A 72,089-nucleotide genomic window follows, 5' to 3' on the forward strand; every position below is an offset into this window, starting at 1 on the left:
ATCATTTATTTTTTTTTACTTTTCCATCAGAATCAATACTAAATAAGAATTATGTTAATTTGAAATATAAGATTGAATAGACAGTTTAGAGATGGAATAATAAAAATGTTCCGATAATTCCATGGACTTTATGATCTTGCATAGAATTTTCTGTATCACAGTCTTAATTATTGAAATTTTCGAAGAAAAGCCATAGGGTTAGTCGTCCATTTTGTAACTCGACCATACTTATGTCCTGACTTACTCAAAACTGGAAATTGCCCACAGAACCCTTTTAGCACCAAGCAAAAAGAGCATACCAACCCAAATCGGTGAATTTTCAGAGGGTTTCTTAAATAGCTTATGAAATCGAAAGTAGAAGCGACATTGTTAAAATTTTAACAGCAGTTTGTTAAAAAAATGATGAAGAACGAAATCATGTTAATTTTGTTCCGATTAAACTTTTAAACATGCTCATCGCTTTAACACAACGTCATTGAATTTTTAGAACATTGATTGTTTCGACTGATAAAGCTTAGTACAAGGTGTATGTCGAGCATCAGTTGAAATCACTTAACAAACGTGAGAACATACTAAGATGCATTGCACGTTATAGCATAAGCAATAATAATCGGACAATTATTTTCATGTGTGTTCTTTCAAAATCAAGCTATTCCAATATTTTGTACAGCTATTTTGAAACAAAGACATCTTGTGACGAGTCTTTTGAGCAAAAACAGAGCAACGACAATATATCGTTTATTGGTTTTGGACAATGTACTAAACGATGATATATCAGTGTTCAGTGCTAAAAGGGTTATGACAAAAATCCTATGTTAACAACAAACTTTTAATATTCACTATTTAATAAATTTTTGGTCATAAATAGCTATTCTCAAGCAAATTCAAGCAACCTTTTAAAAATATACTTCCATTTCAATGGTAAAAAAGACAGCTTAATTAGTCGAAGGCATTTTGAGCAATCGGATCGAATAAAAAAAAAATCTATTACTCAACTGTCCAATTCCAATCACAAAAAAACACCATAGCTGTGACGAATATTATTGGGCCTTATTCTGCGAGGCGAATGAAGTGACTCGAAGTCACATTAGTCGTAGTCACGTGACTATAGTCGCGATATTCCGAGAGGCGACTCACTTTAGGTGACTGGTTCATTACCTCGGGGGCTTGATGTTCATTTTGTCGTTTCGAAAGAATGAACCAGTTTCTTCGGGTTCATCATGCGAACTGTCAAAACATGTAAGGAGATTTGAAGAAGGTAACGTGATATTCAATTTCTTGGGTGACGTCACATTCATTAAGAGTTTTTAAATTGATACTGGTTGAATGCAATATTTATATGCATTTCATTAAAAAATTGAATAAAAGCAATACCAAATAATTTTTTCAAATATGCTGTTAACCCCTAAGCGGAAATCGTATTGTCTTAATTTCTTGTTCTGGTTAAAGATTAAGATTAAAAATGTATTAATCATCATTTTTTCAATGAGATTTCGATTATCGAGTCGATTTTTTTACTCCGATTCTTCATTAAGAATCGAAAACTCAAAAGCTAGAGAATTTCAAAATCTAGTTGAAAATTCAAATCTAAAATTGTATTTAATTTATATTTTCTATTAAAGTTTATCTTGATTTAAAACATGAACGTATTATAGTAACATATTGCAAATTTAATGTTAAAGTTTTGAATTAACCGAATTTAAGATTCATAATTCAGGTTTAAAGATTTTCGATTATATTATAAACTAGGATTTTAGTTTAAATTACAGATTCAGATTTTAAAGTTCATATTCTTGATTAGTGTTCAGAATCAAAAGTTCAGATTAAGATTTCTCATATAGATGTAAACTTTGTGTAATTTTTATTTTAATACTTGATGTGTTTATTAAATAAACAAATATGGAAAAGTCTTACGGACATTCGAAATTAAAGATTATGGATGCAATTTGTTAAGAAATTATGATTGCGTTGTGTTGGTTTTTAAAAAATTGAGTTCTTTTCAGTTGATATCAACAAATTTAGTTATTTATGCAAAATTTAAGTTAAGTCTGATAAATAATAATCAAAAATTATGCCAGGAAAACGCTTTGGAATTTAGTGTTTGAAATTATATACTTCATTGAATTTAGACTTTATTTTTGTTATTAGGTTCCGATTCCAATCAAAATTGCTCAATTTGTGAGTATAAATATTCTTTGAGTGACGAAGGAAGGAATTCAAAAAACCATGAAACAAAAATAGTTCGATGATTTTTTTTATTATGATTAGTTTCATTAAACATTATCAATGTTTTAATAACAGTGATCAAACCTCTCGCTAAAATTTTAGAAATACTAATACATAGCCCAAAACAGAATGTTGTACCTGGGTTATCAGGTTAACCTTATGCATTGACTGTTCATCGGAGTTCATCCAAAATAAATTTTATCCAACGTGCGTACATACTCAGGTAATGCAAAACAAACTTAATTAATGTACAACTTTGATCAACATTTTCAACTTCGCTCAGTACGGTAAGACATTTTTTGTATTTGCGTCTATCTCAAGCAGTGAAATATGTTTTATTCATCAACAAAAATTCTTCTTTTCACTTTGTTCTGGTAATTACTCGAATTTTAAAGAAATATTAGCATCACCTGCCTTTGCGTCGCGTTGGTTTTTGCTCCTGCATTCACTCGCGATGAACAACATGAACCTAGCAAACTGTCAAAAAATTCAATTCGACAAAATTAATCCTCTAACGTAAACTGTTGGTTCCTTCATAATTTGCATTAATTTTGATAATTGCAGCTGTTTTTTCACTTAAGTGCTGCCGTTTCCACTAGCTGCCAACGAAATTTGTATCTTCCGGTAAGTTTTGGTCTTCATGTCAAACCGCTGCCAAGGATTCATCATTGAAATTTCTTCGAAATTCTCCAGCATTTTTTATTCTTTGCTTGCAGTAGAAGAAAAACATCTCCACCAGCGTCGATAAGGGCCCACAGAAACCTTAAGAAAATTAATCCACTGAAAAACGAGGATGGGGAGACTGCGAGAGATGACCTGGAAGAGCAGAAAATCTAGACACCCGTTCAATTATCCCGAAAAAGGGTAGCCGTATCATCGTGGAGCAGGATTCGACAGAAGGCCAGCAAGAGGACATACGATATGAAAAGCTCAAACATCTGTTTTTGAGTATCCAGATCCAGAACATTTTCAGCTTCTTGATTGCAATATTTGCCTGCGTTTGCCTATCATAAAAATCCAAAGCTGATGGCACTAGTGATGGAAGGGTGGAGATCCGATGATACCAGTCGCGGTGATTTCTCCAAAAATGGTCCTAACATACCGCAGCCTATCGGAAGCTCGATTTTAATCTGGAAGAAGCCATAATATCAACCTCGGCCGGAAGTTATCGATAGACAACTAAGATTTTTCCTCCTATTGAATTATTTTCATTAAATTGAGTAGTTACTTTTATTTCAACTCAGATTCAAATTTCTCGTCATTGTTGTATGTTTTATGTATAATAATTGAGACATCAAAATAATTTCCATAATCATAAATATGTCTTGATACTTAATAAATAATATGCCTAGCTTTGACCAGAAAAAAAAACAATAAAAAAGGCCATAGACTGGAAATAATCCACAATACTGGCTCTGCAGCTACTTCCATCGTTGCTAGTCGATGGTTTCTGCATGATGTTTCGTAAGGAAGGAAGAACACAAACAGTCGCAATAAACGAGTATTTTCAAGTTTTAATCTCAGATCTCAAAAACCGAATAAAACTTTATGAAGGTCGAAATTAACCATTTTTTATCATTAAATAATCGAATAAATAAGAAAAAGGTCCTTTGCTATACAAAACTTTTATTATAATCCTGTTTTAAATTTTTGTCCTTCAAAGTCACCTGCATAATAGGTTACGACTTCAAAAGTCACTTGCTACCGACTTGAGTGACGCCATTCGCCTCTGAGAATACGGTGACAGTTAAAAAAAGTTCATTCAAGTCACCTAAAGTTCATTCAAGTCACGGCATTCGCCTGCTAGAATACGGTGACTCTAAAAAACCAAGTCACTTCACGTCACTCGCCTCGCAGAATAAGCCTCATTCTCAAAAAAATGATCGGAAAACACAAAAAACCTTTGAAAATTTGTAGAGTTAAAAAACAAAGAATTTTTTCCTATAATTCTTCATTTTTAAAGCAAATACTTCCAAAAGTTTGTTGAAATATTGAACTTATTAAAATGCAAGTTTTTTATTCCTTACATTTCAGTCTACTTTGAGCAAGCGATCGTCAAAAAATCTTGGTATTAAAACAACCCCGTGCGAAGGACCTGTCCATGGAGGGGGGTGATCGAAATTCAAATTTAGCCAAAAATGAACACAATTCCAAAAACACACAATAAATAAGGAAATTGATTTCTAAACCTTTTTCGTACTTATGATTATTACACAAACTCAAAAATAGTGAATTTTACTGATAACATAAATCAAGGTTTTCAAAACAACTTAAAATTAACGTTTCAAATCAATGCTATCTCCGGTAAGTCATTGATAAATTATTCAAAATGATGTTCCTAATCCTGAACTAGAAATTTGCTTGAAGATAAATTCTAAGCAGTCTAGTATTCAAATTTAAATTCAAAGCTTCGGACTTAAATGAATTCTTATGAATTTATATAAAATAGAATACTTTAAAATATATAATCAAATTAAAAACAAAAATCTGAACTCACAAATAAATGTCAGATCAGGTTAAAAATTGACCATGATTAAATAGTGTTAGAAAAATTATATATTTTTTTATTATTAATCATCTAATTTTACATTTCTTTTCTTTGTTTTCAATTGAAGAATTGATTAAAAAATTGTATTATTTCAATTTAAAAAAATCATAATAATAGATTTTAAGTGACCAATGAGAAACTAAAATAAAAAACAAAAAAAAACAAGTTTTGTTGTAAAAATCTAAAGCACAAAGATAATAAAAATTAAGTTAACATTGCGCATTAAAATTGAACTTTTAAGTTACTACTTTGAATCATTTTTCGAACTTTCTTAAGATAAATTAAAAGTCATGATCGATCAAAATACACGATTTAATACTATGAAAATAGATAAAAAGTTTATAAATTTTCAAACGAAGATTTTAAAATTAAAAATTTTAAGCACTGAATATTTGTCGCTTTCAATTGATTTATTTGGTCCTTTGAAAGAGAAAAGGTGGAAACTAAGGTAGAAATTAGGATTTAAAGGCTTCGCTTCCAAGAAGATTATGTTTTCAGAACAAAAAATTCAGAGTAAAAAAAAATTCAAACTTATAATTGGTGCCTAAGATTGAATTATTGATTTGGTAGAATTAAGCGTCCTGAGCTTAAAAAAAAATTGACTATCTGACTACTGACCTTGCGTTTGGTGTTTATTAGCTGTATCAGTTTTAAGTGACATCAATCATTGGTAACTGATGAGATAACAGATCTACGTTTAAGAAAAAAAATGATTTTGTTTATTATACCTATTTAATTCAATTAAGAAATAATATTTTAAAGATGATAATGCATGATTTAAAAAAATTAAACTCCAATTTTTTTTTAATTTAAAAAGGATAATATCAAAAGTATATCAGATGCAGCTGAATAAAGTTAAAAAAAATTAACTCATTTAACAAAACTGTTGCAATACGATTTTATTTTTGCTTCAAAACAATAAAAATGTAACTTGATTTAAAATATTATTAAAACTAGGGAAAAGTAAACAAATAGAAAACCTCTATAACTTTTTTCTCAGAACTCAAAATAACTTGAAGTCTTGATTTAATACCTTTAATTAAAAAAACTGATTTGTTTTAAAGTTTTGTTTTAAAGTGTTGTCAAAACAATGCAGAAATTTCTTAAATGATTGTAAAATGTTTTCAAAAGTTTATTAAAAAACAAAAACTGATATAAAAGTTTCATACTTAGATCAAGGGCACCTAAGTTAATCACCTTCTTTGCTGACTCCTATCAGGCTTATCTTCCAAGCTTCGCTTGATCAGGCCACCTTCCCTTCACTGTGGAAAGAAGCTTACATGATCCCGGTTCATAAAAAAAGAGATAGAAAAGATGTTAATATAATTGCCGAGGAATTTCAGCTCTGTGTGCTATAGCCAAACTTTTCGAAATGGTGGTTTTTGATCCCATTTTCATGTACTGCTAACAACCTCTCCAACGACCAGCATTGATTTATGCCTCAACGCTCAACTACAACTAACTAACTAACCTTTACCTCGTTTGTGCATGAAAGTTTTGCAAAGAAATCCCAAACTTTTGCCATCTATACCGATCTGTCTGCCACATTCGACAAGGTGAACCATGATATTGCCATCGGAAAGCTTGCGCGTTTAGGATTTTGTGGATCTCTCATTGGCTGGTTCCGCAGTTACCTTACTGGACGTAAATTTACAGTTCGCACAGGTAACTGTTTTTCCAGGCAGTTCTCAGCTTCATCAGGCGTGCCTCAGAGAAGTCATTTAGGGCCGTTAGTATTCCTAATCTACTTCAATGAAGTGCTGCAACTCCTCGATGAACCAAAATTGGTGTATGCCGACGACTTGAAACTGTACTGTTCTATCAATGGCCCCGAAGATGTGAACTTCCTGCAGAACCAGTTTAACCTCTTTGCCTCCTGGTGTGATGCCAATCGCCTACCTTTAAACCGTAGTAAGTGCGTAGTAATTTCATTTTCTCGCAAACGACGACCGTTCTATTTAAGCCGTTTATTTCCTTGGCAACGATGCAATATCTCGAGCTCAACACGTGAAAGAACTTGGTGTGATTCTTGATGCGCGGCTGGATTTTAAAAATCACACCAACTATATCGTAGACAAGGCCTCCAGAAGCCTGGGTCTTTTTTTCCGCATGACGAAGGACTTTAAGGACATTTACTGCCTGAAAAGTCTTTACTGCAGTCTAGTTCGATCGATCCTTGAATATGCTTCTGCGGTTTGGTGCCCACATTATCAAAACGGTTCTGATCGCATCGAAGCCATCCAACGCCTTTTTTTTGTGTTATACCCTTCGACACTTTAACTGGCAAGACCCTTTTCGACTTCCCAGCTACAAAAACCGCTGCCGCCTGTTCGACATCGACAGGCTGCAAGCCCGCAGGACCGCCACTCGTGCGTCTTTCGCCGCTGATCTGCTTTCATCAAAAATCGACTCTCTCGCTTTTTTGAAAGTTCTTCCACTTAGCGTCCGACCTCGTGGTTTGAGGAATCGGGATCTTCAGCTCTTCGATCCTGTTAGACTAAACAATTACGGGGCCAACTCTGCAATAATTGGCGTCATCAAGACTTTTAACCGCTTCTCAGAGCATTTTGATTTTGACGTTTCGAAGGTTGTATTCCGAAGAAGAATTCTAAGTGTTCTAAGTTCAGTGTAGATTTGTAATTGTAGTTAGTCTCTTAATTTTTAAATATCATTTGAATCAATATGATCTGTTGATTTAATAATAAAAAAAAAATCAGCTTTTAAATGTTTTGCACCTCGAAGTATGTGAATATTGTGGCCATGTGCAATTTATCAAAACGTTTTTGAGTGTGATGTTGAGCATTTAAAAGAACAAGAAAGACATAATTATATTGAAACTGGAATTGATTTCTTGAAGAGTATAAAGTAGAGGATACTAGGTTTAACATTTTGGTTTGCTTATTGACCATCGTGGGTCATATGATACATGGCTTCCAACTTGTTGGTGTAAAAATTAGTATTCGATGAATTAATTTTGAAGTTAAAATGGTTGGTCTCATATTCTAAATCTGTTTGGTTACACCTCTTAATCAAAACTCATTCAGAAGACGAGGTAGAGTTTTTGTATGACAAGATTTGAGTTTCAAAACAAAAGATTGATTGAAAGGCAAAAATTAGATTCAATTTCTGAACGGCATATATGTATGTAGTGTCATGAAATAGAATGTCTTAAGGCTAGAGTGATTTAAAACTAATTTCCCCCGGAAAATTTCTGACTTTTTTGCTAACACTTATTGGACACCTTTTAAGATCAAGTACTTTTCCTTTACTGCGTTGAAAATTTTACTTGGAAAAAATTTCCACAGTTAAACGCCTAAACCCCCTCCCAACCCCCCACCCACCCCCCCTTCCCCCGTTCGCACGGCCTTGTATCGAACAATTAACTATGACGACTCGGAAAGTTTTGAAACACTCATAACGGAAGTTTTAGTGTTTGTTTCAATTTTTTATAAGCTGTAATACTATTCCGAAATAGTTTTTTATTTACAATGGAATATTTAATTTAGTTATTCAATTAGAAAAAAAACTTAGTTTGGCGTTTTTAAGATATAGATCTCAAAAATGAGCTAGTACAGTTCCGAAACAGGTTCAAGGAAACAACGACGAAATCACTGTTGTAAATTATCATTCAGTATATAAATCATTAATCATAATTTTTATCAGATTTTCTGAAAATACAAAACTCCCATTTATTCATGCAAGGGACACGATTTTTTTTAAAACTGATGCGTCAAAAGTAGGGCCACCTACACTGTTGAAACTTCATCTTCAAAGTACAAACATGGGAATTATATTTTCATGCAAATAAAACACGTTATATAGTTTTGAAAATATTTCAGAGATAAACTATGAAAAAATCGCCTAATAAAATTTTTAAAAAATGGTTGAGGGGGTTTTAAACCAAGAATTTGGAACCAAATTGTTTCGTTAAAATTTTGAAAACGGCTCGGCTCTGGCTGGGTTGGTCAGTTTAAAATGCCACACCATGGTTGATGGTCTTCCGAGATTTTTTCTTAGTAAATCGAATGGAGTCAGCATTCTACACCAGGGCCGTAGGAAGAACCGACTCATGGGGGGGGTTTTGGTGACTAATTTTTACCTATGATTTTTTTTATCTAAAAACACACGAAATAAAAAAAAATTTAAACAAATTTTGTTTGTAACTATATGATTATTCATTTTAAAGTACTCATTAATACTTTTCGTATGAAATTGTAACTTAACAGAAGACACGAATGCCACAAGGATGGTAAAGTGTCATTAATAAAACCTTAAAAAGGACACTTTAGAAAAGTGGTTCTTAGCCTAAAGGGTGAGTTAAATTTTATTAATGAAACCTCTGGGAACAAAATATGAAATTCGCTGTCATCGATAGTTAAAAGTTTTGAATTTGTTTAAAAGTCTGTTAGATCAAAGTTATTTCATTTGAGCATAAAATAAGTTCTTTTTGGGGTAGCCTTCAATTTCTTTTAAAAACTTATTCTATACTCAAATCAAACAAGCCCAATCTTGTAAACTCTTTTGCAAATTCCAAGATTCTAACCTTTGATGAAAATAAACAAAATTTTACAAAAAAAAAAATAGTAAGAGATAAAAATTTTTCGAATCCAATTTGCTTGATACAAACTTGAACTAAATTTTTGATTTTAGTTTGAAATTTGACTTAAAATAGCTGCAATATTAAAAATGTTAAACAATACACCGAAAAAATAAAAAAAATGTGCAGATTTTTAGGTGAAGGTCAGGTACATGTTTTTTTTTAAAAGGCAATATTCATCATAAAAAATCAATTCCATACTAAAAATCCTGTGGATAATTTTTTTTAAATATAATTTGGGATATTTTGCATGAATCAAAACTTAGAAAATTAACTCAAATTTGTGATTTTCAGCTGAGTTGTGTGTACAAACTTATTCTGATTAAAAACTTTGAAATCTGGAAATTGAACTGAGAAGCAAATTTTTTAGTTTATGTTCTCTTGAATTCCTCAACAATTTTATGTTGATTGAAAAACTCATTCACAAGCTAAATCTTTTTTTGAATTCTTAACCTTAATTCAAAAATTGAATTTTGAATCTGTTTACGAATATCTTTACGATTTCCGAAATATGTAAAAAAAAAAACAATTTCCGAATCTTAATTCCAAATCTGAATTTCATGAGCCAAATCCTAGAGCTCTCATTCATGATTCTATTATTTAAATTCTGTAGTGCTGGTTAAATCTTAATTCATTATTTCAATTATTTATTTTTAATGTGTTCTGTGAATCTGATTTAAAATGTGAATTTCGAATGATGAATCAAAATCTGGTTTTCAATTTTGGATCGCCACTTACAGGCTTTAAATGTTTAAATTTAGTGTTAACTAGAATAAAGTTTAAGAACTTCGAATTTGAATATAAAACAAATTATTAAAATATTGAAAATGCATTTAATTTTCGAAAAACATGATTCAAATTTGATATGAAATTCAAAACGGAATTCGAACAAGGATTTCAAAGCAGCTTTGCATTCTTAATTTTTTATGATTATTCGAACTGAAAATCAAGAATCCTTAACTTGTGTGGAGCTCGAACCACTAGAAAAACTAGCCGAGCCCCGGCCTTTTCCAATCACCTCTCTACCACTAGACACTATGACAACGACTGACTGCCCGAGCAAATTGAGAGAGTGATGGTAGCCCATACGATGACTTAGCATACGGACTACAGACTCGACTAGCTAGCATATTCGACATAGGGAAGTGCATGTAGCACCCAGTCTCCATTGGCCTTGAGACTCAGAATAAAACTATTTCGTAGGTTTACACTTGATACAAAATCAGAAATACGAAAATATGTAGAAATACAATTTTGGTTAAAGGAATATGGAACCAGAACCTCCAAAATAGGTTTAATTTTAAATTTATAGTTCAGAACTGAATTTCTATGATAAGGTTGCCAACTTGCCTGGTTTTAAACGGATTGGCCCGGATATCTAACAATTTTTTTTGTAAAAGTTCGGTCCGACCCGGTTGCCCAGATTTCATTGGAAAAGCCCGAATTTTGCCTGAGTTGGTTCTCATTCTCATTCTTACATCAAACTTAAAAATAAACAAATTGTGTTGTAATTTGTTTTTTATTTATACGTCCAAATTTTTTACAGCAAGTTACAAAAAATGTTCATGAAAGGTTTTTTAAAGTTTTTTTTAATAGATTTTTGATGAGCAATTCCTAGGTTTTAACCAAAATCGACCGGTTTTACCAAATCGGTCGACATATATGAAATCAAATACTCGGATTTTGCCAGGTTTTTATGTAAAAAAAAGTCCGGATTTGTCCGGCCCGGATACGTGCTGAAAAAAATCTAACAACCTCTATGAACAAGTGAGAAAATTTTGAAAAACTGTAGCAGAATTTTGAACTTGAAATGGGTTTCTGACGTTTTGGTATTAGTTTTCAGTTCAGATAGTTACTCTTGAATATCTTTGCTCTATTATCATAACTTGATAATGAATTTAAAATTTTGAGTGTAGAGTAGAATAGCTCGCTTGCTTTTTTGGACCCTCATGGGGGGGGGTTTAACCCCCAAAACCCTCCCCGTTCCTACGGCCATGTTCTACACCATATTGCCCCTCTTGATCGCCATGCCGAGTACTGTATGCGGTAAGAAAGTTCAAGTAAGTGTTCACATAAATTTGTATCCTACAACAGCCCATCTTAGCCGGTTCAGACTTTGTGGGGAGGGGTTCGCTGCTTGCTTACTACATTCGGGCTAGGCTAGGGCGATGATCATCGTGCATGATGGATTCTCGCTTAGTTCTTTAGATGACGATCTTAAGGCTGGGTGGCTTTTGCATATAAAAGTCACTTACTGGTTTTTTGTGCTTCCAGTCGGAAGGAACAGTTCTTACATAAAATTACCATTAAGAAAAGTTGACTTAGAAAAGTTTGTGATATTGTTAAGTTTGAAGTTGAACGAATCCATAAATCAAAAAATTTGTTACAATGGTTGTTTGGGTGCAATCTCTCGTATGTGAAAGTAATTTCATGTGATGAATGATTATGATTGATGAAAATTCTTCCGTAGGTGTTAATCAGTGCTCTGTTAGTGCTAAGCGTTTACAGCGCTCCTCAAGGTCCGGTAACGGAACCGATTCCAATTATCCGGCAAGAGCAAGAAATAAACCCGGACGGATCGTACAGTTGGAGTTATGAAACAGGAAATGGAATACAGGCAGAGGAACAAGGATTCTTGAAGAACGCTGGAACGGAACAAGCAGCTCAAGTATGTCTAACGAAAGTAGTCGCTTTTAACAAAAAACTAAATTTAAGAAAAAGATCCATACAATGTCTGAAGGATAAATCAGTGATAAAAATTTCCATCTGACAACCATTATGAGTTATATTTTTCGGTACTGTGCACAAAAAATCTTAAATTGTTTTACCTCCAAATTTGGTTAATTTGCAGAAATCGCAGTCAATAAAAACAACAACAAAATCCATTTAGTAAAAAAGCAGTTCCGCATTCAGCTAGCATCAAAATGTCTATATGAGCTACATATAACAACTTGAATCTGATATTTATTTTAATTATAAATTTGGATGGTTATAAGGAAACTACTTTGGATTGATATTAATGATTTTCTGAGAAAAATTCCACAACTAGTCCAAACAAGTTTGTAAAATGCTTGTAAGCTTTGTTTTTTCGTTAGGATAACCAATGACTTATAGCTATCATGCGTTCAGAAAAGCGTACAGTGTGACCCATTAAAAACTCGAAAATCCGCCAACAACAAAAATAAAACATTGATGTAAGGATATTTTAACTCCCTTCTGTATTCACAAAACCATACATATGTACATACATAGGTGTATGGTAATTTTACAAATTTTATCCTGATTCAGTGTTACTAAACATTAACAATTTTTAAACCAATCGAACAATTAAAACTATTGAATTTGTGTCTGTTTTATTGGCAGTAACTTCTTAAATGGAAAAAAAGAAATTTCCACAAATTTTAACTTTTTATGTTATTCATGCTCTAAACTATTGAAACAGTGTTGGTTTAATAACAAGCACTTTTTTTTTGTTGAAAAAAGTGCATTTATTTACTCAGTTAATCAACCGCAAGACCTCAGGTTATCCATCAATTTCCGTAAATTTTCAGGAAACATTTATCCGTTTATTTCAAAAATGTCTTTTGCTTTTTGCTATAACTACAGTTTGCAAATTTTGAACGATGGGTATTGCAAAACGGACATTCAAATTCTTCTCGTATTTTTTTATTGGACTAATTTAGTTTTACGATTACTCTGTCGTTTTTAACTTTTAATGCTTGATTTCCGGACGAACAAAACAAAACAAAAAAATAAACATCTTGGACATATCAGGTATCAGGTATCAACAATGGGCTATAATTTTTATTGATGAATTAATAAAGGATCAAGTCTCCTTTAACTTTTAAAATATCCCAATTTTTAAGTTACACAAAAACGTTTCTAGTTCATCTACGGGTTCATGTATCAATCTTACATTTGCAGCATATAAACTTGAAATTACATGCTCGAAAAACGTCAGAAAATACAGAGAAAAGGCGATCTGCAAAATTTTTCAAAAAAATATGATGTATATAAGAAAAAAAAAGGATCAAGTGTCCCCATTCTCCCATATTGGGTAAATCAGTACTTGAGAAAAAAAACATCCAAACTTGAATCAAAAACAAAAACTTATTTTAAACCAATAAGGCCGGAATAAAGTTCAATTTCTTTTTTTGTCACCCTCCCTTAGATTTTTTCGAAAATCTAAAAAAAGGAAATAACTCAAGTTTAAGGTATTTTATTGAAAAACTTGATAAATTTTTCGAAAACTTAAACAATTGGAAGAGCGAAAGTCAAACTGTAGAGAATGGGAATTGTATCACCTGTTGTATTCGAGATTGAGTGAGATGACTGATTTTGTGTTAAATGGTAATAGCGACGCATATTCACGACAAAATTTCTTATTTTGAGAACTATATTTGAGAACTGTCCGGCCCGGACCGGTTGCCCGGTTTTCATTGAAAAATGCCCGGATTTTGCACGGGTTTATTCACTTTATTTGGCAAATAAAACAAAAAATAAACAACAAACTCCTCCAAAACGAAATTTTTTGAGTAAATTTCATAAAAATAATCATGATTGGTTTTTTGGAAGCCTAAAATACGGTTCAAAATTCATCGATGAGTTTGATAAAAGAAAAAAATTCATTTTTTTCTTAATTTTTGATTTTGCCAGGATTTTATATAAAAACTACCCGGTTTGTACGGCCCGGATACGTGCTGAAAAAAAAAATCTGGCAACCTTATATTAAACAGTATTCATAAGTGGTTTATTTGCTTGTCTACAAAACTGAAATTCAAAATAAGAAATCGATTGATCATCGAAAAGAACATTCGAGTACGTACTTTCGCCTTGTTGGGATGCGTGATAACGAAATTTCTTCTGAAAAATATAAAAGTTAAAATGAATGACCCGCTTTTCTATAGTCTGATCCAAATTTGAAATCGGGAGAAGATCCCCCGTTCTGTTAAGCTCTCGTAAATAAATTTCCGTCCGGATCCCATGCAGAAAGCAATTATTGCAAAAACATCTGTCGTTTTAAAGAAAGTTTTAAATCAGGAATGAATCAGGAAGCCTCGTCCTTTAAAAATCTCGTGTTTGAATTTTTGCCTCGATGCCCAACAACCTAATTATTGCAAAAAATTATTAGACGAGCCCTTTTGCCGATCCCTTGTCAAAATAAGACACTTAAAATCAATTTCCTTTGCTGTAAAACTTCGATGTGCAAATTTTCACTACAAACCTAAAAGCAAAAGAGCCTTCAACAAACCTCATGTGTGGAAATTTTCATATTCATCCAATGTATAATAACGTCAATATCGCAAAAACATTAAACATAACTCGTTCCTTAACTCTGACCCTGAATTTAATACCTTGAATCGATTGCTCGTCCTTCAAAACACTGATTTGCAAATTTTCATCACAACCCGATGTGTTATTATCGCCAATATCGCTAAAACAATATTTGTCTTCCTGGTCCTAATCTATCTTCTATCTATATATATAAAAAGCAATTTCTGTATGTTTGTTTGTTTGTTTGTTTGTTTGTTTGTTTGTTTGTTTGTCCTCTATAGACTCAGCCGTCTTAAGGGCTAGAGAGCTGAAATTTGGCATGAATGCTCATTAGGACCAGGAAGGATGAAAAATGTTTTTAGATTTTCGGATGACCCCTTCTGAAGGGGGTCGTCCATAGAACACAAATATTGTTTTCGCGATATTGACGTTATTTTTCGTCGGATCGTGTTAAAAATTTGCACATGAGTGTTTTGAAAGACGAGAAATCGATTTCAGGTGTCAAATTTTATGTAAGGGGTCAGCCAAAGGGGTCGTCCATATTAACTGATCGCTGTTTTTGCGATATTGATGTTATTATACATCGTATTCAGATGAAAATTGGTACACGATCATTTCGAGTGACGTGCAATCGATTTGAGGTATCAAATTCAGTGTAAGGGGCCGGCAAAAGGGGTCGTCCATATTAAATTTTCAGTATCTTAGTGATATTGACGTTTTTATACATCGGATTGGGGTGAAAATTTGCACATAAAAGTTATTAGGGACAAACAACTGATTTCACTTATCAAAACTAAAATCAGGGGTCGGCCAAAGGGGCCGTCCATATTAACTATTCACTGTTGATGCGATATTGTCGTTATTATACATCGGATTCAGACGAAAATTGGTACACGAGAGTTTTGAGAGATGAGCAATGGATTTCAGGTATTAAATTCAGTGTAAGGGGCCGGCAAAGGGGGTCGTCCATATAATCATAGTCGTCCATTTCAATATTTTTGCAATATCGTCGTTATTTTACATCGGATTGGGATGAAAATTTGCAAACGGTAGTTTTCAGGGACGGGCAATCGATTTCAGATGTCAAATGTTTTGCCTGGGATCGACAAAAGGGGTCGTTCATATTAATTAATTTTCCCAAGTTTTAAGGAATATTGAAGTTACAATGTAATGGATTGCTTGGAAAATTTGCACACGGGATTTCTGAGAGAACAGCAATCGATTTCAGATATCAAAGATTGTATAAGAGGCCACAGAAAGGGGTTTCACTTTTTGGCAATAATTGCGCTGTTATGCAACGATCGAGTCGAAATTTATACACGTAGATTTTTTGGAACGGTCAATTGATTCCTGATTTCATATTTAGTAGCAGACAGAAAAAGTGATCATCCAACATTTTTACAATTATTTTTTAACAAATAATTAGGAAGTGCATCTGGAAAATGCTTGGCAATTGAATTTCATACAAACTGTTCATAACATATTCCAACTTGAAAGCGAAACGGAGTTCGTATGGGATCAGCTAGTCAATATATAAAATAGATAAGCGTCTATCTGAAGGTGTCATTGAGTTCCTATTCCCCCCCCCCCCCCCCTATTTTCGAAGCGTTTACAAGCCATTTGTTCATTTCTGTGGAATCTACTGAACAACGATATCGAATCTATGAATATTGTTAAAATAAGTTCAGAATAACAAATGGTTTATAGGCAATATTTAGGCAGTGGTATCAAACGGGCACTGAAGAACTCAAAACGAGATTTTGTTTTGTGAACTTCCAGGAACCAGGAGTCCATAAAACAAATAATGCAGTAAGTAATACAGCAAGCAGCATCATAGATTTGCTGTATCAAGTGATGGTTTATTTAAAATGCCCTTTAGAACAGTAACACAACGTACAAATTTTAATAGTTTCAATATGACACATTAGTTCTGAAGGGGAGTTTATAAATTTTTGCTTATTTTATGTCTGTTTAATGCTTTAGTTGTTTGAGAAACATCAAAAACTTAAAATACAGTCCCCCAATAATCATGAGAAACACACAATTATAAGTCACTGATGATTTAAACTGTTATTGTCTGTTGAACTTACTCTTTTTATCAGTTAAATGATCTCATAATCCCATCAGCATCTCAATCCTTCATTTGATGAATTTATTTATTTTCCCTTGAAATAATTTTAAACAGTTAGAAATAATGTGCATATCAAGAACAAAAACTTAAACAAAATTCGGTTTGTCACTTTTTCATACAACCCGTTGCAAATTTGTTGCTTCATGAAGCGATGGGTTAAACTTGTAACCATTCAAACGATTGTTGGAAGAATTCACACAACAAAAAATTGGTCTCACATAAGCATAACTGAGAAATTTAAATTTTCTAAATAAAACTGAGCGTTTAATTCGCTCAAAATTTCAATAAAAGCAATAAATGGGTTACATAGTTGATACATTATCCACTAAGTTTCACAAAATCATGTGTTACTTTTTAGTTAGCAAAATGAGTCCATAGATACAGGCCTCTTCATTAAAACTCTTTTCATTATTACCTGAAGTGCTTCTCAGCGATTGCTTTTCCCATGCCTAATGTTTCGATTCAACATTGCCAACTGCAATTCCAATCAACACTTATTGACGATTCGGCGAAGCCAACAGATCATGACCAACTAATATTTAAACCTAATCAACGTCATCGGTCGCTTTAACCCATATCGACTGTCACGGACAATTTGCAATGAGGCACCTAACTAGAGAAATATTGAAAAAAAAAGATAAACTGCCATCCTAACCTCTCAGCCAAAGAGGGCAGCAGAGTACTTGAACAAATTTCACAATCTATTCCATCGAAACGGGCGGGCGTCGCGGATGACCATGTAGAATGAATTATTAAATTTACCTTTTGCTATCGGCCGGTTTAGTACAAAGTTCATATGAATATATCCTCCCGCCCGCCCGGTGTGGTCTCGGCTAACCAGTACATTAAAACGGCGGCGCACTGAGATGCAGATGAAGACCCATCGGATTCCCCATCTTTCAGGTAAGACGTAGATCAGGCGTAGGGCCAGATGAGTGGACAGCTACAGTTAACCAAGTACGGCAAAGTTCAAGAGGATCCACCATCGCAAATTCATTTGCGGGGTAACAGAGATCGAGTAAAATCGAACCCCCAAACGGCAGCTCATCCACCAAAAGGTTGAAGTCGAATGAAGAAGACTGTCAACGGCGAGGTGTCGAGAAATTCTTGACAAGCAACAAGAGCCTCGATAGCGAAAGATTAATATTAATTGATGACTTATTCGAGGGCTGTATCATCTTCTACTGGTCCGGTCGAAGGATGCGAAACGAGTTTTTTTTCTGCTTGAATGAATGATTTTGTTTCTGCTTAAATACCATAAGCATATTTTATGATTTTTTTTATTCTGACCATGGTGTGGCATCATAAAGGTCAACCGTGTAATTTCGGATGATCTGCAAATTATGTTGGATTACTTGCAGAACGTGCGATATGAAAGATTTTATGATTATGGCTGGAGAGACAGTGTTTTTTTAATGAAATGTACATAGTTTGGTAGCTCTCAGCTATTATTTATAAATTGTGTCAAAAAGCTTGTAGTTTTCAAGTTTTCTATTTGGTAAATCTTAACGATATTGTCATGATTTTGAAAACGAGATTATGGTCACCGGATTTAGATTTAAAGTTTGATAAGGAAAAACAAGAAAATTTGATCGAATAGTGTCCTATTTTTGATTTAAGGAAACTTACTGGCAAACTGACTACAACTTTGTCGAAGGCTGCAAAAAGAAAGGAGTAAAGAAAAAAAAGTCGACCTTGTGAAGTTCATATGAAATGATCCACATTAAATATTCTATCGTTTGAAAAACTAGTTCAGAGCCACCAATAGTAAAGAATCTTCTGAAGCTAAACCTACCTACCTGAAGGTCCGAGGCCGATCCACCGCACATAGAACCGAAATCAAAACTATTCACTGCTGACGATCCGAAGCCAGCGGCTTTACTTGCTACCAGCCAAGGTTCTCGTCAACTGGGTGTATTTCAGCGGCTAGACTATACGCCGTCACGAGCGTATAGTCTTCTTCGATGCCAATATGGATTCCAGCCAAGTGCCTCTCTTCGCAGCGTGTGGCCAATCCATCTCCACTTACACTCCCGAATCTCGATTTCTAGCGTCTTTTGATGGCACTGGCGTTCCAGTTGCCAGGCCACCAGACGCGGACTATATTCCGCAGGCACACCCGCAATACGGATTTGACGTTTAAGTTGAAGATTCGGTTTTTCGTTCGTAGAGAAATCTGGCGTGACCGCCAGGTGTTTCGGAGACTCGCAAACGCAAATCAGGCTTTTCTGATCCAGGTTTCGGTGTCTTTCTTGGTACCACCTTCAGGCGTTATTTGGCTACCAAGATAATAGAAGCACTCCACTTTCTAAACTTGTTGCTAAGCTACCACAAAATTGAAACGATTATTTGTGATTGATTTCCATCGACTTGGTCATTCTGACATTGATTTTGAGACCTTCTGCCTCGGAGCTTTCGGTGAGGTCGTCGAGTTTGCTCTGCATGTCTTGTTGTCTTTGGGTGAGCAAAACAATATCGTCTGCCAGGTCAAGGTCGCCAAGCTACTCCTTTGTCGAAAGATTCCACCGCAGTCCTCAGTTTGGTCTACAGTCAATCGATCCAGTCAAGATTTCATCCATCACGATGAGAAAGAGTAGCGGTTATAAGATACATCCTTGTCTCACTCCAGCAGTTACCGGCATTGGTTCGGACAAGACATCGTCGTGCAAAACCTTAAACGAAAATGCCTCGTACTATGCTTCGATGAGATGGACTATTTTCTCTGGGACTTCTCATCGTCTAAAAGCAGCCCAGATAAAACATCTGGTGGTTCATTCGTTCAAATGCTTCATCGAAATCAACGAACATCAGCAGAAGAGAGGATCCTATAATTCGATGATTTGTTCCAGTGTGATTCGTAGCGTTGTAATGTGGTCCACACATGATCGTCCGGATCGGAATCTAGCTTGTTGCCGACGGATCCTATTCAGGATCACTATGCAGAGTACTTTGAGGGTTGAACAGATCAACGTTATGCCTCGCCAGCAACCGCACTCTGTTAGGCAGTGATGCCAGGTGTTGAGGATAAAAAATATGGGCAATTTTGAAAAAAAGTCTGTGTTTGTCTGTGCATAAGGAAAATCACAAATTTGGTACTAAACAAGACATTAAGTTTGACGAATCGTGTGAGCGGGGGGGAGTTGGGGTTGTTGTGCTATGGTGTTCGGGTTATTTTCGAGTTTATAACTATACAACAAACACTGCCATAACTATATGATAAACACTCCTACCACGTACCATGCCGATTTTATTTAAAAAAAATATATGTTTAATGAATGATTGGTCAAATACCAATGAATACAAGCCACATTTCTGTCTAATCTGCCACTTACGGATCAAATCCGATACATGAGTATTGATTTTATCACTCAATTTTGAAAGTCTGTAAAATCTGGGCACTCTCAGTAAAAATCTGGGCAAAATCTGTGTCTGAACAATAGCGAGCGATTCCGAGTTGACGCCATTGATGCGACTTACTGTTGGCGCTTCGAGCTGCGGGTTCTGTTGGTCATCGTTATTCGTGACTCGGAAGAGTTGTTCGAAGTGCTCAGTCCATCGTTTGAGCTGATCTGTTCGATCGGTCAATAACTGACCTGCTCGGTCTTTCAGCGGCATTCTAGCATTAGTCATTGCACCACTGAGGCGGCAAGAAATGTCATAAAGTTATCGGACATCTCCAATGGCGGCGGCTCTTTCTCCCTCTTCGGCTAGGGAGTTCGTCCAGACTCTCTTGTCCCGTATACAAGCTCGTTTAACTGCATTTTCCAGCTCCGTATATCGTAAGCTAACAGCTGCTTTGACTGACCCGGGACATGCCTGCTTAATTCCGACTTTCGCCTTTTTACGATCATCGATCATCCTCCAGGTTTCATCCGACATCCATTTACTTCTTCTTCAACACACTTTACCGAGAGTACCATGGCTCGTCGTCTTGATTCCACACTACTGTTCTTCGACTGTTCCGTCTGTCGGCACTAGTAAGGTTTGGGATACAAGCAGTTCTACGTAAGCTCTTTCCACCTCTGGATTCTCCAATCAGCGAAAAGACATCCGACATTTCCTTCGCGCCATTGGACACGCGCAACTCTCATACTTATCTCACCAAGAACGAGGTGACGAGCAGATGCAATGTCTGCGCTTCGGTTGTAGCGGTCACCAAGAAGACTCCTTCTCCATTTCCGGCTGATGCAGATGTGGTCAATTTGATTTTCTGTGCGGCCATCCCGGGATACCCAAGTGACCTTATGAGCTGGTCGATGGGGGTAGATCGATCCACCGATCACCAAGTTGTTGTTGCCACAAAACTCTACAAACAGCTCTCCGTTTTCGCTCATCTGTCTTAGGCCATGGCGCCCCATGATGCACTCAAAGTCCCGATTATCGGAGCCAATCTTTGCGTTGAAGTCACCCTTTAGAATTTTCTCAACCACGTTGTTCAGTTGACTGTAAAACTGATTTTTTTCCTGCAAACCCGCAGCGTCAGTTGACACATAGCACTGGACCATTGTAAGGTTTCAAACCCGTGTTCTAAATCTGGCTACGATTAATTTTCGTTCATCGGTTCCCATCTTATAAGGGTCGCATGGGCCTGCGATCTTAATAGAAAACCAACTCCTCGTTCTCGACTAGCTTGTTCTCCTCGTATGCCAGAGTAAAGCAGGACTTGCCAGGACTGTATCCAATAGAGTGTCCCAAATTATCCGACTTTTGATTAAGTTTTGCGCTGCAGACTCAAATTGATTCTAGGCCTAGTACGAGGCCCCATGCCAAATTTGGACTAGATCGGACCACGGGAAGGGGTCGTGCCTAAAGTTTGTATGGAATTTTGCGACATTTTGTTCGGGAGGAACATGAAAGACCAGTGTTTCATCAATAACTTTGGTTTTAGTTTTGACGAATATTTCATCAGAAGATCACAATTCGATAAAAGTTAAGATAAAAAAGTTATACGGCATCTGAAATGGGATAACATTTCTAAGGATGGTATTCATCACTTTCGATGAGGCGTCAACATGTTTAACCGCCCCGACCGGGACACTTAATTTGAAATGCATGCCATTTCATCGAAGATGACCGATTGCAACCATTTTGGTTGCGTTCCTGTTTTCTTCATATCTTTCAGGGAAAATTTTTCGCTTAAAAATCACGAAAGCATAGTTTTATAATTAGAAACAACTTTTATCCAAGGAAAAACTGTTTCGCTAAAATATTTTTTTGACATGTTTTTTTTTTAAATTAAAATATTAAAAACTTTTCAAATCACTACACTAATCTCCAAACCAAAATGCGGAACAATGGTCGCTATCACCGGATTTTGACGCCTCATTGGCAGTGAAGAATACCATCCTTTTCATCTTCATCTTCAGATGAAATATTTGCCATAGTTTAAACTTGAAGAAAAATTGTATAAAGAAGAAATCGGGACCAAAGTTATTGTTTAAAAACTAATCTTTCCTGTTTCTCCCGAACAAAATGTCACAAAATCCCATACAAATTTAAGGTTCGTTGAGCGACCCTTCCCCGTGGTCCGATCTGGCCCAAATTTGACATGGGACTTTGTACTGGCCCTAGGATCAATTTCAGCCTGCGGTGCATAAAATTCCATAGGTTTGAAATTTTCTATACAAATTTGGGGCACTCTATATATTTGTATATGTAATTTATCGGCCTAGCGGTGAAAAGTGATATCCTTTCACTATCAGACTATCGACCGTACTGTTTCGCATCCAAACCCCGGATGTAACAGAAGCGCGATGATAACAAACTGAGAAGACTATACATCGATAGATGCGTTTCTGAGTTAAAGGGAGTATATCTGAGCGATCACATATCATCTTTTCGTTCGTCCGCACTGCAAGTTTTCCCTTGTGGGGCGGACCACGCTTAGCCTACTAATGTGTGGTGGTAGATGCAACTCTATCTGTATCTACCGCTTCATAGTAGTAGGCTCGTGAGGAACAAAAATTTTATATGTGATGATATGCTTCTAAATAAATTCTACCCGCTCATTTTCAACATCTTTCATTTTTATCTAACCTTCTATCCACCTATATAAAAAAAAAAACTTCATAATCTTTAGATGTCCCTACTAAAAAGGACATCACTTTTCACCGCTAGGCCGATAAATTACATATACAAATATAAATTACGGTGATTAATCCTTCATAAAAATTTAGAATTTATATTTCTGACTCTGATTCATGAATCAAAAAAAGCTCAAGTAAATTGATTTTTTTTTATTAAAACTGTTAAACGTTTCAATTTTTTTATGTTTCACATGTTGAAAATCATGTGAACTGTGAACTGCATAAAAATAAAGTCATAGAAAACCGTCACAGAATCTTAGTTTCAAAACACAAAATTCGAGATTTTTTTTTTTGTCAAAAACACAGATTTTTTCTCAGTTACCTTGACTGTGTCTTGTGTTCTTCGGTGTTCTGCCAACTGACTTCGCTCAGTATCGAAATTTCAAGTTTGAAGCGTCTAGCTTTCCTAGCAAGTTGAGCCAGCTTGCCTTGTAAGGCAAAGGTTAAAACATTCCAAGTTCCAAGTCGGGTCCTTGCAATAGCAAATCATCCACTGATCACCAGTATTTATTTTAAAGTGTTCTCAAAATTCTTTTTTTTTTAATGGCATAGCTGGCTAGAGCTGTTTTACTGAAGAAAGAATTTTGATTTTGAGTGGAACCATTTTGTACTGTCATCATTTTTAATAGCTCTCATTCCTAATCTTCAAAAGATTTTAAAGAACAAAAATTAATGTTTTAACGTAAATAGAAAAAAACTTAGCCTTCTTAATTTGTTCCCAAAATAACCGTTCAAATTTATTTCTAACTTCAAAAATGATATCCAATTTTCACTTTGATTCACTGTATCTTGCGTGAAAAAATCGATTCTATAAACTCAAATATTAAATTCGTCAGTATATTTGATTGATTACACTAGTTTACAAAATTTAAAAAAAATCGTGAACTTGATTAACTGACCAACATTTTTCATGTGAAATCGGGCGCTGAATCCGAAAATGAAATTCAAAAAAATCTCAGTAGAGCCGTTTTTCAGTTATGCTCCAAGTTTGAAATTTCGAAAAAATTAAAAAAGTTCTTGTACTTAGATTAAAATATCTCAGACGGCATAACAGTAATTTGAAATCCCTCTTCTGCATATTGAAGGTGAATAAGTTTTCTATCGATCATCTGAACACTGTTTTTGCGTTTGACCAACAGTATTGCTGATATTAGTGACTTTATGAGAAAAAAAATTATAAAAAACGCATTTTTTTAGAGAAAATTTTGTTTCAACGATAGTTTTATACTCGACGGTAGTATTTAAAAAATCTGATTTTCTTTTGCGCTTAAATATCAATTCAAAACAAAGATTTCAAGTGGTTATTTATCAAAATCGGCTGAAAATTGAAGAAGTTATTGCGACTTTACAATAACTGAAATTTTTGGAGTTTTTAATAATTTAACAAACCGCAGTACACTTATCATAGTATAGGAAGAATGAAACATGATAAATCTCACTCGCTTCAAGTCAAAATTATTTATTAGCTTACCAGAAGGTCATATGCCAAGTTTCAGGAAGATCTGACCATAGGGAGGGGTTGCTTAAGTCTCAAACGTGAATAATGTTTTGAGGTAATTTGCCCGGAAGGAACGAAAAATACTGGTTTTTCATCAATAACTTTTTTCATCACTAGTTGATTTTTTTTTATGGTTGATTTTCTTAAAGCCTAAGTTGAGACAAATATTTCACCCGAAGACTGTAACTCGATTGGATTTGAAACAGAAAAGTTATTGCGGTTCAAAGGCCGCAAATTTTGTCCAACACGCAATGAGTACTTGTTACGCATTGCGTTTTATACGACAATTTTCGACAAAAATACAATCTTTGAACCGCAATAACTTTTCTGTTTCAAATCCAATCGAGTTACAGTCTTCGGGTGAAATATTTGTCTCAACTTAGGCTTTAAGAAAACCAACCATAAAAAACAATCAACTAGTGATGAAAAAAGTTATTGATGAAAAACCTGGATGACCTTCAGGTAAGCTAATAAATAATTTTGACTTGAAGCGAGTGAGATTTATCATGTTTCATTCTTCCTATACTATGATAAGTGTACTGCGGTTTGTTAGATTATTAAAAACTCCAAAAATTTCAGTTATTGTAAAGTAGCAATAACTTCTTCAATTTTCAACCGATTTTGATAAATAACCACTTGAAATCTTTGTTTTGAATTGATATTTAAGCGTAAAAGAAAATCAGATTTTTTAAATGCTAACATCGAGTCTACAACTTTCATTGAAACAAAATTTTCTCTAAAAAAATGCGTTTTTTATAATTTTTTTTCTCATAAAGTCACTAATATCAGCAATACTGTTGGTCAAACGCAAAAACAGTGTTCAAATGATCGATAGAAAACTTATTCACCTTCAATATGCAGAAGAGGGATTTCAAATTACTGTTATGCCGTCTGAGATATTTTAATCTAAGTACAAAAACTTTTTTAATTTTTTCGAAATTTCATATTTGGAGCATAACTTAAAAACGGCTCTACTGAGATTTTTTTGAATTTCATTTTCGGATTCAGCGTCCGATTTCACATTAGAAATGACCTTCAGTTTACTGAGTTCAAAAATGCTGTAAACTAGTGTTATTAGAATGTGCACGTTTAGGGTCATATTTCTCTTAACAAATTTTGGAAGGTAACGGCAAAGTCAGTTACACAAAAGAAGATGCCTTAAATTACAGATTTTGCAATAAAAAACTATACATTGATCTTAATTAAGGTATTTTTTGAGAAAAAAAATTCTAATTTTTTATGAATTTATCCAATAATTATGTGAATGAATTCTGTTATGTTAATTACTTTAATTTAATTGAAAATTTATTAGTGGGGGGGAGGGTCTTTTTCATATTTTAGTTGAGTAAAATCATTTTACATTGAAAATCTAATCATTCTTTTTTAATATAAAGTCAAAAACCAAAATTTTATACTGAACAAAAAAAAATTTTGAAACCAATTCCAAATTCAAAAATTCTTTGAAATCTTGGAATATTTATAAATTCTGTGCTCTGTGACACAGATTGTGTGAGTGATAAAGTTTTGCTCAAAATTCTGAGAAATTTAAGTTTTTTGTGATTTTGACAACTTTGCTCTAAACAACTCATTCAAAGAATAAAGTTTATAATAAATTTCAGTTGCTTATGAATCACGATAAAATTTATTTATTTTAAAAAAATGTGCAAACATTAAGTATTTAGTACAATTGATAAAACAAAATTATTTTGCAAACCGACTTCCATGAGTTTGAGCTCAAGTGTAAACATTAAACACTAGAGAATTGAATCCAATTCAATTCAACCCAATTGAATCTTTATGTATTATAAAATAGCTAACCCGGTGTACTTTGCTACTCTTTGTAAAACTGAAGGAATTTGTATTAAAAATAATTTGAATGTTTGTTTGTTAGTATGTATATCGTTTTCAAATGAAATTTCAACATCAAGAACAACCTCGTTATATGTAAGCTGCTTCTTAAAGTTCGGATTGTAATGGCAATGAAGACTGATTCCTATTCTGAAATAATGACTTTACTTTATTGGCTACATTAGTTTTCGAATTATGCCAAAAATATGTATGAAAGCCTTCCTCATCCTTCCCGTCGTTCCTCTGAAAGAAAGAATCAATGATCATTTTTTTACCTCAAAAAAAAATTAAACTTTTTGTGTGCCTGGTTTGGTACGCTGTGCAACCAATTAAAGTAATTTTTGGTTAAATTCGTAATCAATTTTACATATTTTCCGTCCCTAAAGCTGATATAACAAAAATAAAAGAAGCTGCATACATTCAGGGGTAAAAACCGCTTGTGAGACATAAGGCAGCGCACTTAGCGGTTTATTTTGGAAGCTAGTAGTTCCGCTCACCATATTTACTTTTAAAAACTTAGCAATTGATTGATATTTTTGGAAAACTTGTTACAAAAACCCGAACAGTGCTTTTTTATGAGTTTTTCTACCATTTTATTCATTAATAATCAGTTTACATAAATTGCCGTTCAAAATCAGTATAGATTGGTGAAAATTTCACCAGAAATGCGTATGTTTTTTAAAAGATTTTAATGACGTTATTTCATTTAATAAATTTAAGCAAAAATGGCACAGCTTGATTGGAAAGATCTTGAAAAGTTTTTTTTCAACATTTATATAAGATTCATATAGTTTGTCTAGATCTTAGGAAAAGTACATGGTTCCGCTCAAGGTCAGATTTTAACTAGTTCCCTTCTAAATCATTTACCCTAGTTGTAATTTCCTATTTTACCCATTAATCAACTAAAAATTCCTGTTAATTTTTTTAATTCAGAGGAAATTTAGCCAACTGAAATAATTTTAATTTGTAATTCAAACATAAAGCGAATAAAAATTTAATATTTTAACATTCCCTCAGAAATGAAAAAAACAGTTATTGGAATTTTCAAAGCTGTTGAAATGATATGAAAAATTTAATCAATTAATATTTATTTATTAATTTATTTTCAACATGTAGTATGAGGTAATTCAATGCCTTTTCAAATCACTACATTGAGCTCCAAACACAAAATGCGGAACTATGGTCGTTCTTACCAACATAAGCTTAGTATTGACTGGTAAGAAGTAGGAGGTTAATCTAAACATACGCAACGTGTCATATATTTTGGAGCACTGAGCATTAATAAACGAAGTCCATTGAAAATTATTTCGGATTACACACCTAAATTGATAGCTTTTACAACGTAAGAAAGAATGACATTTCCAATTTTAAGAAGGTAGATCTGTGCGAGATGAAATCGGAATCGGATTCAAACTTTTACGCTTGACTTTCAAACACTGTACGTCAAACAGTCCATGGCGCATCGACCTCGTAAATTATTGAGAAGCAGAATTACGCCTAGCATTTAAAATATTCTGATCTATTTCTACCTTGATCTTCTCAATCGAAATCACTCTGTGTTGGTCTAAAAAGGTGCAAACTATGGCTAATTCATAAATTTTATTAATTTTTCAGGTGGCCCAAGGTGAATACTCCTACACCGCCCCGGATGGGCAGCTGATCCGGGTGCAGTACATTGCCGACGAAAATGGATTCCAACCGATCGGCGATCATCTTCCCACGCCTCCGCCAATCCCACCGGCAATTCAGCGGGCCTTAGAGTACCTCGCCAGTCTACCCCCCAGGGAAGAACCCTCCCGGAGGTTCTAGGCTCAATTTAGTTAGATGATTCATACTACTGCTTTTCTCCATCGTTACTCAAAAGGCTTTAACTACTAGACAACTGTTAGAGTTAGAATAGAATAGGTCCCAGTCACGATTGTTGCATTTTTATTTTGAGAATCGAACACTGATTTCGACCAACCCACCTTACTACTGGTGCTTATGCTGTTTTGTTGAGAAGCATTTATAGGAAACGAAAAATAAAAATAAAGTGATGATTAGTTGAAATTGTTTTTATTCATGAGCGGTTCTCTGCCCGATTTCGAGCCCTTCATTCGTACCTGCATCCGTCCGTAAGGCGGAATCCAAGGGATGATCATCGCCGACGACGACGGCCCAAAGGTCAGTGTCTTGAGACTCGTCGAATTTTGCTGGTGCTGCTGACCTTCTCGAAATGTCAGCTGCATACCTTCCACTTTCTGATCCAAAAGAGGGTTGTTGTCGATTCATAGGTGTAATTGAGATGTGTGATGACACTTGCAAGGTAAGATTGAAATTGTAACCAGTATCTCACAAATAGGTGTTCATGAAGGCGCTGCTTCCTGTTTCAATAAATAGGGGTCAAAGAAGAGCATAAGATGATTGAATGTAAATTTCAAATGAAATTATGCATAGATCCATAAGGTTCATCTATGAAAAAGAACAGTGGATTTGGATATCACCGGTTGAAAAGTAAAAGGCTGTTCTATTTACTCTGCATGAAACATAACATTTTTATGAAGTTTTGTTGCATCGCTATAATGCTTCGGGAGTTTTAATTTGGACTCAGAATAAAAATCAAAGACTCAAATTAATCTCAGAGCCAAAATTCTTCGAGTTTAAAAAAAATAATTCATCACTCGAAAGGGTGAAATAGATTGATAGAAAATTTCAAATTCCATTCAACAATTTTGATTTAATATTGTGAGGTTTATTCTATGATATAGAATGCATGATTAACTATGAAAGTAAACTAATACACAGCTTGAATTTGTAAACACTGAATTGTTATAAGTTGAACGAAACAAAATTCAACAGTAACTGTAATCTAGTCAAAATATTTTTTTATGTTTCAATGATTCATCATACCACCGTACAGTGTTAACAGACGGAACAATAAATATGCTGACAAGTTAACGATCCATGTGCAACTTCAAAACATCGCGTTTCCGAAAACTGACAGCATCCGATTTCGTTCGACAGCCAGCCTCATCTGAGCCCAAACCGAGAGCGCCTATCTGATTGATTTGGTCAATCACAGCATAATCATAAATAACCGGCCAATAAAAATGTTAATATCAAGGTAAGTCGCTTCATCAAACTCATCAAAGCCGATGTCACAAACCTGTGCGTGCGTGTGGCTGACAGTGACAGTGACGTGAAGACTCTCTCTTTTTTCCCCTGACTGGTCGAATTCTGTGCAACAATTGTGCTGGAGAAACCGGAATTTTAAGTTTCACTGGAAAGAACTTACATCGATGAATCGGTGAGGTACCCATAAGAGTTTGTTTTTGAGCACGGTATGAGAAAAAAATCACTGGTTGAAAGATGAGCTATAACGTAGTCGATACAAGCTTGTTTATTAATTCAACATTTGGCGCCACTTATCCAAATACAGCATAGCGTAAGCAGCTTGAACATTGATTTATTTGAAAGTTATTTAACTTTTCATTTCGATTATAAATCTTACTATACTGTTAGTTATACTTCCTGTTCAAATATCTGTTGAACACTGTGTGAATTTTCTTGACACATGATAGTTTTCTAGTTGAAAATCGATCAAGAGAGTATAAAAAAACTTAATATTCGAAAGAATATTGAATTCCATAACTCTCGTTATGTTGTTCAAAACTGTATAACAACCAACAAGGGTGACTATTGGTTTATTGATTGGATAATGCGAATTTTATGCAAAAGCTGCAGTTAACTGGGATGACGCCTTCTGGATGCTGCTGGGTGTCGCGTTATTCATTCGGCTTAGCACATCAGCGTGAAATTTGATCATTGGAAGGTGCTTCTAGATTAGTTAGAGAAAAAATAAAAATCAAAAAGTTTATGACAAGAAGATAGTTTAGAAAAGTATTGGGATTTTGCTTATTTCTGATGAGTTTCCCTATTTAGTAAAAAGCACTGACTCATGCTTTCAATTCAAGACGGATCCCTGAAAGACAAAACCTCAACTTTCTATTCAAAAATATGTTTTTCACATTCCAGAATTTATTACATTCAGGGGTAAGCTTTTTCAAAATATGGGTTTTCCGAAAACAAGAAATCAACAAGATTAGCGATTTTCCATTTTCCCTATTCAACAAACTATTCACGAAAAAATATATCAGGTGTTCCAAACAATTTTGAATTGAAGTTTTGTGTAAATAAACACGTTTTTTCGTTAATCCTTATGTCTAAATTTATCAAAAAAAATATCGAATTCATTTTTTTTTGCAATAATTGTTTAAGGTTTCTTTAAAATTCAACGCAAAACAGAAATTGAAAAGATTCAACGATTCTTAAACAATATTTAAAAATTCTAAGATTGTGCGATTGGAATAAAATATTGTAATTTGTATATTTAATACAAATAATCGAAATAACTACAAATGCTTTCGGCAACACATACACATTTCCAAAAGCTTCAGGTATCAGAAAAGGGTTAGGTTTAAAAGCGGCACGTTATCCAAACAAACGGGAAAATTGTGCCTAGCCTTTTTTGCAGATTTCATTATATCTGAGAAATCTGAAAACCTATAAAAAGGATAAGAAAATAAATTCAATGTATTAAACATGGCATGTAGCCTATCCACATGGGAATTCTTGACAAAATATGGCAGAAAGCCTATCCACATAGGGATTTTAAAGCATTAATGCTCATATGGGTAAAGTATGACATATCTAATGTTACTTTAGTTTAAATTCTTAGAATTTGATTCAATTATTACATACATGGTAGGCAGAGTACAGAAGAGTTGTAAAGCGAACGAGAGACAGTTACATATAAGTTGGAATGAATCTTAAGAATCATAAATTATATGAGTAGATTTGATTTCACAATGATCAGAGCATGCTCTGACCAGGATGCTACAGTGAGGGCTTATAAAAGATCTGATTTAAGTTGGCATTTAGCCTATCCACATAGGGATTTCATGCATTTGCACTTCTTAAAATTACATTTGAAAGGATTTTTTTCTTTATAACTTTCTTATTTAAATTCAGACATACAAATGAAATGTAGTCAGATAAAAAAAGGGCAATCACACACTAGGTGGAAGGAAAATATAGGTAGTACCTACTATCTCGGAATCATAGTTAAACGGTTTGAGCTGTTTTCAAAGGAACTTGAAAATTCCTCCATATACAAATTCGAAAAAAAAACAAACAAAAAAAATCACCAAAATGTCACCAGAGATTTCAAAATCTATACAGTTTAAAATTTGAGAAGCAGCATACAGATATGAGCGCAGAAAGCTTAGCAAAAGCATGGAAAAGATAAAAAAAACTTTCTAGAAACGACGATCGCTAATTTTAAACTTTTGTTTCCTATTTAGAATCTTTATGATTTCTTTTATCACTACCATACACAACATGATACATTTTTCAACATAATTTGCGTTTCACATAGATTCATATCAAGTTGGAATTGCAGATGGTAATTAAAAATAGTGCATGAAACGAGCTCACCAACTTTAAAGCATCCACATCGGCTGGCAAACACTCCAACCAGGTATTTTTCCCACGGTTTGATCAAGATCATATGGGGATCTAATATAACAACATTTTTACCGGAACCTGTGTTCTTCTTCCAATAAATATTATAAGCACTAACGTTTGTTTTACTCTTAAAGTATCCAATGTACCACACTTTCACATTTCGTTCAAGAACTCGATGTTCAAATTTATGAATGATTCTTGAATAAACCCATATAAAACAGCAACTGTAGATGTCCATAAAATAGTGTGCAAACATAAAGGGTCGAGCTCACCAATTTTTTAACAGCAGCGGCGCTTCAGCCGCTGACTTTTATCATATTTCCAAACCAAGTCAAATGGAGATCTGATGGAATAACTCTTCCCCAGACTATCCGTGATTTTATTTCACTCAACTTATACACCAACGATTTCACTCCCGTACCACCATCAATTTCAACGTATTCGATTGAAAGAATCTAGAAAAAATATTTTAATTTTTAAATTTAATTTCCAAAAAAAATTAAAGTTGAAAATAAAACACGTCTTGACAATTCAGCAAACGCCTTCTCTTCCGAACGAAATAAGTGCCATTCACTCAAAAAAATTGGAAATACAGCTCCCATTCCAAGAACGAGTTATTGAGAAATGAAATTGCAATTTTATGATTAACACAAAAAACATGCCTTACAAAAAGATGAATAACTTCTTTATTAGCATGTATTGGCAGCTATCTCTCGTTTCTTCAAAACATTTACACATAGTTTTTCATTTTAATAAGTAACTCCACTCGGGATTTTATCTGAAAACTATACTTTGAGATATTTTCAATTGGTGAAAATTCATGCATTTCTATGTCATACTCTTTTCGCTATAACGAAAATATGATATTTTGTAAATTTAAATTCTTCAAATTTTATGAAAACTGAAGAAAAAATTAGAAGAATTTAATTTAATTGGTTAGTTGTTTTCTTGAATAAATTGAATCTTACATAGTTATTAAATTTTTTTTTTCTTTTTTCTCATTTTTATTAAATTGTATACCCCAACTTCTCATTACAAAGTTGCTTAAAGCATCGAATTTTTCAAAATTTCATATATATTTGAGATGCACTTTCAATCTAATTTCCAAAATATATTTTTTGTCAAAATTTTAATCAAATAAATTAAAAACGAGGATTTGTCCAACCTTTTATAGGTTCTGCCCCACATTGCGACAGGAAGGGGTTGCATTGAGTCCGAAGTTTGAAAGAGATTCTGAGCCATCTTGCTCTTAAAAAGTATAAGAAATCTGGATTTTCATCTATTATTTTTTCTTAGCAATCGATAAGTGTTTTTAAATGATAACTGTATTGAAATTGGAATCCAGACAAAGATTTTACCCGTAGACCGCATCACGATTGGAGTTATCAAAAAAAAATGTTATTCTGGTTCAAAGATTGTATTTTGAACGCAAATGGTCGTCTACCACGCAATGCGTAAAATGTTCTCATTGCGTGTTAGAAAAGCATTTGAAGCCAAAATACAATGTTTTGACAGAAATAACTTTTTGTTTTAATTCCAAGCATGATGCAGCAAAGCTGTAGTGCCAAAAAATCCTCGACTTTTGATGGTATTAATATTTAAAAAAAAACTTACTGATTAAAATTGTGATAAAAATTAGGATATTTTTAATTTTTTTCGTGAAGTCTAAGATAAAATGTTCAATCAGTTACCAGCTGGCCAGGTATATACATGGATGCCGGAATACCTGTAAGTAAACAAGCCCACCTGATTGACTCGTTCTTCCAAAATAAACCTACATCAACACAAATACATTCACTCCATAACAGTTCACATGAAGCCATGGGGTCCGGGTATAGTGTACGCGTTGCATTAGAGATTCGTCGACCTTATAGTCTGAAGAATGCATGTGAACACATACTTAGGTAATACTGTGGTAAAAATTATAGATGAATACATGACTAAAAAAGTGTGCAAACATGAAAAAGAGATTTTATGATAAAGTAAGAGTTTTTCTTGAAATCAACGGTAAATTATTTTTTTTATTATATTTTTACATTAAATATCATATTAACATCTTCATTTCTTCCATAGAAAGTTTTTCGATCAAATGAATAGTTTTTAAAACACACACGTTTCAACTGCCCGGATTCTAAATGATCATAGCCTTAGTACACGTTCTGTGGGTAGGTGGTTTTAGCATTTGTAGCCATCATATCCTCGAAAGTTGTGCGCTTAGAGTTAAATAAAAAGGAATCTCTTCGAGAAAACATCAAGTTTCATTGAGATCCTGTGTGTGTTTATGTCCGTTTTTTTTTTTTCAAGTTGATAGGATTTGACCACTGTTAGGTGAATTATTCCGAAGATATCTCCGGCTGAAGCAGCAAACACTTCTTCAGTGAAATCGAAAAAAACACCCGAAAATGGTTCCGTCTAGCGCTTAGCATCTGTGTTGTCATCATCAGAACAACACCACAAACGCCATAAAGCCGAGAATGATGCGTGGTGCTCTTTATCGAGGCGCTTCGAGTTCCGCCTTGCTAGATAAAGTATCCCCAATTTCGAGCCGTGGGGAGATCTGATAGATATGATTTGATCGGGCGGGTCGCGGATTCTTCTTAGAGCTTTCGGCGTAGAACGAAATCACACACCATTTTTGACTGGCGATGACAAAATTGTCCGATATAAATAGTCTGTTCTGATCGAATGTCCGTTTAGATATAGTAAATTCAACGACCTGACGAGAAATCTATTGTGGAGTAGCTGGGTTCTGGTCGAAGAAAGTGTTTTAAACATATCAAAAATGAAACAAGTGGGTGTTATGATCTAAAATGTGGTGAAAGTGTATGATTGATTTGATTATTTTACAGATTGCTCTAGTTTTAATCATTGGATTAACCGGTGCAGTGTTTGCCGACAAAGATGCGACTGTTCTCAGGCATGACGCTGAAGTGAATGTGGATGGATCCTACCAGTTTGCGTATGAAACATCAAATGGAATTACCCACGAAGAGCAAGGGGCTTTGAAGAATGTCGGCGATGAGCAAGCTCAGGTGAAAAACTGTTACTGTTTGTTTCTGTGCAATAGTTAAAGTGATAAATGTTTTGAACTTTTAGGTTGCTCAAGGACAATTCTCGTACACGGATCCGGAAGGTAACAAAATCTCCCTCCAATATGTTGCTGATGAGAATGGATTCCAACCTCAGGGAGACCATCTGCCAACTCCTCCTCCGATTCCAGTTTTGATCGAAAAAGCCCTACGAATTTTAGCTGAAAAATCACAACAATAATTTTCTATACCAAAACTCAACACTTAGTTTAAATTTATGTGCATGTGCTCCATCTATCTCATTCAAGTAAGAAACAAATAAAAAACACAAATTATCACAATATTTTTTTTATTTCCGAGGGTTCGTTTCTTGGCCTACCGGTAAAATCTTTCATAGTGAGATTACTTTAAAATGCGTCTTACTAAAAAACTTAGCTCTTAAAATGCAATGAAAACCCGGAACACCGAAAAGCAAACACTCACAAAGAAAAAAAAAACTTTCCCCATCATTCGTGTGACCCTATAAAGATCACCGATTGAAGAGATGACTCTGAACTTGACCTTGGAAGGCGTGAGATGAACCGGTTTGCTTGGGATTCTGTTTGAGAGTTTTTGGAATACAGATAGAAACTTGATTGACACTACCGCTCTGGCTCTTCATTTTATTGCACTCGGGCGATCTTTGCGGGTGTGGATGAATCAACCCATTCAAATGAGTTCAACTTGATGGGTACTTAAATAGTAACTTATCTATGTAAAGAGTTTTGCGGTATTTCCAAGAAAGGTTTATGAGCTAAAAATATAAGTTATAGTTATCTCTACAAGATTATTCTTTCTAGTTGGCGAAAATTTTAAATGAGTTTATAGAATAGTGGACTAACGAGGATGATGGTTCATTTACTTATTAAATAACGCCTGAAGTAATCAATCTTCCAAAATATCGAAATGAAAGAACCTAACTTGCCATGTGATAGCCAGGAAATTAATCACGTGTTCAAACGTACTTAGTTTAAAATGTGATTTGAACAGATTAATTTTTTATTAATTTCTTAACCCTAATCTGCTCTTGAGTGTCAATGTGACACTATTGGAAGTTTAGAGGCTTATAACTGGTGCAGCCAAATACAAAATTCTTCAAAACCTTGAATGAATTCATGAAATCTTCAATTTTGCATCATTACTTTTTATGGACGCACCCTGAAAGCCCTGGAAAAAAACTCCCTAATTAGATCTTGAGTGTCATTTTAACACTCGTCGCTTAAAACCGCCATATCTCTCATGTTTCTCAACCGATTTATACATAGCTTGAAGTTTTGGAAAATTCGTAATGTATCTTAAATATGTTTTTCAGACAATTTTGTCATATTTGGATAAAATATCGCAGCGCTTTTTGGACACTAAGTGTAATTTTTTTTAAGCATTTCGTAGCTGATATACAGTCTTTTTCCGAAGCAAGTTTCTTCGGATTTCTTCTAAGAATTTTTATAACGGAAAACTATAGTGTTGTAGATGAATGATGCTTGATAAATATATTTGAGTTACATTGTCCAAAACTATAAATTTTGTATGAATCGGTTGGGAGCAAAGAGAGGTATATTGGTTTCAGTCAACAGTGTGGGCTTGTGATATAGCTCAGTTGGCAAGTCTGTTGTCTCCTGAGCCGATGTCCGCAAGTTCGAGCCCAAGAGCAAACATCGAACACAGTTGTACCGGATAAGTTTTTCAATAACGATCCGCCAACTGCAACGTTGATAAAGTCGCGAATGCCATAAAGATTACAACAGTGTCAAATTGACACTTCAGGAACTGTAATGGTTAAACATTGCAGGGACGGATGAGGATTAAGAGAAATTTGAAGCAAAAAGGACATTTTAATCTTATTTAATTACTATTTTTTTGCAAAATCATAGCATTTGGTCACTCTTAACTTCTGGTTACCCATAAACAGTTTTTTTTCAAAAATAAAAAAAAATAAAAGAAATCAATTCAGACCCTCAAATAAACAATTAAGGCTTAATATTGCAAAATGAATATAAAAGTTTGAAAGGATATTTATACGATCCATTTGTGGCTTAAATTATTTATGGAAATGTAAATAATCAATTTAGTTTAAAAAAATTATCAAATATCAACCGATAAGAAAACATTTAAAATAGGATTCAATTTTATGTTATGTTTTCATAGTAAGAACACTTCAAGATTTGAAAGTACTAGATGCATAAAAGAAGATTCGAAGCTCGTTCGCACTGCAAATTTTGCTGTGCAAACCACGCTTGACCAACTATTGTGTTGTGTTAAACTCAACCCTGTTCGATTCTAACACTTCAACATAGTTCATCCGTGCTTGAACAAAAGTTTGCTTGCGATGAAAATGCTTCTTAAAATTTCTACCCACTCATTTTCAACACCTGTAAATTTCTTCAAATCTTCTTCTATCCATCTATAATTTTCAAATCTTGAAATGTTTCACTATGAGAACCTCACATGCACCGATAAGGCCATAAAAATTAATTTCAAAAACAAAATTTACGGTGATTAATCTTAATTAATATGGTTTAAAATTCGTTTCCTGTAATAATTTTTCCTTAAGGTTTAAGACAAAAAACCAAGCTTTGATAAAAAGAACTAATGTTCCAGTTTGAGTTTTTTTTTATATCATTTTGATAAAACTTTGCTGAATAGTTTAATCATGATTTTTTTCACTGTTTTCGTGATCTCGATTACCAGAATGCTCAAATTATTTTCAAAATACGTTTTCAACTAAGGTTGAAGAAAATGCATGCACAATAGGGTCTGTTGAATCGCATGTTTTTGCCAATTTCAAAACGCTTGCAGTCTTAAAAATGTTCTTTTTGGTCAAAATGTACGATAGAATTTCATTTCCCAATTTCTCAGAATTTTTCTCTCCAGCATGGAACATTTCCTAGAACGCCGCAAAACCTAGATGTTTTCCGCCAGTTTTGCACACCCCTCTAGTTGAATCTTATTTACTGTTTACTTACAATTGTTTGAAAAACTCCAACTCAATTAATATTTGAACTCGTATTGTGTTATATTGAAGGTTTGGAAACTTTAATTTGATGCAAACCTTTTTTGCTTTTTGAAAATCATTTTAGTAGCCGATTTCTCACGCTGCGCATTCAATGCTGTTGTTTACTGTACATTTACATTATTTAGCACATCTCACGAATCTTATTGGACAGGGAGTGGTTTCGCAAAATCAAAAAAATCACCGTTTTTATGCAGGAAAAATTTTATTTCACGTTAATCACACTTGATGATTGATTAACAACACTTGCACTGATCTTCGTTGCCGATTCCGTCGACGACGGCGGCTCGACGGCTGGTTCGATAAGACAGCAGAAAATTGTCGCACAGTTGGGGCTTTGGGTTTTGGGGATTCAGCATCAATATTTCCTGTAAAGAACAGCAATTAGTGTGAAATTATCAAGTCAATCACAGTTATTTTTAATATTGATTTACCTTTAATCAGCAACCACGATTTGATTGAAAAAAAAACTAACATCTTTTGCCGACGCAGCACGGGACGGGAAACGAACAGGAATGAAAACAAAACAAAACTGACAAACTGACACCGGCGCTGGAATAAGCGTGCTTTGACATGTAATTTTCAAATAAATGGTTGAGCTGCTATACTCTTTTTCAAAAATTGTCAAGCGACGATGCAGAAATGTAAAATCACTTGTATTGTAAGGTTACATTTTTTTATCTGTGTAAGAACAAACTTTTTGGACCGATTTTATGTTTTGGACCACCTTGCAACTATTTTGCAATAAATATTTCACTCATAAATCAAGTTGATCATGAAAAATTTGTTCATTAAGAAAAGCATATGAGGAATAAAAAATTTGAAATAAGTTCAGATTTTTCACAGTTGGGCCGACTCAAGCCCATTTCAGAAGAACGTGACATTATTGGAATCAACTTTCAAGAGGTTTTCTGCATAGCTGTGATGAATTTAAAAACTACAAGCATGTTCTAAGAAATAAGAAACTTTTTTAAATAGCAATTTGACCCATGTAGAAAATAGGTCCTATATAATTCTGTAGAGACTTATATTGGACCACTCACCCATACCACACAGAAAGAAAAATGTAATTTTACATTGCACGTTTTCACATCATCGCCACAAATAATATGAAAAAGAGTATAGCATCTTAGTCTTTTAAAGGAACTTTACATGTCACCGCATGCGAAATCCAGCGTCAACGTCAGTTTGCTAATTCTGTTTTGTTTTCGTTCCTATTGGATTCCCAACGCAAGCGAACTTCTTGTTCAATCTGGTCGTGTGCGCTAATTTGAGACAAACAGAGGTAAGAAATATCATTAAACAACACAGATAAAAAAATGTAACCTTACAATACAAGTGATTTTACATTTCTGCATCGTCGCTTGACAATTTTTGAAAAAGAGTATAGCAGCTCAACCATTTATTTGAAAATTACATGTCAAAGCACGCTTATTCCAGCGCCGGTGTCAGTTTGTCAGTTTTGTTTTGTTTTCATTCCTGTTCGTTTCCCGTCCCGTGCTGCGTCGGCAAAAGATGTTAGTTTTTTTTTCAATCAAATCGTGGTTGCTGATTAAAGGTAAATCAATATTAAAAATAACTGTGATTGACTTGATAATTTCACACTAATTGCTGTTCTTTACAGGAAATATTGATGCTGAATCCCCAAAACCCAAAGCCCCAACTGTGCGACAATTTTCTGCTGTCTTATCGAACCAGCCGTCGAGCCGCCGTCGTCGACGGAATCGGCAACGAAGATCAGTGCAAGTGTTGTTAATCAATCATCAAGTGTGATTAACGTGAAATAAAATTTTTCCTGCATAAAAACGGTGATTTTTTTGATTTTGCGAAACCACTCCCTGTCCAATAAGATTCGTGAGATGTGCTAAATAATGTAAATGTACAGTAAACAACAGCATTGAATGCTGTCGAGAATTTACATGAAACGTGCAGTATTATCACTTGTAAAAAGCCGATTCCTTTCTACCCATGCAGTTGCATGTAAATCTACGTGGATTTTTCTAAGTGTGAATATCATATTTTCAAACTAACAACTTTTCTTGGCAGGAAATCGATGGTGTATGCTGCGATGGAGCTGAATGTGAAATCATCGCCCCAGACTTTGCTTCCGTCGTCGGGAGAATCGAGTGAAAGAAAATGTATCGATAATTATAATTATTTGATACCTACTTCAAAGTGTTCGGTTCAAGTTTTCATCTTCAAATAGTGAGTTTAAAAACGTAAAATAAATCTTTTCCTCTGTACAAATTCAATTTTTTTTTTAAATAAGTAAAATATTCCCTGACAAAAAAAGATCAAAATAATGTAAACCTACAGTAAATAACAGCATTGAATGCTCATGAAAATTTACATGAAATATGCCGAGTCTTCGCACGTAAATAGCCGATTCCCTTCTACCCATGTTGTTGCATGTAAATCTACGTGAATTTTTCTAACTGTGCAGGGTATTAAATTATTATTATTTAAATTAGCTATTTAATATTCATGAACGTAATAAAAAGTGGTACGACGGTATAAATAGAAATGTGCTAACTATTTCATTCGATTATGAAGAAAATGTTTTTTTGTTTTAAATTTATCCTCTTAAACCTAAAACCCGCCTTTAGATAGGGTTTACTATAATCGGCATACATTCAAAGCCAATCATTATTTTAACTTACTTTTTGCGCAGTACTTTTGAAACATGTTAATCTAAGCAGCTGTTTGACAAACAGTTCACAAATGTTACAGATGAGAAAAACTAAAAAACATGAGAAATCTGGAAATGAAATTATTTTTGAAAAGTATTATTATGGTAGTTTAAAAAAACCAATGATAAATATGAACCAAGTTTCATTATCTAAGTCATTTGTGGAACAATTTTATCAAAAAAAAAAAAAATATATGAGACGATCTTAAATTGCCTCAAAATCAAGTAAAAAAATGTTGAAATGTTTGGAAACTACAAACGAAAATGTACTGAAAATGTACATAGTTCGTCAGCCCTTGAAGTTATCCAATTTTTGTATTATTTTTAAATTTTTCTCAACGTTAAGGATTTTTGTAAAACGAAAGATGTTTGTAATCATGAAAGTAAAACTGTGAATTTTTCAGCAAAAAGTCTGGATTTTAGTTGCTTGAATCTATGTTGGTACGCTGCAGTACTGAAGCCAAACCGAATCCACGAAGATTTTGGAAGAAAAAAGAAAGTCAGAGAGTGAATGACCACGAAGGTTAAAATCCTCTTTAAATAAATAAAAATAGAATAGAAGAAATCAATTTATATCGCGGAACAATGATGAAGGACTTCCTGAACTTCTCATTAGTCGTCTGAAAGTGAGTTGTGTTGGGTTTCAAAATTTAATCCTGAAGTTAAGCCAACTGGCCGCAGAAAACTAACAGTATTTTACACAGCAGAACAAGTTTCGTCTAGATTGCAGAGTGTTTTCAGAATTTTCAAAACATTTGATACGAACTATGTATGTAAAAAGGAGGAGTTTTTAATTGGTTGGTACCTTCTTCTTAACACCAATTTTTGTTTTAAATCATAGTTGAACAAATAAATAACAGATGATTGTATGTAAATCTAAATACCCAAAAAAAATTGTAGGAAGAGGCTGAGGGAATGCTAAAGAAAAAGGGTTAACGAAAGAATTAACTTGAATAAAACTTGACTATGAGAGTAAACATGAAACGGTTAACTAAATTATACGCATTAACCAACTGCTGTGGAAGCTGTAGCAATATTCGAAAAAATATTTTATTCAGCTTAAGGGTGGTCCAAAATAGAAACATGGTGTTTGACCAGAGTATCTATCGAATGAACGAGTTTTTAGGTTTCAATCGTATTGCATTCCAACAAACAAGGATATGTTTCGATAGTAAAAACACGAAAATGCCTTTATCTTTGTAATGAATGGATAGAGCAGTAAAAACTTGTAACATTTTTTTTTTATTTCGAGAAATAGCATCGCCACTTCCCATTGGTCCGTAAATAAGTCTGTTACCCTATTATTATATATAGCGGGTCGGCTGCCACCTCAGATTAGGGAGCTTAGGAATCGTCTAGTGATATCCTTATTTTATGGAAAAAATCATTTTTTGCCAATTCCAGTTTGAATAAACTTTCTCGTAAAATTTTCTGGGAAGTGGAGATTTTTCATTCTCACGTTTCTGGGAAGGCAGTGCAATCATTTTCAATATGAGAAAATGCACTAAAAACTTTTCTGGCTACAACTTCGCCAAAGGCTGCGGCTGCGGTTAATCTTCATAAAAAAAATCTAGATATAATGCTCAAAAACAGGACCTGCTATGCCAGCAAACAAATTAGCATACAAACTGCTGCATTGAGAATTTTTGTATTCAATTTGAAAATATATTAAAATGAAAGAATTAGATTTGTGTTCGAAGACCATGAATACTGTCATAGTTGAAGACCATGAAGACACTTTTTCAGTTGCAAATTTTTTTTTATTGTAATCACAGTTCAATGTCATTCGTAATACCAAGTACGATACTTAATACCAAATGGATTTTGTAACTATAACATAGAAGTTCAAATCTGATTTCGGTTTGAAAAAATTCAGTAATGGAAGTGAACATAATGGTTTTTGAATTGTAGTTTTGGTGTACTGTTGTCCAATCAACAGATAAAAATAGTTTTATTATCAAATCGGTGATTGTTTGTACGGCGTTTCGTTACTGGTGCTAAACAGAGGGGCTCCATTCACAGACTGGCCCATTGATTAGGAAGAGATTTCTGTTGATAATGTTCTTCGAGGCCTTGAAAAAAGTTTGAAAATTTGCAGAACTTTTTGTGTCTAGTTTCATAATTGAAAAACAAGATTGTGTTTAGGGTTAAGATTTAAAGTAGGTGTTTTTGGTTGGAGAAATGATTCGGTGACAAACTGTGTCGCGTTTAAGTTATTTTCTGGAGAAATATGTATGTACATGTCCGGAAAGTATGAAGAGTGAAAAATGAAAGCTAATTACCGGTTTGTGTCTGTGAGGGGAGAAGAGGTTGGGGTGAAAATAAGATGATTCAATGAAATTGTTGTTGGAATGGAGCGATTGCTGCGATTGCAAACAATTTTTCAAAAGAGAAAAACTGTGATGTTTTTAAGCCAAGAAAATCATTCAGTCCCTACATTACATTTTCCTTTATTAACATTTTGTTCGAAATTAGTGATTGTAGTTAATAATTGTCTTAAAATCGATGAAAATTACTGGTGTGTTGGTGTGTTCGGGAAAACCGGGAAAATATCGATAATAAGTAAAATAAGAGTGCCACCGTCGAAGACTTTTTCCGCTGATTGCTTGGATTTCTTCAAGGCGGAAGCAGGTCGCGGAAGAAGAGGTTTTGTTCAATAAAGGAATCAAATCAGCTAAGTATTACTAAGAGCATTGATCATTTTCAATTTTATTATATAAAGCAGTAAAATAGCTAAACTCTATTATTGGGGATTCGTGGGGGGTAGGACAGGGCATCAAACGAGCGGAAAACTGATATACAATGGATTGTGGGTTCAAGCCAGCCGGAGTATCTCGGCAAATTTGGGATCTTGACTAGGTAACTCTGGTACCTTTCCAGGATTCTTCATTTGTTTCGAACAGTTTGAAGGGAGTGAGATGAAACCAACCTGTCCCAAGCCAGTTGTAACGGACCCCTTGGTTGTGCTGCAAATATTGTTGATGAGTTAAGCATGAACAATATTCGAATGTGCGATCGAGACTTCCCGTACCGACTCGGGTCGAAAGACCTATCAGCCACTACATAACATAGAAGTTCAAATCTTTTGGAACGAACTATTCACACCGCTCAGCAAATATATAATTTCCAGTCATTACAAATGTAGAACATCAAATAAGAACAGAAATTCAAATAAATGTTCAAGTAAAAGTTCAAACGAATGTTTTAACGAAGCTTTAAAGGTTTACTTTGAATTTTGTAAAGCCAAAGCTTAGTTGATTTAGAAATGGAACACTTTCTTTTCTTCTTAATGTTCCAGCGCCGGTCCTCCGGTGCATAGGGCCATGGTAAAAGACACTTTCTTTTGCTGATAGCTTATTTCTTAGTTATCGGACACACAAAATTTTAACAGCATTTGGTTGCCTCCAAATAGTACTATACGAATTTTTTTCTAATTTAAGAATTCACGCGTTTTCAAGATATTCACGATGCAAAAGAAACAGAAAAAATATAGTTGCACAGTTTTCCTTAAAAAATCAAATCGATAGCTCGCAAAACCGTTGATTATTCAAAAGAAAAAAATCTGTTCGTAAGTGGTGGAAAAATATAAAAAAATACTGTCAAAAATGTTCACAAAGTTCGGATAATATGTTGAAGTGGAGCACACAATCGGTAACTACGGTTAAAGGTCATCAAGGAAGTCAAGGCTCAGACCATAATTTTAATTTTTTTTTGTTTCTATTGTAGTCGTTTTACCATCTTTATGGCATTCGCGACTTTATCAACGTTGCAGTTGGCGGATCGTTATTGAAAAACTTATCCGGTACAACTGTGTTCGATGTTTACTCTTGGGCTCGAACTCGCGGACATCGGCTCAAGAGACAACAGACTTGCCAACTGAGCTATATCACTAGCCCAATGTTATTATTGAAAAACGATGTTTGTTTTGTAATTGAATATTGTTTTTTATCATGACCAAATAAATTTCCTTCAAATTAACACAACTGCGTTAATTTAAACCTCCATAACACCACAACTGGAGCTCATAGACGAAATCTAATACCATATTTGAATTCTGGACGTCAAATTCACCAAAAATCTTATTTTTTAAATTAAAAAACGATGAAGCAATGATCCACGGTATATCAATTAGAAGAACCTAAAAAAAATGAAAAATAAAGTATAGATTGTTGAAATGACCCGTAAATTTTACTCCGATAAGCTTAAAGCACAGACAAACTTCAAGCTTTGCCTAGGTATGATTCGTTAAAACTTAATCTCAAACAACAAATTTTGGCTAGGTATCGGGGCAATGAGACAGATAATTTCTGATGGACGACCAAACTTATGAAAAACCCTATTTCAAACAAATTTCGTCGGTAGAATCCTATAACATTTCTAGTCCTGTAAATTTTCTAGCAGATTGAAGAATTTATATGCTGGTTGTTTTGAAAAAAAAAAAAATGATTTGCAAAGACTCTGCTCCAGTGAAAAAAAACAAAGATTTTCAATACAAAAACTTCGGTTTTCACTTTTTAGAAAAGCTTAAAAAAAAGTACTCTGGTGTTAATGTTTATCAACCTACGATCTTTTTAACTAACCGATTATCCTTGAAGTTCAATTTCATGATGGTTTTGCTTTGATTTTGTCAGACTTTCCCGCCAGAGTTTTCCAGAAAAAACGTTTTTAGTGGCACAAAAATAATCAAGTTTTGTTAATTTCTGAACCGCTGAATCCACCAAATTGCCCTCAGTTTTCATCAAAAGAGAAGTATTGAGTTAAAAAGTAGCCAAAACTGAAGGAGGAGGATGCTGCCACCCAAAATAAATATATCACGGAGTATATTCAAGTGGAAAAAACTGATCAATAACATGACTGAAAAAAGTGAGCGCCGGCCGATGGGAGATACCAACAATAAAGTAGTAATATTTCTTACAAAAAATCGATAATTACTTTTTTTTTCAAATTTTTATATGAATTATCATAAAATTTACTATATTTCCTCCATGGCAAGTATTTCGATCAAACGAATGGTTTTTTAGATACACGCATTCGGAACTGTTCCGTTTCTAAATGAACTAAGCTTTCTATGATCCACTTGATGTTACTTGGCAAATCAGATAAGAAATCCAATCCCCACATTAGTATAGGTAAAAAGCATTAAAAAAAATCTTTCAATGCAGCAGATCACTGCGTCATGACTTCGAGAAACTGTATTCCTTTATCTTTGATTGCAGCTCCAGCTATGCTGGGTTGGTTTTTAGACTTTCGTAGAAAAAAATATAAACATGTTGGAGTTCAGAAAATGGGTACCGTCAAACGGGGCATCATACAATAATTGGGTTAGATTAAAGATCTTATAGTATCATGATGGTCGGGTTGTTTTTCTCTCGAACAAATCGTTGGCGACGCCAACATAATTTTTATGGTGCTGCCGCTCTGCGAGATGAGATCTAAGCTTTGCAGCTTTATTTTTAAGCATTGAGTAATAGCACATCATTGCACCAAGACATCGAATATCTCATAAGGGATTTTAGAAATTAGGCTTTTGAAACAGTTTAGCGAATTTAGGTGATAAGTAATAATAAAAGGAATTTGTAGAAAACATTTCCCTTCAACGAGTTCACTCGTATTTTTAAATCGAAATGTTTATGGAATACATGGCTAATTGACCACTTTGATGGGAAATAATAGAGAATGTTCCCCTATTGACATATATTTCTTTTAGGTGTATAAATAAATTTTCAAGGAAAGTTTTCGAATTTGCATAAAATTGTGTATGCAAGTCGTTGCAACCCTCGATTGCAGCACTTGAGCTAATTACCCAACGTGGCTTGAGATATTTGAATAAGAACGTTGTCCACGGTGTGTTCATAGAAGATGTTTAAAAGAAAAAATACAGATACTCTAATTTTTTCAGAAATGGAAAATTTAGCCTTTACTGAATCATTTTCATGCAAATTTAAAATATTTGGTCGGTGAGTCCCCATACGTTTTGTTTTTTTTTTTTTTTGAAGATTTGTAGTCCATATTTAGAAATTTTTATTTCTAAAATTATTCCAGTACAATGGAATAGTAACTTTTTTCATTGAAAATTTATTTTTTTATTTTGATTCAAGTTTTTGTCATTCTGAAACAATAAAAAATGTCAACGCCCGGAGAGATAGGTGATTTGAATTTTCTGAAATACTTATTTTCATATGAACATTTTATTTAATATTTTATTATTTGGAAGATCCTTGATATAATTGCTTTCATCCAAATGTCACATGAATTTATACTCATATGTGTATATCTTGGAGAACTAATTCTGGTTAAAAAAACATTTATGATACATAAATAAAAACAGTCCAACACCATTTGATAGGTTTCCAACAAAATTTTAAAATTTTTCCCTTTTTTTCAAAATTGTTCTTTGAAATATTTCCACAATATTTGCAGGCTCTGATGCATATGGATACGCACTTTAGAAAACAAAAATAAAATATAGGATAATACCACTCGTTTATGGCATTTTTGAATTTTGTTTACCTAAGATTAACTTCCAACAGACCCAAGCGGACCAGTTGTCAATAAAATTTAAAAAAATAAATTTAATTAAATGTTAAAGATTTTGCACTGAAATCCGTTTATCTTTCGCTACATAACATATATTTTAAGTTTCTTTTTTTCATATAGAAGATGAATAAATTTTCTATCAATCCTCAATTTGCTTAAAAATTGAAGCACTTTTGACATTTTGGAATTCAAGATCAACAAACAATGAAAAACGATATCATTTTTCAAGAAATTTTTCAATTTCATTAACGATTTTAGACCACACTTGTGCGTTTTATAATTTTTTTATGGATTTCTATGGTTTATTCAAACCAATGATTTCCATAGTTTTTACCATGATTGGTATAAAATTAGAAGTTATGACTGTTTTACTGTGATATTAATGCTTCATTAAGGTTGTATTTAATAATAAAGAAGAACTTCAGTGTACGGTAGAATAACTTAAATAAGTAAGGGATGAACAACATATGATGAATCTTACACGCTGCATGCTAGCTTGCTATTGATCATTTGCAATTCATTTTTGCCGACAATACTGTTGATTTTTTGTTAATTTAAGATTGACAAAAAAATTAAAATGTTTTTTTTTTGGAAAAAAATTAAAATTTAACAGAGTTTTAGATCAGATTCATCCACTAAATAAAATTATTCAAAAAAAAACTATAACATTCAATTTTAAACAAAGAATTTAAGAGATTATTTATATAATGTAGTGCGAAAAAACATAGGAGCTACGATTATTTTACATAAACAGAAATGCTCTTTGAATAAAATGGAAGAATCACAGAGTACAGCAGGGTTACAAAAATTGGGCTAGGAAATGATAAAAATTCAAAAGGTTAAAGGAAACTCCAGGCTTGATGATGATTATTGTATCATTAGACAAACAAAATTTAAGCTAGATTGAACTGCTGTAGCGATTTGCGTTGAGTCTGAAGTGCAATCGGAATTTTGAGACATTTAATTCAGGAGAAGTATAAAAACTAGTTTCTCATCAAAATTCGATTTTAACGGATCGTTCAATTTTGAATATTGATTTTCTTAATTTTTAAAAGCTCAAATTAAGACAAACGTTTTTACTCCAGATCGCATCACGATAACCGTTATCACAAAAAAGTTTAAGCGCTTCCCAGTGCTAACTGATTTTCTTAATCATTGAGCTTTTTTTTTTTTTAAATAAAATGCTCTCCAGTGTTGCCACAATCAGAAAACCTAAAGACAATGGATTCAAATGGATTCATATATGGATTCATATTATTTTTAGATAATTCTAAAAATTTCAGATAATTTGACCCTCTCAGACTGGATTCTCCAACCAATATTAAAATTTTAGTATTAGAAGATAATTTTTAAGCATTTTTTACGTTTAAACTGCTCTGTAACTAGTTCAAAAAAAAATAATTTTTCAAAGTTGTTGATAACATTGTTGATTTATCAGTTAAATTTAAAAGTATTGAAAGTTAGAATCAAGAAAATTAGCACCTCTGAAATCATAAAACACTAAAAAAAATAATTTTTTGAAGAATTCAAATAGAAAATTTTCAAAAAAAAATTTGAATGGGGGGTCACTGACACAATATTTTAATTTTTGGTGAAAATGAACCGGAAAAAGCTCTACTTTCTGTCCATTCAAAAAGTAGCGTTACTGGTTTTTTATTCTTTAAGTCTTTCTACGAAACACACCGTGTGTCGAATATTTGCAGTTTGGATCCTTTTTAACAATATCGACTTTAATAGGATCATGGATAAGGTTACCAGAAATTTTCCCTCACGTAACCGGGCAATACAAAACCGGGCTTTTTTATCAATAAACCTGGCAAAACAGATTTGATTGCAGAATTTAAAGCCCAAAATCTGAGCAGTTTCTGGCAAATTTGAGCAAAACCCAGAAATTATTAATTAAAAATGTAGTAAGAATACACTTGAATTTTCGTTTTTATTGAAACAAATAACCAGATTTTGAATCGTATCATAGGCTCTCAAAAACTGTCCACGTGTATTTCGATGAAACTTGCTAAACAAAATTTCGTTTAAAGTTTGTATTAAATATCTGGGCAATCTGGTAAGATTAAAGATATTAATCATATATAACAGTAAATTCTTTGACCGATGTCTAGCTACATTTGAAATCGAAAAATATACATACGACTCAGTAGTTTATTTTTAACTTATCAATATTCACATTGCAGTGCGTTATAACAAATAGAAGATTTATTGTTTTTAACTTTATTGCAGTTCCGTGAATTTTGTAAATCTATCAGCATTTCTATCTGGTAGGAAAATTAGCTTATCTGAGTTTGATTTCGCACCTGTCCCAGAGACTAGAATAATGCGTGTGCACCGGAATCTCGTTGCCGTTGTCACTACAAATGCAATAGATCATCAGACACAATGTCGATTTGAAGTGCTAAACATTTCACTTTTACGATCCAGACCAAATCATATTTTGTCGCATCCGCCGATTTGCATACCGGTACCAGGTATGATTGATCGGCGATGTGAGCTCATCCAGACCGAAACCCGGATCGGATTGGAACCTTCCCGCGAGAAACCTTCGCGGGGCCAGAAAGGTGTGTTTACTGTATCTTCTTTTTGAACGCTTGGCTACCGGGTAGGTGCATTAGAATTTAAATTTTACTTTCTGGTTTCAGGAACCTAGGAATACACCCTGCAATGGAACTTGTCAGCTATATAAGAGCAACGCAATTTCAGCAGGAAATTATTATCAGTTGAGCCGGTGATTAGGGATAGGTTTATTTTCTACTCGTGGTGTGTAACTTGGCAACAATGAATTTATTTTTGGTAAGGGCTTAATTTGTTGAAAATATTGGATTCTAAGTAACGTGATTTGTGTTGTTGTGTTGTGTTCACAGGTGGGAATTGTAGTTTTGGTGAGTGTGTTGGAAGCGCTAGCCCAGGATGATGGAAAATATCGTCCGCCAGCAACCACGAGTACAGCTCGTCCAACCACGAGGTACCAAACGTATCGTCCTTTTGATCAGTCGAGTCGATATCGGAACTATGGAAGATATTACGGACAAAACGCAGGTCGTTACGTGGGAGGAAATGATGGCCGGTATGTGGGTGGCAATGATGGCCGTTATTATGGCGGAAACGATGGACGCTACGTGCATGTGGATAACCGATACAAACATACCGGAGACGGTGATCGAGGACAGTACGTCCATGTGGCAGGCCGATCAGGAGTTGATGCCCCGAGTGCTGGAAGTTCGATTGTCCCGGAAGCACCAGTTACGCAACCTCCAACCCCAGCATTTGTCCCAACGACTGCGATTCCAATTCTAGCCAAACAAGCACAGGTAAGAACTGCACCACGACCTGTTCCTGGAGATGGATGGAAGATTATTCGCCTGGAAAATCAAGTTCGAGGAGATGGCTACAATTATGTGTACGTTTTTAATATTTTTAATTTTAACTTACTATTAATTCATAAAACACTTACTTCCACAGCTTCGAAACCGAAAACGGGATCAACGCAGAAGAATCCGGAAGAATCGAACCAGATGGGCAGGGATCGGAGGGGTTGCGGTCCCAGGGCTTCTACGAGTACGTGGGTGATGATGGGCAACTCTATCGGGTGGACTATGTAGCCGATAGTAATGGATTTGTGCCGCAGGGAGATCACATTCCCAAAGTTCCTCCGGCGATCGAGAAGCTGTTGCAGTATCTCGCGAGTCAGCCGAAGTAGAAAAAGAGGGAAACAGGTTTTTGCTTAGCTCGAAGAAGATCATCCGTGAAACTTTCAGTTTATCATTTCAAGCTTCCCTTCTCGATGGATATCCGATTTATAACAGTTGGAAACCAGTTGTAGTCGATCGATTTTGAAGCGCCTAAAGTTATAGTTTAAATTTTTGATTCGGAGTTTAGTACTGGGAAAACTTAGTAGCGGATGCATAGCTATTATTTAGAACAATGTTGATATGCAGGATGGTTTTGTATGTAGGTATATGATATTAATGTCGGTTGGTAGAAACACAGATGGAAACAAAAATAATACTCATAATTCAACTAGAACTAATAAATTCATTTCAGACAGTCAAAATAAAATTTCTATTTTCGATTCATAGGGATATATTGAAAACTGTTCGGGATGTTGTAAAATAACAACAATTTTAACAAATTTAATAAATATTATAAACATTGAAAAACAGTACTAGAGCAAATCTCATCAGAATTTCCTTCACTGTTGCTTTTTGACAAAATAAAAAAGAACGAGAATTTAAAAGCTTAAACTGACTCAACCATACGTGTTACTTTGTTAAAAAATATTTATAATTTTGATTGGTTGTTTAACCCTTTGAGTACCGAACAACGATATATCGTCGTTTAGTACAATATTAACCAAACAACTTTGAACGATACATCGATGCTCTGTTTTTGCTTAAAAGACTCGTCACAACTAGAGTGTCCAATAAACCGTTACAAGCTTTGTATGGAAATTTCAAATTCTTAAATTTTTACACCTCCCATAATTTTTTTGGTTGTTTTTACTGCCAGAAATAGCCATAAAAATAATGAAGGCGATAAATCCAGTCCTGAATTGGCGCAACGAGTTTTAATTATGGAAATTTTTAAGGGAAAATAAAATTATTTATTCAAAAATCGCCAGAAATGTACTGAAAGTTCCATAAAATATTACATCGGATGAAAAATGTTCTTTGGTTCTTGCAGTACAATTTATATGAAATTAGTACGAACCTTATTTGTACCACAGATAAGATATTCAATGTTGTACAAAATTTTTGTTTTCAAAAAAATTTTTTTTTAATTAAGCGTTTTTGACTGATGATTTGAAAGCTGTGTGACCATAGTATGAGAATAAAAAATCTCAAAAAACTGCTTTGCATAACCAACGGACTTTTGATTCATATAACCATTGCCAAGGCCGTGCGAACGGGGGGGGGTTTCAGGGGTTTAACCCCCCCCATGAAGAATTTTTCCAAGTAAAATTTTCACCGTAGTATTGGAAAATAATCTGATCTTAAATAAGTGTTAACAAGCAAATAAAAAAATTTTGCTAGCCTCCGGCGGAATTTAGTTTTACATCACCCTTGGCATGAGACATTTCATTCTACGACACTTCATGACGTTCACAATTCGAAACTAATATTTCATAGTAAATTTCGATTTGCAATTCAATTAACCTTTCGTATTGAAACTCTTAAATTGACCCCTTAAAAACCCTTAACTTCGTCTTAAAAATGGATTTTTATTAAGAATTGTAACCAAACAAGAACAGAGTTTGAAACAAACCATTTTAACTTTAAAATTAATTAATCGAATACTAATTTTATACATCGAAAAGTTGGATACCATGCAACAGGCACAATGATCAACAGAATTAGCAAAAAAAAAACAAATCTAAAATCTAATATCCTCTACCTTATTACTTAAATTTTGATTTAATAAAATCGTTTATGTCATTAAAAATGTTCAGCTGATATGAAATATTCTTCAAGAAACCAATTTCAGTCTTAGTTTAATTTTGTATTTCTTGTTCTTGCTCAACATCAGATATGGAAAGGTTTTGATAAAGTACACAAGACCACAAAATCTTCATTTTTCCAAGGTTAATGAATTTAAAAAAGTAATTTTGTCTAATTTGAGTGCCCTGAATCTAAATATGCAATGTTTCTATCGGTGTTCAACTGTTATCGAAATAACTTTTCCAAATAGGTTAAAATCTTTTAAGGAAGTTCAGGACTTTTTTGACAAAACTTGAAAACACAAAAAAACATTTTGAAATAAAAGTTTCAAATTATTAAACAATTTTCTTCAAGACTTAAAGTCTAATTTTGAGGTCCGCGATAAAAGTTATAGTAGTTTTCTATTTGTTTATTTTTCTTATTTAACGAATTTTTAAAAAAAGTGTGAACCAACTTTGTTATACCTTCATGCAGCAATGTCAAAAATACTTGTATGATATCTTTCCAAATTGTCAAAAACTGTCGAATTTTACTTTTTAAAGCCATGCATCATCATCATCATCTTACTTAACTTACTTAATGATCCCGCGCCGATCCTCCGGTGCATAGGGCCGTGGAAAAAGACCTCCACTGTTGACGATCCGGAGCCAGCGTCTTCACCTGGTCCCAGTCAAGATTCTCGTCGACAGTTCGGATTTCAGCGGCTAGGCTTCGCCGCCACGAATTTCTGGGTCTGCCTCTTCTTCGATGACCTTCTGGATTCCAATCTAGCGCCTCTCTGCAAATCTCGTTTTCATCTCTTCGCAGCGTGTGCCCAATCCATCTCCACTTACATTCCCGAATCTCGATTTCTAGCGCCCTTTGATGACACCGGCGATGTAGTTCCTCATTCGAGATCCAATTGCCAGGCCACCAAGCGCGGATGATATTCCGCAGGCAGCGGTTTACAAATACTTGCAGTTTTCGCGTCGTTACCGCATATGTGCACCAAGTTTCGCACCCGTACAGCAATACGGATTTGACGTTTGAGTTGAAGATTCGGATTTTCGTTCGTAGAGAGATCTGGCGTGACCGCCAGATGTTTCGGAGACTCGCAAACGCAGATCGGGCCTTTCTGATCCGGGTTTCGATGTCTTTTCTGGCACCACCATCAGGCGTTATCTGGCTACCAAGACACTGGAAGCACTCCACTTTCTCAACTTGTTGCCCAGCTACCATGAAACTGGAGGGATTTCCTGTGTTGATCTCCATCGACTTGGTCTTTCCGACATTGACTTTGAGACCTGCTGCCTTGGAACTTTCGGTGAGGTCGTCGAGTTTGCTCTGCATATCCGGTTGTGTTTGGGCGAGCAAAACAATATCGTCAGCCAGGTCAAGGTCGTTCAGTTGCTCCATTGTTGAAGGATTCCACGGCAATCCTCGGTTCGGTGCACAGTTTACAGTTTACAGTTTTACAGTCAACTGAACAGCGTGGTTGAGAGAATTCCGAAGGGTGACATTCAAATCCATTTGGGCGACTTCAACGCAAAGATTGGCTCCGACAATCAGGACCTTGAGCGCATCATGGGGCGCCATGGCCTAGGACAGATGAGCGAAAACGGAGAGCTGTTTGTAGAATTTTGTGGCAACAACAACATGGTGATCGGCGGATCGCTCTTCCCCCATCGACCAGCACATAAGGTCACTTGGGTATCCCGAGATGGCCGAACAGAAAATCAAATTTTTTTTTTGTTTCGATTATAGTCGTTTTACCATCTTTATGGCATTCGCGACTTTATCAACGTTACAGTTGGCGGATCGTTATTGAAAAACTTATCCGGTACAACTGTGTTCGATGTTTACTCTTGGGCTCGAACTCACGGACATCGGCTCAGGAGACAACAGACTTGCCAACTGAGCTATATCACAAGCCCTAGAAAATCAAATTGACCACATCTGCATCAGCCGAAAATGGAGAAGGAGCCTTCTTGATGTCCGCAACAAGCGAAGCGCAGACATTGCATCTGACCATCACCTCGTCCTTGGCGAGATACGACTGAGAGTTGCGCGTGTCCAACGGCGCGAGGAGAAAGTCGGGTGTCGATACGACGTCCGCCGGTTGGAGAATCCCGAGGTGAAAAGGGCATACGTTGAACAGCTAGAATCCCGAGCCTCGGAGCTGCCGACAGACGGAACAGTCGAAGAACAGTGGTGTGGAATCAAGAATGCCTTTATCACGACGAGCCATGGTACTCTCGGTAAAGTTTGTGGAAGAAGGAGTGAATGGATGTCGGATGAAACTTGGAGGATGGTCGATGATCGGAGAAAGGCGAAAGTCGGAATTGAGCAGGCATGTACCGGGTCAGCCAAAGCAGCCGCCCGCTTACGATATGCGGAGCTGGAAAAGGCAGTTAAACGAGCTTGTAGACGAGACAAGAGAGCCTGGACAAACTCCCTAGCCGAAGAGGGAGAAAGAGCCGCCGCCAATGGAGATATCCGATTACTTTATGACATTTCTCGCCGCCTCAGTGGTGCAAGGACTAATGCAAGAATGCCGCTAAAAGACCGAGCAGGTCAGTTATTGACCGATCGAACAGATCAGCTCAAACGATGGACTGAGCACTTCGAACAACTCTTCCGAGTCACGAATAGCGATGGCCAACAGAATCTGCAGCTCGAAGCGCCAACAGTAAGTCGCATAAATGGCGTCAACTCGGAAGCGCCTTCGCTGGCTGAAATAGAAGCGGCAATCAAAAACATGAAATCCAACAAAGCACCTGGGATCGATTGCATCCCTGCTGAAATGCTGAAAGCCGACCCTGCCCTATCAGCACAAATGTTGCACCGTCTTTTCGCTGACATCTGGGATACTGCAACATTCCCGGCCGACTGGATGCAGGGTATCCTCGTAAAGGTCCCGAAGAAAGGAGACCTGACAGAGTGCGGTAACTGGCGGGGCATAACGTTGATCTGTACAACCCTCAAAGTACTCTGCAAAGTGATTCTGAACAGGATCCAGGAGAAAATAGACGCTACACTCCGACGGCAACAAGCTGGATTCCGATCCGGACGATCATGTGTGGACCACATCACAACGCTACGAATCATACTGGAACAAATCAACGAATTCCAGGACTCTCTTCTGCTGGTGTTCGTTGATTTCGAAAAAGCATTCGACCGACTTAACCATGAAAACATCTGGGCGGCTCTAAGGCGACGATGGGTCCCAGAGAAACTAGTCCATCTCATCGAAGCACAGTATGAGGCATTTTCGTGCAAGGTCTTGCACGACGGTGTCTTGTCCGAACCAATCCCGGTAACGGCTGGAGTGAGACAAGGATGTATTCTATCACCGCTACTTTTTCTAATCGTAATGGATGAGATTCTGATTGGATCATCATCATCGTCAATCATTATTTTTTAATTGAATGAAGTTCTATAAAAGAAATCAGAACCAGTTTTTTTTTTCAAATATAGGTTTAATAGCTAGTTAATCAATGATCAATGATTGATTTCACTTAAAACTGACACATTTTAAAACAAAATGTGATAGTCCAAATTTAAAAAAAAAGATTCGAGTTCAGGGCGCTTAAATCTACCAAGTTAATCATTAAAATATGAGCACCAAAATGCTTCTCTTATTGAGTTATCAATAAAATTTCTTTAATAAGTTAAATAATGGTAAGACGTGATTATTGAGAAAAAAAACCCCTTATAAAAGTATCTTTTTCTTCTCAATATTTTGTGTCAATTTTTAAATGAATTTATAAAATTTCATAGTACAGTTTTTTTTTCTTCCATTTTTTGAAAAAAGTTACCAAATTTTAGAGTAAAGCTAAATTTTTATAAATTTTTTTAATAAGTTTGTCTATGTTTCTCAATTCTGAATTTTTGTGTTTTAAAACATAAACCATTAATTTTTTTTACTAATTAAAAATTCACATTTCAAATCGCGATTAATTTTTTTTTCATATTCAAAATACATCAACGCTTGAGTTGAAAATGAAGAAAAGAAATGTAAATTAAGATGAGTAATAAATATCCAATATTATCATTTTCCTAAAAATCAATCATGGTTTATTTTTTAACCTGATCTGACATTTATTTATTGGACATTATCCGAATTAGGATTAATTTTTAAATCTGTGTTTTGGAAATATTAACATATTTCAGATTTGAATAAATGGACTGTTAAGATATTATTTTGAGGCAAATTTCTAGTTCAGAGTTCGGAAAATCATTTTGAAAAATTTATCGAAGACTGACCAAAAACATCATTGATTTAAAACTTCCATTGTGATTTGATTGATTTATTTTATCACTTATCTTTATCGAGTTCGTGTGAAAATTATATGTAGGGAAATGATGTTTGAAATCAATTTCCTTCTTTATTGTGTAATTTGATATTGATATAATTTTCAGCTAAATTTGAATTTCGAAAACCCCCCCAATGGACGGGTCCTTCGCACGGGCCTGACCATTGCAAAAACATTTCATGAAATAATTAAAAGCTCTAGCAATTAAAGGTTTCCTTTTTAAATACTTTCCAAAGAATTCGGATTTTTTATTTTGAAATGGTTAAAACTTTTTTCATGAAATTCTTAGCTGCCTGCCATGTTAGCAAAAAATTAAGCTTATGAAAAGTCAAAACAAAAAATCATAGACCAACTTCATTTCAAGCTTACTTGAATTTTCTGGACCTACTGAATTAAACAACAGGACCTTATCCATTTCAGTAGGTGTGAATCCCTGTTTATTTAATTTAAAAATTAACACAGGGATGTCAATTCTATTAAAAGCTTTACTGAAGTCCGTGTATAAAGCCTGTACATAATTACCGGGATCCATACAGCTAATATTATAGGTAACAAACTCGAGTAAATTAGTGGCTGTAGATGTTTCTTTAACAAATCCATGTTGCTTTTCAGTAATGAGTGTTTTAATTTGGTTATATATTTTTTCATTCACTTAAGCTTCGAAAAGTTTTGGTGTGCACGATAAAACGGCTATGCCCCGTATAAATCTTTATGTCAGATTTTTTTTCCTGACTTAAATATGGGTATAAGAAATGAATCTTTCCATACTTGAGGAAAAAACACCTCATTTCAATGAAGAGTTAAATAGAAGAATTAATGGCATACCGTCAAACGGGGCATCATGCAACAGCGGGGTTCGATGCAACATTTATATAATACTACATTGAATCAATTTTTAATTTAATGTATTGTAATAAAGTTTTATTTTAATGATAACAGAATGATGATGACATAATTTCTCGCATCTTAAGCTAGTTGTCTTAAGTTTTTTATTTTTATGTTAAATTTGAAAAATCGAGCAATAAATGTACAAATTTTAACATTTTTTGATGCCGAAAAAAACTTTACCCAGTATGAAGGATCGGCTTGATAAAATTACCTACAAACTTTTTACAGGTTTCCTCATGTTATACCAACATTGTTAGTGTAAAAATCTTTTTCGAACAATCACCCAATTTTATTAAATGAATATTTTTAAAATTCAGTTAGGTGTCTGGGGTTAAATGCAACAAAATGCAAATCAATGAAATACCTTGTAAATCTCGTTTCGATGTGCTGGAATATGAATGTTTTGCATCACGCGTTTGTAAACATTTAAATTTCATTCATCCAACCATTTATTTTTATGATTTCAGCTTGTAGAATTTTTCGTAGTATTATTTAACCCCTAAATGTATGCAGCATCCTTATTTTCAGAAAAATGTGAAAATTTGTTTTTACAGACCCAAAAACTACTGCAATTGGTGTTGACATGCGTAATGGTCTTTAAAGCATCGCAAATATATTAAAAACTATGAATTTTCGTACGTGTTCATAAGATTTTTCATTAAAAACAAAGTTTGTTGCAAGTTACCCCATTTTCTAAGGATTGTGAAAATCGCATGTTTGTAGAAAATTAAAAATAACTGAATAAACCAATAATTTTTTTAACTACGCCAATTTGATGCCCCAGCATCCTTAAAAATTTTGATGCATAAAGGATACGATTAACTGTGAACATAAGTTTTTTAGAAGCCATTGAAGTTGAAAATTGTTGCATGTTGCCCCAGTTGACGGTACTCAGTTCATTTACTAGATTTTTTAAAAGAAGTGGAAGAATTCCATCAGGCCCGGGCCCTTTAGTGCTGTCTTAGGAAGAAATGACTTAAATGAAGACTAAAAAAAAGTATCACGATCTTGCTCGGAAAAACTAGTGTAAACATTTTGGAAAAAGTCGGCGAATAGATTACAAATTTCGTCGGAAATTTGACCTTCTATGCTGCCAAAGTGCATGCGAGTTGGAAAACTATTATTTTTTTTATTTTTTATTGACATATCTAAACAAATTTCTTGAGTTCGATTTTATGTTATGCTCAATTTTTATATTATAGTCTTGGAAAGAAGTACTTCAGCGTATTGCTAGTCGATTACTGGCTTCTTGGTGTTCTAACTTAGTGACTAATGATGGACTCTTTTTACAGTTTTTATGTGCCTTCTGCTTTTTATTTCTTAAATGCACAAGCTCTTTTTCTTAAGCTTCTTCATATCAGCGAAGATTAACATAACGTGTAAATTTGATCAATTCTGGAATTCATTCCTCATTATAAAATGTGTTAGAAAAATCAATTCTTAATCTAAATTTAATTCTGTTAGAAAATAATCAAATATGATTCAGAATTCTGGAGCTTTCGGAACTTTACTTTGACTGACAAGCGCTTAAATTTCCAGCTCTTGATCTAGATTTTTAATTTTATTCAACCTTAAACGAGAGAAATAAAATTTAAACCCTTCGTTTTGAATAGTTTAAAAGCTTGCAACAAAGAGTGTATTTATGAAAAAAGTAATAAACTGGTTTTTTATTCCTTGAAAGACACATCATTTCCAATTTATAAAACGACAATTAGAAATAATTAAAAAATCATAAAATGAAGGATTAATTTCTGACAACACATGGCAACAAAATTCTCATTTTTCCAAGGGGCAAAAAAATATAAAAGCTTATTGGACTGACTTGGAAGCAAAATATGCCTTTAATTTCATTATACCAGCTTTCGTTTCTGAGATTTAAGGCTAGCCATTGAAAAAGGCTAAAATTCATTAAATTAATTTTTGCACTTTTTTTCAACTATAATTGTTACAAAATATTCAAAATAATGGTTTAAAATGAATGGTCAACTTTCTCCATGGCTGCAAGTATGGTTGATTTCTTTAAAAAAAATTACATAAAGTTTATTTATGGTTTATTTTTTCAATTTTACGAAAATCCAGAAATTTGACGAAATTTCTAAAGAAATTGAAACCAAAATTACATTGACAGTCATCAAGTGGAAAAAAAAGATCTTGAAAATCATTAACTTTAAAACGCTCTCCCGTGATGTCAAAAAATTTGAATTGGATTTTCAACTAAATTTTCATAATTACATTTATTTTCAAAAGCATTGATTATTTGAAACTGAAAAATATAGACATTTTTTTCTTTTAGATCTGGAGCCTTCATTAAATAAACAAGGATAAAAAAGATTTTAAATCAGTGTTTGGTTGTTTTGTTGGTGTTCGCACAAATTAATAGATACCGTAGTTCTGGGTGTACTCGCGCCACACCATATTTTCACGACACATCTATTCCGCGCAGCTTCATCTAAAACCAACGACTTTTGGTCACTTCGCTGGATGACCGAACATCCGCACAAAGCGGAGAGATAAAAACTCTATCAATTGGTCAGTAAGAACGATCGCGGATAGTTGACTTTTGATTCCGTTGTTATTTTCTATACCCGTCGTCGGTAGCAATAAAACTTTACAGTTTAAGATTGCAGTTTGTTTCAATTCTGATCGGATTAAAACGGAAGTTAATTAGTGAAAGCATTTGAATTTTTAACACTAATCCGAACCTCCTATAACCGGTGAAAACAGTTGGTTAATTAGTTTATCAGCAATCAACAACTGATCTCTGTTAAATTGGTAAATTTTTAAGTTTTCCTGAACCATATTATCAAAACTAGAAGTGATTGACGAAATCTGACGAAGTACAATTCGAATTGATGTCGCCAAATCATTCATTATCAGTATTAAAACATATGCACTGAAAAACTATGTTCTATTGACTCTATTCTTCAATACATAATCAATTCTCATAGAAAAAGTTAATTTTTTTGTAAAATCCTAAACTTGATTATCTATAATTTTTAATTGAAAAAATCATTGTGTGAATGATCTGGCAACAATTTTGACAATGTGATTGGTGTGAGTCAGTAAACCCACATGAGTTGGTCAAAAAGCACTCCAAGATCTTTCGAGCGATTGCATCGTTGCCGAGAAAATTGTCGACTGAAAACGCGATAGTTTAAATTACGTTAGGTAACAGCATTTTTAACTAAGTAAACGAAAGATAATTTTTAATGTAAAATAGGCCACTGATTTTGTTAACGTGTAAAATGTCTCAAATTCCCATTTACACTGAAGGCTCAATGCAACCTTTTTCTGTAGCCAGGTATTTCTGCTTGGCATGTGATCTTCTGAAAAGCCACTGATCAATTTTAACTTAAAATGAGTAAAACCTAGTATGTTTTATGCTTCCTTTACTAAGACCAGTAACTCTACTGTTTTCTACGGTTATTCAATATTATTTACAAAATAAGCAATATTGTTACAGTAAAAGAATCTACTTGTTTTAAACTGACATCCAAGGTTCATGAAAAATTACGTTCTTGAAATGTTAAAATCTAGTCCAAAACCGTTGAAAAAAATTTCCCTGAAAAAAAGGAATTTTTTTATCATTAATTTACATATATATATATATATATATATATATATATATATATATATATATATATATATATATATATATATATATATATATATATATATATATATATATATATATATATATATATATATATATATATATATATATATATATATATATATATATATATATATATATATATATAATACTATTAATTTTATACAAGTTTATGAAGTTGAGTTTATCGATAGTATTTATTCACCTTCAATACAAAAAAAAATCAAATTTATGCTACGTAGTTCAGAATATTTGGATTCTTGTCCAAGCACTTTTTTACTCGAAGCTTGATTCCATGATTGGTGAATAACCCAAAAACTGTTCAACCGATATTTTTTTCAATTTCATTTTTGAATTCAACGGCCAATTTTAAATTAAAATATCGGTCTGTTGATGAAATTTATTTTTTTTCAAATTTCTCAACTAGTGTTATCATTGTGAATAAGTATCTTGATTTCTGAAGCTGAATTTAAATGTTTATCTCCAAGGCACTTATTAGTTTTCAATATTTACTTAAATTTCTTGATCCTGATAACTCTAATTGAATACAAAAGTTCTAAAACTCACAATCAAATAATTGTTGCTGAAATAAAAGATCTATTTTTTGCTTTAAAATCGAATAGTTTTTGTTTTTGTTTTAAAATCAAAGTATGTATTCTGATTTTGGATTCATGATTTTCCTTTGATATTGAGAATGATTTTAAATACGATAAAACCTTTAAAAAGACTATTTAAATAAAAATTGGATGAACAAATTTTTGATTGTGAAAACGACTCAAACAAAATATAAATGATTTTTTAATGACTCTTTTTTTATAGGTACTCGTATTTAATTTTCGGCTAATCGGCAAGGTAAGAAATTCAAAGTAGAAAAAATGGAAAGTATTGAAAGGTAGAAAGATCAAAGCTAGAGTGACATCTTTGAACTATTTGTGTGATTCTGAAATTTTAATGTATCTTTTTAATTAAAATTGATGACCTTTTTACCTTTGTTAGTCTTTCATTCAGAAATTGAATGAACATTTGAGATAACTTCTGTCAAAATCAGAACTTGTAGTTAAAATTGTATCATGAAGTTTATAGTTTAATTTTGTTTTAAGGTTTTCACAAAAAATGAATCCCTTTATTTTAAAGTTTTCAGTTTTTTAATTTAAATCATGTTTCACAGCCAATGGAACGATCTTAGTAGTCTACGCTGCAAGAAGGACGTGTTTGACAGAGGCTCCGAAAATTTCAAGATATTTCATTTCGTGATACCAGGAATGACTCTTGCATCAACAAGGAACTTTACGGAACTGGACGGTTTTTCCAGCATGGAAATGATGGAGGAATTTGGAGCTATCGAACCTGGATTAATCCTGCCTTTTAGGTTCCCGATCCCTGAATTGGACGATTTACCTCCCGGAATGCTGATAGCACAAAGCTAAGTACTTTTTTTTTATGTTTAGTCTTTTAAAGCGTTTTCGTATATTTTCCACTGGCACGGAAGCACTAACAAACTTCATAAACAAACAAAATTGCCGCCCGAGACGATGCATACATTATATGCGCCGTTCAGGGTGAAGATTTTGTTGTTTATGAGGAAAAAGTGTGCTCCCGTGCCAGTGGAAAGTAAACGAAAACGTTATACGGTCAGAATTTGAAAAGTCACAGTTCACAGTATAACAATTTTAGCGTTTTAGTGGAAATGGAAAATTTTGACTTTCATTTTCATCAAGTTAATCGATTTGAGTTAATTGTATAGTGTAGTTTCTGATTTACGGCTTTAGGTATCGTTATCATAGTAAGTCAGTTACATACATCATTGTAAAACTAGAGAACCTTTTTTTTTATCTTTCACAAAATTGGCTTTAAATAAACTACACAATTAATCGAAGTTGATGTGCATTTCAGAAAGTTATATGTCTGCAGTTGTAGTTTTCATTGGAATTCCAATTTTGGTGGGATCATTTATCCTGGATTCCATAACTTTGAAATTTTTCGAAACCCTGAACTGATAATAAACAATTTTAGAAACATAATACTAATTTTATTATAATTTTTTTTTTATAAGAGACATTTACCATTTTTATGGCATTCGTGTTTGTATTAAAATCAGTTTTGACAAAATTTTGAATTAATTATCTTAAACATATTTTTTTATTTGAATTTATTTAAAACGGAGAAACATAGTTCATACATGATGTTAAAATTTAATATGGTCATGGGTAAAGAAAATAAATACAACATTGTTTAACTCACAGATTTTTTTACACATATATGATTTTTATCAATTTGATGCTTCAATATTGTAAGTTCATGGTTTTAGAACATGATGCATTTTCAAACTTTCGAGTGTCGTTAAGAAAGAACAGGAGCGTAGTTGTTTTTCACATCATTACACTAGTCAAAAGTGTATCCTGCTAATATCCTTTTCTCCCAAACCTCCCACCTAAAATTGTTTTGCTAGGATGCAGAGGTAACCTCGGTCCTAAAGCACAAAATTTATCTTTCATCCCTTTCTACCTTTTCCAATCTATCCATTGACTACTAGGACGTGGCCGGCGCCGTTATTGATGTTCAAAGAGAGAGCATCTGTTTTGTGCATTGAGGATGAGCTGCTAATCCCAAGCACCATTCTTTTGACCTTTGAACAAAACTGATGGCCTCGGTCAATCACGGAGTAGCAACCATTGGCGATGTGGAATTCGTACTACTGAGCCACGCCTGCGACAATGGAGTTCGAAATGCTTTTAAAGGTAATGTGGAAGCAATAATGGAATCACTTAATGATTGATAAATAAACCTTACTATTGTATGTATTCATGATGAAGTACTTCGGGCTCCATAGTTCAAGGTGGATGTGAGTAGTCAATCCAGCTAAGCTAAGCTAAGCTAAATCATGTTTCACAGCCAATGATATAATTTTAACTGGAATAAATGATGTTGCCTGTCTATGTCTGTGTATTATATTTTTAATCCTCTAAAAACTTACCCTTTCCAGATGGAGTTTACAAAACAACAAAAACCAAAGCCAATCACTATTTTACTTACTTTTTGCGCAAAAAGTTTCAAAATATGTTAATCTAACAATCCCTTCAAAAGGACACTTTTTGACAAGCAATTGGAAAAAACTACGTATAAAAAGAGCTTAAAACATGAGAAACTGAAAAAGGACCTTCATCGAAAATTTATCATTTTTGTAGCGTTGAAACTCCTTTATCCACGTGTTTTGCAATCTTAAATTGCTATTGACAGTTAGGTCTAAAACTTACCACCATTCTGGTTTTTAAGACAAAAAAAGATCCATTGTAAGGAAGTAAAATAGAATTATAGACCCAGTCTGATGCGGAGATAGGAAAAACGCCAACAAATCGACAAACATGTTCAATATTTTAAAATAAAAAAGTCATTAATTTGTTAAGCCCTTGAAATAATGCCATTTAAAAGCGACCAGTTTCAATGGAGAACAAACTTCATTTGTATTGCTTCATTGACAAGAGTGAATTCTTGCCGTAGCTAAGTTACAGCTTCCTTTTTTGTTTTTATATTCCTTTTACAAATTACTTTTTTCAACCCAAGAACTGAGTCATATCCTGTCAGATTGGAAAAGTCCAGGCTTTATTAATAAAAAAAAATCAAAATAAGGATGTAAAATTCAATTGAAAGATTAATTTTTCAGAGAAACTTATGAAAAGCAATCAAATCAATCTAAAGTCCTCAAATAATTTAAAGAAACACAAAAATATCGTTTCGCTGACTTTACAGCATTTACCACTAAATATTTTGATGAGCGTTTGAAGTTTAAAGTTTATTGAAAGCCGATAATCATTATTCCATATGAATATCTACTGACACGAAATTTAACACATAAATACTTCTTGATAATATTCCTTTACCACCAACCAATTGAGTTCTCAGGAGATCATCATAGTCACATAAATAATCGAAACAAACCGATTCCCACATTCATGTTCCGTTTATGTCATATGCAAATGGCAGGGCATTCGTTCATAAAATAACTGCACATCTCAACTCTCAATGAACTTCAAGATTGGCTGTGAGGCTCTTATTCATGTATGTACCAAAAAGGAAAACAGCAGTAAAAAAGCCTGAAGGCACCTCTCAATGAGCTTCACTGTGTTTTACGTTGAATCGCAGACAGAAAAGCAAAAACAAAACTTCGAGAAATTTCCCTACATTACAGAGCGAAACGAGCGATTGATTTCGTGAAACAGTAGAAAATTAATTTGTAATCACCCTTTCAGAGAACCGACTACCGTTTCACCTAAAGGTAGGACCGATATCCCGCTGGCTCGTGAATGATGGAAAGTGCTCTTCCGTCATCAATTCGGATGGCAAAATTCTCATCCGCAAAAAAAGCAAAAAATCTACCGAGAAGCTCAGTGACCTTGGTTCCGGTCACATACATCGGTCCCCAGCCAGCCAGGTTTGTTCATTCGATAGTTTCGGATAAAACCAATAATGTGACACGACGCCCCCCAAAAATGGTTAATGCAGTGAATAAACTTCGGACATCTTATGGCTGTTATGGTTGTGGCAGAGGCGTAATTTTGATTTTACAATGGGGCTGTGGAAGAAAAGCAAAAGTCGTTTCTGGCATTGAACTATCGAGAGTTTATATTCACGCCAACCAAATTATAATCCTTACAGCCTATTGGAGTAAATTTGATACGATCAAAAATCAAGTTAACAAATTGAAGATTACCAAAACAAATATATGTCGGATAAAATCGTCAGTATTAATTTAAATTTGATCCACGATGATAAAAGATATTTTCTACAATGGAACAAAATCATTTCCATGTTTGGATATCTTCAATTATTTCTGAAGTTCATTTCTGATGCTCTGCTGAGTTGCTCAAACAGTAGTTAAACTTTATATACATCTGAAATATTCTGTTACTTAATTTATTGGTGAAAACTGACATCCTTTTTAGTAATGATATCTTAGGATAACGAAATTATTATAAACGGATTGAAAGATAGAAACCAACAAACAAAAATTTGAGACGTGAAGATAATTCTTCTTAATACATATATCCTACCCACTTTTTTCACCATTTTTGATTCCTTCTAACTTTTTAAATCTCATTATCCTAAGATGTCCATACTAAAAAGGATATAACTTTTCATCGATGAGGCCGATAAATTAAGAAACAATTATTAACTACGGCGATTTATCTCTTCATATTAGATTTTTTTTTCAATGGAAATAGACTTGATGTGATTCTATTCAGAAAATCAATCGTTTTTATTTCCTCAGCTTGCTTTGGAAAAGAAAAATGGGAAAAATTACCTAACACTCAGCCAATAAAAATAAACCAAACGAATAAGAAGATTTCAATAAGAAGACGGGCTGAATTAATATCACAATTTATCAAAACAAAATTTTCAAAATAGTTGAAACAATCATAACTTTGAATGCAGAGTTAAAATACGAAAGAAAATTTTTAAATGTTATTACCAAAGGGTAAATTAAAGTAATGAAATAATAATTTTAAATCTTTAAGATTCCGAAAAGTGGCGTTAAATATCTAGTGCTCCAACCCTTATCCTCATTAACACAAAAAAATATTTCACCTCAATTTCAGTGTACAAATTCAAGTCCATTTGCAAAAAAAATTATAGTTTTTTAATCTACGAAAGAATTTTCATTTTTAATGCTCCCTGTTCTTCAAAGTCTCAAAACGATCTTGCACTCCAGTCGTACTTTTTCCCCACCATAATCATCAAGAACCAAGAAAACTTTAATATATTTTATAAATGAAAAGTTAATCACCGTTAAATTATTTTATGAAATTAATTAATCGGCCATAGCATAGCATAGCATAGCATAGCATAGCATTGGGTGACTACACACATCTTGAATTGGCTGATACACAGAGTAAAACTAATCATCAAGCCTAACCCAAGATGCCAAAATGAGTATCTGGATTCAATACTCATTTCAAGGGTTGTTATTGAGGATTAGTATGGTACCATAATGCACACCGTTTCAAATCAATGTAATCAGGTTGGGATAGTCTGAAACAGCAAAATAAACTTTTCAGGTGCAGAGAACTCATACGACCCTACATATAAAGATGCTGTTTCAGATAGGTAAGGGAAGGGTTATTTATGTTTAAAGGAAATCCTACTTGGCAAATAGGATTGATGAACGAAAAATTTTTTCAAACTATCACAGATACACAAATAAAAATGGAATGGGCTCCCCAATATTTTGTACCAGCCGAGTTCATGAATAACTTGAAATGATGGGATCGATGCTACAGTGAATTAATCATCTTCCATGATATCAGAATCCTGGTTCCTTTGAATTGCCACTTCCGGTTCTTTGAAATTTCTTCACTTCTTTTGTATCAGAATTTCATATCATCCAGAACCTCTACTCTAATTTGAAGCGTGGTCGTACCCTCCGTTTTTCATACCAGTCTCATAAGAAAAAAATCGAAAAAAGAAAAATATACCTAATATTAATGAAGATGTGTTATGTTCTGATAAAACTCAAAAGTAATCTAATAGTTTTGAAACGACAAATGTGTAATAGAAAACTTACTAAGTATTTGAAAATAATAGAAATCTGTTACCTTACCTTTGAAATAAGATTCAGGTTAGTTTTCTTCTCATTTTATCCTGCCAAAGTAATAAAAAATATCGAAGTATCGATCACCAGCTAGTAGCAATTGTTTTGGCAATGATCCCCCTCTTCCCCACTAAAAAAACGATACTCATCCGTATTTTTCGATTCCGGATCCCTTGGTTCTGAAGGTTAAGGTTAAATTGGTGTCTCTCGAAGAGTCGTTTTGATCGGGCATCATTTGGATTCGGTCCTCAGCTTTTCCAGGCGCTCCTGCTTTCCGCAAAATCCGGGGGACAATCCAAATTGAAAAATAAACTGATTCTTCTTCAACACTTGATTTTAAATTTTTATGATTTTTCAGCACCAAAAAAAAACGTGTCCGTAACTTACAAGCACAGCCTACCGAGCCTCTTTAATTGTTTGAAGTCTTTTAAAGTACTGAAATGAGTTTAAAAATGTGAAAAAAAGCTCGTGAGCTCGTATGCAGTAGAGGGTTAAATTCTATAAATAAGCATTTATAATGTAAGACTGTTTACTCATGAAATTAATTAATCGGCCATATCAGTAAAATTTAATATTCTTTGAGAAAAATTATTTAAGAACTGAAAAAGTTAACATCACATTTAATCTCTTTGTTCCTCATGATGAAAAGTTTTTCAACATCTTACATCTTATTCCAATCTTCTTTCCGTCTAAAATCATTCATTTCTTAAATATTTTTATTAAGAATATAAAATTTCCCCGATATAGCCGATAAAATAATTTCACCATTTTATATTACATACCAAAAATATCAATTTCCACCTGAATTTGAGTATTTAAGTGGATCTAAAATGAAACATTTAGAAACTTTTTCCGATTTAAATCAGTCTCAAAATGGGGGTTTATGATCAGCTCTGTAATTTTGCTTTTTTGTATATTCAACAAGTTTCCAAAATAGATAACGATTGTTCCGATTCACTCTTGGTTCATATAAAAAATCCGCTGCATGCTGCATTGTTGGTACAAAATATCATTGAAAAACAATCTATCATCAAATCCCCCTCCTCTCTCCCTCTCATGAGGCGGTTCTTCCTACGGCCCTGTTTTACGTATGCGTTAAGGGGGGTAGGGTCTAACGGGTATAAAAAAACACCATTTTCACGATTTTTTTCTCGAGCTATCGTTCAAACATATGTATTCAAATTTTTTGCATTATACAAAGCATTGTTAAAAGAACATTTAGTAATTTTTTCGTAGAAAAATATTGAAAAATGAGCCGGTGACGGAGCACTTTCGAGGATGCCTTTTAGAAAACAGGATTTGCGGTGGACACTGTATCTCAGCACAGAATCATCTGAAGTCAAAAAATCAGAGCAAAATATTTTTAATAGATGTTTTTCTGGACCCCAACGTTTTTATTTGATAAAAAAAAATTTTATGAAATTTCTGTGGCTGTTTGAAGTAAAAACTACGATTTTTCACGAAAAAATCCGCCATTTTTCACCTGTAAAATCTCCCCAAAGTAAAAAAAAACAAAAAAGAAAAACGTTTAAAAATGTGCTTTCGAGAAAAACGCGCTTTCTTGCAGTATTAGATAGGAGGCGATAAAGGCCTGTAACTTCTACAGTTTTGCTTCAATTGACTTGAAAATTTGACACAACATTCTTGAAATGTTTCACAATAAGAAAATAAAAAAATAAAAAAAAATCGATTTTTTGAAAGTGTTAGACCCTACCCCCCCCCCCCTCCCGCAAGCATATGCGGGACCCCCCCTTAAGCCTTAGGATTGGTAGGAGTTTAAAAAGTCGAGGTTTAGAACCACCACACAAAATTTAAAAATACTTATCAGAATTTTTTATTAAATAGGATGATTCCAAGTAAAATCTTGACTTTGAACTGCCGAAAAGATATAATCTCAGAGTCAAAATGCAAAAACATAGATTTCCATAAGAGGGCATTCATACATTATGTAACGATAATAGGGGTTGAGAGAGAAAGCTCAATCGTTACGAATTTAAATAGGGAAGAGGGGAGGTATGCTTAGCGCTGCGTAACGATTTTTGAATCGTATAAAAATCATTTTGCAAATACTATTACTCTTCCATCACAATTTTTGCCACATCAAAAATTAAAAGCAAACCTTAGTCCAAAATTTAACACTATAAATATAAATTTAGTTGAAAATAAGATTATCAAAATCAGTTTCAGAAGTATGAAGCTTGTTGAACTTAGTTTTAGTTTATTTGGTCTTGAATTTTCTAATATAAGGTTATCATACAAAACTTTCAATGTTAATTGTACTGAAACGAATGAAATAGCAACCAATTAAGTATAAATAAAGTGCAAAATCTATTAGTAAATACTATTTTGAGTGAAGAGTCTTAAACAATTGTAATTGAAATAAAAAAAATTTCAGATGTAGATAATCTATCTTTAAACTGGATCATAACTTATTTTTTTTATTTACATAGTATTCCGTCTCACGACATAACTTGACGAACATAACTAAATATATCAATATTATTGTGCTGAGCTGAGAGCAGAATCGGCGATTGGTGTAAATCGTGAAATCCAGCAGTGTTGGTCAAAAACCTCTGAAAGATCTTCCGAAAGTTCAGCATGACAGATTTCCTTGTTGCCGAAGAAATAGTCCACAGATAACGTGATTGTTTTAATTCACAAGTGATAAATTAAAACATAGGTAAACTGATTTTTGATGATTTTTGCATCTCAAACACGATTTTTTGTCAAATTTTGTCTATCATTTCTTTGTTCCGAAGAAACAACGATTTGAAAAGAATATATTTAACTTTCTTTTTGTAAATTGAATAGATATAACTATTACTAACATAAGGTTGCCAGAATTTTTTCCACTCCCATCCGGGCCTAGCAATTCCGGGCATTTTTTCAAAAAAACCTGGCAAAATCCGGGCATGGATTTCAATTTTTCAAATCCAAAAACCGGGCAAAAACCGGGCAAAATTTAGGTGTAATTATACATAAAAGCAAAGAAAAAATGCAAAAAAAATTGAAATTAATATTTTATTAATATAATTGCAGAATTCCAAAAACTTTTTTGAACACCTAAATATTTAAAGTAAATCAGCGAAATTATTTGAAATAACCGTTGAAAATTTCCATACCGTTAATCGATTTTGCTGAAACTTACTCAAAAACTTTGATTTTTTTGTTGTTTCTTTGTGAAAATTGTGAAAAAATCCGGGCAATATCCGGACTTTTTTCACGATATCCGGGCAACCGGGCCGGACCGGACTTTATCGAAATTTTGCATCAAATATCCGGGCAAACCCGGATAAAACCGGGCAATCTGGCAAGCTTATACTAACATCACGAAAGTAAGTTTTTCAAGCTAAGTATTTAATCCTGAAAATTTAGTCCATTTCCCAACTTTGTTGAAGGCTGTGAAGTATTTTCATTTGTGCACTGAAAAATATTCAAGATTATTTTGGTTTAAATTTTTTCAAAATTCCCTCTTATAACAAAACGGAAAAAACATACTTACTTCTGTAATTTTTTCGCCCAGAAGTCTCGGTAAGTTACTCACAATCTTCAAGAAAATGGAGTTTAAGCCATTTTTCTAAATCTTTTCGATATTTCACAATTTTACTAAAAAGTGCAAAAAAATATCAATGAAATTTTACCTTGTATTTTCAATAGTTTTCCCGGAAACAAAAACTCATAGAAATAACAAAATACATTAACATTAAATGCCTCTAAATAAGTCAAAATCAGTTTTGCACCTCGAAAAAAGGGAATTTTTTTTCCATTTGTTATAATTGAGAACGTATATTTTGAGTTCTGGAGATGGATTAAATTTTCTATCGCAGAAAATCAATTTCTTCATATTGAAACAGCTTTTACTAATACTTTTTATTCCGTTTCAATTCTTAAAACTCATAGGAAACGCAAAATTTATTGCACACATTCTCTTTTTTTATTGATCGTTGCTGGCATCTCTCGTGTTCTAGCGTATTAACTTGAATTTAGAAAACTTGCATAGATAATTTTTAAATTAAAACTCTAACCATTAAAATTTTATATTTGATTTCTGTTTGGCAGTGCTTACTTTTTGTTTACGGTCAACTATGATATGAATATTTTATGTGATCGATTCCAAACAAATTTTATTGTTTAGTTTCATAAGGCCGGAACAAATTTCAAATCCTTCTTTTGTCACTCGGAGTTGGAACATCGCGAGGGGGGGACAATAAAAAATAATGCGAAAAACAAATAAATTGGAATA

At 33.7% G+C, this 72,089-nt stretch overlaps 3 protein-coding genes across 3 annotated transcripts; all 3 read left to right on the top strand.

Moving 5' to 3' along the window:
* The first annotated feature begins 11,585 nt into the window (after positions 1-11,585).
* On the top strand, positions 11,586-28,257 carry LOC129745922 (endocuticle structural glycoprotein SgAbd-8-like). Its single transcript, XM_055739314.1, has 3 exons — positions 11,586-11,783; positions 11,842-12,039; positions 27,823-28,257. The coding sequence occupies exons 1-3, from the start codon at positions 11,760-11,762 to the stop codon at positions 28,015-28,017; spliced, it is 417 nt and encodes a 138-aa protein (XP_055595289.1). The 5' UTR covers positions 11,586-11,759; the 3' UTR covers positions 28,018-28,257.
* A 6,281-nt stretch (positions 28,258-34,538) lies between these two features.
* LOC129741601 (endocuticle structural glycoprotein SgAbd-2-like) lies at positions 34,539-34,983 on the top strand. Its single transcript, XM_055733337.1, has 2 exons — positions 34,539-34,745; positions 34,810-34,983. Exons 1-2 carry the CDS (start codon positions 34,539-34,541, stop codon positions 34,981-34,983), a joined length of 381 nt encoding a protein of 126 aa, XP_055589312.1.
* A 14,763-nt stretch (positions 34,984-49,746) lies between these two features.
* On the top strand, positions 49,747-51,270 carry LOC129745665 (larval cuticle protein LCP-30-like). Its single transcript, XM_055738926.1, has 3 exons — positions 49,747-49,819; positions 49,891-50,426; positions 50,489-51,270. The coding sequence occupies exons 1-3, from the start codon at positions 49,805-49,807 to the stop codon at positions 50,724-50,726; spliced, it is 789 nt and encodes a 262-aa protein (XP_055594901.1). The 5' UTR covers positions 49,747-49,804; the 3' UTR covers positions 50,727-51,270.
* Positions 51,271-72,089: the final 20,819 nt, after the last annotated feature.

Source organism: Uranotaenia lowii, chromosome 2 (genome assembly GCF_029784155.1).
Source record: "Uranotaenia lowii strain MFRU-FL chromosome 2, ASM2978415v1, whole genome shotgun sequence".
NCBI lineage: Eukaryota > Metazoa > Arthropoda > Insecta > Diptera > Culicidae > Uranotaenia > Uranotaenia lowii.

Coding starts and splice junctions, on each gene's coding strand:
- LOC129745922 (XM_055739314.1), top strand. CDS start 11,760: ATGGTTGTTTGGGTGCAATCTCTC. Junction 11,784..11,841: donor TTGTTTGGGTGCAATCTCTC/GTATGTGAAAGT, acceptor ATTCTTCCGTAG/GTGTTAATCAGTGCTCTGTT. Junction 12,040..27,822: donor GAACGGAACAAGCAGCTCAA/GTATGTCTAACG, acceptor TTAATTTTTCAG/GTGGCCCAAGGTGAATACTC.
- LOC129741601 (XM_055733337.1), top strand. CDS start 34,539: ATGATTGATTTGATTATTTTACAGATTGCTCTAGTTTTAATCATTGGA. Junction 34,746..34,809: donor TCGGCGATGAGCAAGCTCAG/GTGAAAAACTGT, acceptor TTGAACTTTTAG/GTTGCTCAAGGACAATTCTC.
- LOC129745665 (XM_055738926.1), top strand. Junction 50,427..50,488: donor GGAGATGGCTACAATTATGT/GTACGTTTTTAA, acceptor TTACTTCCACAG/CTTCGAAACCGAAAACGGGA.